Below are 65,296 nucleotides of genomic sequence, written 5' to 3' on the forward strand. Positions count from 1 at the left end.
CACGCGACATAACTCTCTCCGATTTAAAATTCTACCCCGACCACTATAGCATCTCCCTGAAACATACCAAAGTAGGCGGAGCCTGCTCTATAATCATTGCTCGCATCCAATCTCCCTTCTGCCTCTTCTCGGCCATGATCCAATACATTTGAATCAGGCCCCCGACTAGTCCCTTGGCCCCCCTTTTCCTCATTTCTCCCCATCATCACATGACGAGATCCTGGTTCATCCATCACTTCAAGACCACACTCCAGAAATGCAACATCCCTGCAGAGAACTATTCCAGCCACTCGTTCAGGATCGGGGCAGCCACATCAGCAGCCATGCAGGGGGTGTCCTCCGCCTCCCTTTAACAACTGGGCCGCTGGTCCTCATCAGCCTATGCATCCTACATCCGACCAGAGCAAGACGCCCTATTATCAGCCCAAAGATCGCTCCTTCCATGACTAAAGAGGAAACAAGCACTTCGTTGGTGGTGATCAAACTCTCCCTTTTCTCATTAATGCGCCCATGCCCGGGCTATCCACGTCCACTCCCACGCATCCCTGCCATTGCCTAAAAACCCCAGTCAGCCCCTCATCTCCCGGCATGCATAAATCTCCCCCTGTCAGCCCATGACCTGACTAAAGCATACCCCAGGCGAGCTCCATGACCCCCCCTGTTTTCACTCTCCCAGTTCCTAAAACTTTAAATTCCTTTGGGGGATTTTCTATCTCATACAGCACTGACGCCCCCCTCTCTCATAGCAAGAGGAGCGTCACATCATGGAGTCATACGCCATACTCAAACTGTCTATTCTGATTTAATAAAGATTGTTAAATTGTCTTACAAGTCTTTCATGATTGAAGTGTAGTCTTAGACTGAATTTCAATCATGGAAGACCAAAAAGGCATAGGTAGACACCCCATGCTATCATACCCCTCAGCCCAAATGACGTCACTAAATGACGTCACCATCTCCGACGTCACCTTCTCTATGACATCACCTTTGCAGTGTGACGTCAGTTGCCCAAATGACGTCAGTTATGACATCATAAATGCCCTTCTCCTGGTACTATATAAAGCCCCCATCACCACAGCTTAAATCACACTTGTGCAGTCATCACTCACCTTGTGCCAGCATCCCGCATTCATCCAGCATCTCCAGAGCAAAGCTTCATCCCACCACCTCCCCAGATCACCACCAATGTCATGACTCCTGTTGGAAAACAAATCCCCTTAGGGGGGATTTTCTATCTAAAGCTCATTAAGAGAAGAAATGCTCGACATCCTCCATCAGGGCCACCAAGGAATAGTCAAGTGCCGAGCCAGGGCCCGTCAGTCGCTCTGGTGGCCAGGGCTCTCAGGTGACATTAACCAGAAAGTGGGAAGCTGTCCCATATGCATAAAACACAGAACCACACAGAGGGAGCCTCTACTGACGACGCCCATACCCGAGAGACCGTGGCAACGCGTCGGAACGGATTTATTCACCTGGGACAAGAACACTTACCTTGTAGTGGTGGACTATTTCTCCCGCTACATTGAAGTCGCCCATCTCCATGTCGCATCGGCCGACACAGTCATATCGGCTCTGAAGAACATCTTTGCTCGGCATGGGGTTCCGGAAGTGCTGATGTCAGACAACGGGCCGCAATATGCTGGTTACTCTCTTCAAAGATTTTGCCAGTGAGTATGGATTCACGCACATAACCAGCAGCCCACGATACCCACAAGCCAATGGAGAAGCTGAGCGAGCTGTGGGCACTGTGAAAGGCTTATGGAAAGAGGGAGGAGACTACGCGAAAGCTCTACTCAGCTATCGAGCCACCCCTTTGGAGAACGGCTTCTCTCCAGCACAGCTACTCATGGGGAGACAGCTAAGGACCACACTCCCTCAAGTGCCCAAAACACTGTCTCCTCCACGCTGGCCAAACATCAAACAGTTCCGGAGCACAGAGACACAAGGAAAACGGAAACAAGAGCGACGCTACAGAGAAGGTCTTTGGCCAAGCTGCTCGCCATTATGGACAACCCTTCTCACCCTCTCTACAGCACTCTGGACAGCCAGAGAAGCACCTTCAGTCACAGACTGATCTCTCTTGGCTGCAAGAAAGATCGCACCAAGAACACTTTTGTTCCACGGGCCATCAGGCTGTACAATGCCTCCCCATTGTGCAGGGGGCGTGGAGGCGTGGCCCCAGCAACCTGCAGGGGGCGTGGCCCCAGCAACCTGGGCCACTGAGACTTGAGACTTGAGACTTGAGATTTTTGTATTTGTTTGTGTATGTACTGCAGGCACTTTCTCTATGCATATGTTTGCACACTGCACAGGCACAGGCACTTGTTTTCTCTCTTATTTCCATGTCCCTACCAGGACTGGCTCTCCTAACTTTTTTATCTTGTTTATCTTTTTATCTCTTCGTTTTTAGTATTTTAACATGCTTTTTATCCTTCATATGTACTTTGTTATTTGTATGTGCAACTGGAAGCTGCTGTACAACAGAATTTCCCTCTGGATTAATAAAGTATTTATCTATCTATCTATCTATCTACAAATGCCACAGGACACACAATCTACCAGAGTTACACCCAGGCCAGGGTGTATGGATCTCCACAGAGAATACTCATGGGACAGTCGTACAGCAGACAGGTGCCCCGAGGTCGTACCTCGTCAGAACAGAGGATGGACTGTTGAGGAGAAACTAGGGATGTTCATTTTGAAAATTTTCCAAAATCGATAATCAGTGAAAATTAACGATCAATTATCGATTATCGATCATATTAATACTTAGAAAATTTTCAAATTTTTTTTTTTTTACAAAATGAATGCCTATGGCAGAAAATACGAAAGACAACGTGTTCTCCTCAATGAACTCTTTATTTCAATGTGTCTCCTCTCCAACACTCTGCTGTCCCCGGCGCATGCCGGTGTGAATTCCTCATGTTTAAAACAGTTTTGTTGGCACAAAGGCCCGTGCCCAGCCAGAAAACTAGAGACTATGAAGCTCCACCTCACGTTAGTCGGCTGTGCAATGGAGTGGGGCGAGGAGGAACGAATTCCACCCAAACCTAGTCCAATTTTTTTTTTTTTTTTTTTTTATAATAACAAAATCGATCCAAATGCCACAGGATCGATTCCAATCATTAACGATCAATTATCGATCAGTTAAAGGAACACTCCGCCCATTTTCAACCAGCTTTGTATCATTAGAACATCAGTAGTATATCAGAAAACTGTAAACGGTTTTGAAGTCTGTCATTTAATTTGACAGTTATTGAGTGTTAAAGTGTGGACCAGTGACATCACTGGTCCACACTAACTCAAATTAATAACTCATTCACTCAAATCAACTCTCAATAACTGTCAAACTAGATGAATGATGAATAGTTTGACAGTTATTGAGAGTTGATTTGAGTTAATGAGTTATTAATTTGAGTTAGTGTGGACCAGCGATGTCACTGGTCCACACTTTAACACTCAATAACTGTCAAATTAAATGACAGACTTCAAAACCGTTTACAGTTTTCTGATATACTACTGATGTTCTAATGATACAAAGCTGGTTGAAAATGGGCGGAGTGTTCCTTTAATGTGATGTTCGAAAATAATTAATGGGAATATTTTCGAAATCGCTGTCTATTCTCAAGAGCTATTCAGTTGGTTCATGAAATCGATGTGCTGCGTGCCCTCCAGTGTTTGTGGTGTGGGAGATTCCAGCTGTCAAAAGAAGAAGACAACGCTCCTGGCCAATCCCAGGGCGTGGTTATTGCTTATCCTATGTGGGGTTAGAAATCACGCGTACTACCTACCTACAAGCTGCAAGTAAGTAACAACAACCTCACTCTCTATCTCGTTATTATGATATATTAACGTAACACAACATAACTCAGAACTTAGCATTCAGTGCAACTAACTAGCATAGAAACCAAGCGATGATACAGCTCGCAAAGATGAATTAACACCGCAAACAACCAAGAAAATGTCACGTTAACCGGAATCTACAAACGTCTGGACAAGTTGATGCTATTTTACCTGTTTTCTGGCCCCGTGAGGTGTAACACGCAGCAGCGACAACCTCCTCAACAACCAGACAGACCTCACCAGCTGGAACACCTCCAAGTGGGACGGACCTGTGCGGAAGTGGATGTTGGGAAGTGTAGTTAGGAGTGTGTGTGTGTGTGTGTGTGTGTGTGTGTGTGTGTGTGTGTGTGCGTGCGCGTGTGTGTGTGGGGGGGGGGGGCGTGCGCGTGCGTGCGTATGTATATATGTGCGTGTGTGTGTGCGTGCGTGCGTGTGTGTGTGTGTGTGCGCGAGGGTGGAAGTAAAAGCGTCGACATTTAATGCATTTTCTGAAAAAGACTTGCGTCAATTGACAACAGCAGCTGCAGTAGGCTACAATGCATTTCGACTGGGAAGCAGAATTTCAAGTTGGAAAAATAAGCTATGTTCGGTGTTGGGAAGGGTCACTGAACTCAACTCCAAAGGATTAGCCTACTTTTTTTTCAACACTTTATTTATCATTTTTCAGTTTACAGATATAGAATCCCCCCCCTCCCACCCCAAGGCCTTGGTGGGGTGAATACAAAAAGAGAAAGGAAAAAAATCAGTGGTCTGGTTACAGCAGGTATACATTCATACATGTACAGTAGCCTACATTACTTTAGGTGTTTGAACGTTAGATTTACAACATTATTGAATCCAACTGGCTGGCTCCTGTATACAATTGTGTCATGGTATGAGAAAAGATTTTATCAAGAGAGAGATATACTTTCAACAAATTCTATGAAAGGGGCCCAGGTTTTGACATATTTATCTTGTGAGTTGCTTCGATTGTACCTCAACTTCTCTAATGAGATCATAGAAAGCACTTCCTTAACCCATTGTTTGAATGACGGAGGTTTAGCTGACTTCCACTGCAGGAGGATTAGCCTTCGGGCCAGCAGTGATACAAAAGCTGTAGCATTTGCCTGGAGAGCAGAACATTTTTCAATTGGAAACACCCCAAAGACAGCGACAGTGGGACCGGGATCTACTGTTTCACCACAGATGTAAGATATTGCCTCAAAAATTCTCGTCCAGAAATTCTCTAGTGAAGTTCACGCCCAGAACATATGACCTAATGTAGCTGGGCTATGGTGACATCTCGGGCACTCAGAGCTGGCGCCAGGGTATATTTTGGACAGTCTCTCATTTGAGAAATGTAGTCGATGCACAACTTTGAATTGGATGAGACCATGCCTTATGCAGAGCAAAGTGGTATGTATACGTTCTAGGCTATGTTCCCACGTCTCATCGGAGAGTGTGAGGTCCAAGTCTTCCTCCCAAGCCAGCTTAACATTATCTCTTGAAGGGGGGCTAATATTCAGTATTGTCTTATATATTTGAGATACCCTCCCTCTCCCATATGGATAGGATTCTAATATAATATCTACTACAGTTTTAGGTGGTAAGGTAGGAAATTGAAAGTGTTTCTTAACAAAACTACGCACCTGCAAGTATCTGAAAAAATGATTCTTCGGAATATCGTGATCTTCCTGCAGGTGTTCAAATGAAGCGAATGTGCCTTTAATATAGAGGTCATTGACAAATACCAGCCCATTCCTATACCAAGATGATTCGAAGACGGTGTCGATCTGGGATGGGGGGAACAAATGGTTGTTAACTAGTGGGAGAAAAGTAGCCTACTCGCCTGACTGAAATGAAAATGTTTCCTGAATTGACACCATATTTTGATGGAGTTCCTAACATGGCCGTAACTAGCTATGAGGACGGGGAGGTCCGGACATCCCCTAATATTTCAGAGAAAAAAATAAAACTATCTGCATGGAAAAGCATGAAAAACACAGGATCGCTTTTATTTTGAAACGAAAGGCAGGTCAGGCAGGAAGTCATCTGACGCCGCGTCCGCGGTTACTTGATTCCGAGAGAGCAGCAGCATGGTGGTGAGTGATGACTGTCTGTCTGCCTGGCGAGATAATTGAAGGTGAGCGAGCTGCGAGACAGTGAGCGAAGTGAACGACAGACAGTGAGTGACACTGACAGATTTTTTAGCAACAACCAAGAAAGTAAGTGTCTAGTCTGTCTCTTAAGTAATGTTACCTGTGTGACATGTTGGGATGCTACTGGCTAATCATGCATGATGCCAATTGCCAAGCTCCTGAAGTCAGGTATGCAGGTGGCTATATGCATGGTTTCAGTTTCATGACCCAATAACTAACAAAAAGAGGTGGTGTAAAGTTAAAAACAACATAATATATTTTATTTTATTTTTCAATCTTTCCTATCAGGAATAAATAAATGTCCCTCTGTATGTTTTTTTTTATTATCGATGATGACTTTGTGTGTTGTGTACGGCTTGGGTCGTGTACCTGTGTTTGTAGGTGTCATTTTGATATGAATTTCGCTAAAACAGTTTGTGTTTGTTAGTTACAATTATGTTGACAGGAGAGCTGAGCAGGTGGTGACATGAAAGAGAATATACTGAATAATGACATCACAACAGTATAATCCTAATGTTGATTTAAAATGATATATTACTCTAAATATGGCTAAAAAAAGGGGGGGGGGGGACTCAAAAAAAATTCTGTTTCCCCTTGCTGGACCTCCCCTATTTCGGAACCCTGGTTACGGCCCTGGGCCCGTATTTATCAAGCTTCCTAGAATTACTCCTAAGAACACTGCTAAGAGTACACTTATGAGCAAAAAAATTCCCAGCCAAAAGCTGCACTTAAAAGTCAGTTATTATGCATCTCACTCCCTCTTTCAGCGAGGTGTAGGACTGAATCCTAAGTGTCAATCTCAGAGCTGATTTACGACAGGTGTGTGTGCCGTAAAGGGAAATGTTGATGACGCAATTCCAAGTACACAGGAATGGCCAATCGCTGAATGGAATCCCTTATGCATGAATATCCTAAATAGAGATGATTCAACAGTGAAATGCACAATGGGAGTGTGGCATATATTCACCAATAATTTCAGAAGAAATTATCAACAAAATAATACAAGATAGCCTACATTGAAAATGACTCAAGAATAGGCTAAATGTTTCCTAATCCACCCAATTTACCTAATCCCACAACTGACTCGAAACTGGTGTGCTGTCAATTGACTACCCTATATAGCCAGGTTCTATAGGCTGTATGATGAGCAAACATGGAATCCAAAAGAAAGCCGAATTGGAGGGAGGATGACACGCTGTGCTTAGTGGAGTTAGTAGAGCAGAGGAAACAAATAATCAAAGGAAAGTTCAGCCCAACTCTCACCAGTCGAGACAAGAAGAAGGCATGGGAGCATATTGCATTGGAGCTGAATGCATCACAAGTACATTGTGTTCGCTCACCAACAGACTGTGAGAAGAAATGGTACAGTGTCCTATCAACATTGCCCTGCTGGCAACTCCTAACCACTTAGGACACCTCCTGAGGACTCCTAAATAGCTGGGGGAGTAGGAGTGTTTCCTAGTCTTAAGAAGGTTGATAAAAAGCTTTTATTCTTAAGTGTGAGAGTAGGACTAAATTTCACAAATTCTCAGCACTTACGACTAAAATGGCACTCTGAGACGCTTGATAAATACGGGCCCTGGTTCCTAACAGTTGGGCTGAGGGTTTGAAGACTTAAACCGAGAGGCAAAGGGCAACATATTGTAGTGATGAGTGAAGGTGACGACTTAGATGCAACTTCCATTGAAGCCCATGGTCCTTCTTTGGTTTCGTACATTGAGATCCAATAATTTAATTTGGTAATATTTGCTGCCCAGTAGTAAAATAAGAAGTTTGGTAGACCCAGTCCCCCCATGTATTTAGGCATTTCCAAACAGGCTTTTTTTATTCGTGGGGTGGAATTGCCCCAGATGAAGGTGGTAATATGACTATTCAATTGTCTGAACCAGGACTTGGTTAGTAAAATAGAGATCATCTGGAATAAATATAAGAAACGTGGTAGTATTGTCATCTTAATGGTGTAGGATTACTTTTAAAGGACTAAAGAATCACTAAACTTTCCTATACAGGTTCAGTCTCTCCAGGCCTATTCATCTATTTAATCAAAAAATGTGTTTTCCTTAAAAAATAAATAAATAGGCCTAAATAAGGGAAACTAATGGAAAATAACTAGACAATACAAACTAGATGAACAGAACAAAAGGTGCATCGGTGAGAGGAGGGAGACTGAATGGTCTGAAGGTGTTCTTAAGCCCAATGAGTACACCAGGCCCAGGTGCACCCAATCAGCCTAATGACCCCAACACCAGGCTCTTGCAAGACAAGGCCAGGACAGTGGGAGGGTTGTCACATGATGTTTTATTGAAGAAAATGAAACCCATGACAAAAATCGCAATTGTGTCATTGATTTATTTATGGTTGGAATTCTAGTGAAAATGAATTACCCATGCAGCCACCAGATGGAACTACCAGTTAAAACTATGTTTCATAAACTTCATGTTTTTTTTGTGTTGGGGGGGGGGTGGGGTGGCTGGGAGTCCAAAACCTGCACTTTGTTTGCTGTTTTGGATGTAAAAAAGCCTTTTACCGTATATGCTTTTCAATGGGGAAATTCTAACAGTGCAAAAAAGCTGTTTCAGCCAATCTTTGACATATCCCAGGCTATGATGGTCACCCCAAGAAAAATCCACTCTGCATTTATGGGATGAAAAATAATTCACTTGTGTTTTTTAATGTATTTTTACTGTACTGTACTGTACTGTACTGTACTGTACTGTATGGTACACTGGTATTTCAGGGGTTAAAATTCTGAGTAAGAATGAAATGTTGGTACCAATAATGAGTGATGAAGTTACCAATGAGTAAAAAACTATTAAAAAAAAATCAAATAAAAAAAAAAACTATAAAATTCACCCTTATGAATGAAAGACCTTTATTGTCATTGCAACTTGTACAACGAAATTCATTGTGTGCAGTACCAAGCTATGTAGGAGGAATAACAAAAAGTAACTAAGTCTAAAAGAAATTTATCCTACATATACACATGCAATGGATAAAAAGACAAGATAATAGAATAAAATAAGCATTAAGAAGGGGCAGCATTCGTATCATTTGCGTCATACTATAGGACATTAAAGTGCAGCATACGTATCATGTGCGTCTTACTAAATGACATTAAAGTGCGATGTGTGTAAACAATAAACAGATGTAGCAGCATACAATAAACTAATGTGCAAGTGTCAGTGCAGTGTCAGTGCAGGTCAGATGCGGGTCTGACGTTTGTTGGCAGGCTGGTTCAGGAGGCATATCGCACTAGGATAGAAACTGTTCCTTAATCTGGCAGTGCGGGCACGGATGCACCTGTACCTCCGTCCAGAGGGCAGGAGGGAGAACAAGTGGTGGCAGGGGTGAGTCGGGTCTCTGCTGATGTTGGTCGCTCTCCGGAGGCAGCAGGAGCTGTAGATCGAGTCCAGAGGAGGCAGCTGGGCTCCGATGATTCTCTGGGTGCAGTTGACCCACTGCAGAGCTTTCCTCTCTGCGGCAGTGCAGCTGTGGTACCATATAGAGATGCCATACGTTATGATACTTTCGATGCTGCAGCGGTAGAAGGTAACGAGCAGGTCTTTGTCCATCTTTACCTTTCTTAATGATCTCAGAAAGTAAAGCCGTTGTTGTGCTTTCTTCACCAGCGCAGTGGTGTTGGCAGTCCATGAAACGTCCTCTGACATGTGAACACCCAGGAACTTAAAGGTTGACACTCTCCACCATTACTCCATTGATGAAGAGAGGAGCGTGTTCACCACCCCTCCTCCTGAAGTCAATGATGAGCTCTTTGGTCTTGCTGGTATTATGAGATAAGTTGTTATCAATTCCTCTGGGATGCTTTTTGTCCAACCAAACGTGATAGTTTAGTTGGGAGGGCACAAGGGTTAAGCCTGCTAAATAATTGTTAACCTCTTAAAACATTTATCTGTGCAATTTGACATTGTGCTAAAATATGTCTGCATTTAGCCCATCAAACAAATCTGCTAATATTTTAGCATGAATATATTTGTGTATGTGTACAATTTGGCACCATGTAAAGTGATTGGTTCTGTTTCTATATGGTAAGTGAGCTATAATATAGCACATTGGTGGTGGTTGACCTCATCTCTAAGGATGAGATGTAATCTTGAGTGCTGGGTGATGCTTGAGTACATCTGAATGACTTGATGACAAATTGAACAGTGACAGGAGTGTTTCTGACGGTGGTTATCTTGAAGCTCATATTGTTTTAAGTCTCCTGTTAATTGCATAGTCTGCATTCGTGACTGATTTTATTTTCCTTGTACGACCTGGTCGGATGGTCCTCCCTTGCCCTGCGCAGAATGCGACACTGGTACATGTTCATATATAAGGCCATCCTGGGCAGACTACCCTCGTACATCTGCTCTACGTTTGTAGCAATAAGCAACTCCTATAATCTAAGATCAAATAGCTGGTTGCAATTCAAAGTGCCACATATGTGTACTGAATCTGGAAAAAAGAGTCTCTCCTACTTTGGTCCCTGGTCATGGAACAACCTGCAGTCTTGTCTCCTCCATTCCTCTGTCCAGTTTTAAACATGCTCTATCTGAAGTCCTTACTTCAAGCTGCTCCTGCAGTAGTGAGGTCTCCAGACCATAGTTCAAGCAGAAGGCCACTCACGCGTAATCCGATCTCAACGTGGTCAGTCAAAAATCCTAGTATGACGTCTGCTATGACGTCAAACATGACGTCAGTTAATCCTCATATATATAGCAAGGTTTCTACGTCACCTCTCTCTCTCTGGCCGATCATTGCAGCAGCAGCCCACGGCAGTCCATCTCCCTTGAAGCCGGCCTCCGAAGCGTTGTTTTGCACCAGATCCGCAGACCGAATCAGCACCCACAAGCCTTCTCTACCCGTGGATATTCCCATTCCTGGCATGTTGAGTTCCGAGCCAGGGCAGCCCATGGACTGTGACGGCAGCCTAGACATCGGTCCCCTGTCCGACGAAAACGTTGGCAAAGCGACCGGACCACAGGCTGCCAGCATAGCCCCGACGAGAAGGCCCAGCGCGCGTTCCCGTGGCACGGGGCGCGCCACTGCGACGGCCCGTGTAACAGAAGACGAAGCGCCGCGCCGTGGACGCCCAAGAACGCGTGCGAGCGTGCCGGAGGGAGAGGCCGCTCGGCGCGGACGTGCGAGAGGCCGCGGGCGAAGACCAGTAGAGGCAGCTGCCCCGGGAGCCGGGAGCCGCCGAGGAAACGCAGGCCGCGGGGCCGCCGCGAGACGCCACGTACCTCCTGGTCGCACTGACCTCCAGGCCGCCGCCCCGGAAGCGGAAGCGGCCCCATTCGTAGCTCCGCCGAGCCGACAGGGGTCGTCAAGAGCCATTCTGCTGTCCCTGCTAGATAATAGCAGATCTGTAGAAGCTCGTCTGAGAGCCCTGGAAACCCCCCCCCCCATTCCCCCCACTCCCCCCACGTTAGCCTCAGCCCAGCAGCAGCCGATCCTGCCCGGGCCATTAAGAGCCATCCTGCTGTCCCTGCTAGATGCTAACAGATCAGTGGAGGCTCGCCTGAGGGTGCTCGAAACCCCCCCCCCCATTTCCCCCACGCTCGCCTCAGCCCAGCCGGCTCAACAGCCGATCCCGCCCCCGCCCGCGCAGCAAGCCGACGTGCTCCCCACCACCACCCAACCCGCCCGGACGAATACCCTGGCATCCGCCACGCCCCCGGAGCACACCAAGCCCTCCCGGCTGGACCGGCTGCTGGACATGCCGCCCGCCGGCCCGGACGTCCAGGAGCAGCATTCCTGGAACAACGACGACCGCTCGCTCAACATCTTCGTCAAGGACGTCAACAAGCTGGTGCTCCACCGCCAACCCCATGGCGCAGAGCACGGACGCCATCCGCGGCCGGGTGGGCTACACGCAGGGACTGCACGTGTGGGAGATCAGCTGGGCCACGCGCCAGAGGGGGTCCCACGCCGTGGTCGGGGTGGCCACGGGCGACGCGCCGATACATTCGGCGGGCTACACGGTCCTGGTGGGAAACAACACCGAGTCCTGGGGCTGGGACCTGGGCCGGTGTAAACTCTACCACGACGGCAAGAACCACGCGGGCAGAACCTACCCCGCCTTCCTGGAGCCCGACGACACCTTCATAATACCAGACTCGCTGTTAGTCGTCCTGGACATGGACGAGGGGACGTTAGGTTTCATAGTGGACGGACATGACCTAGGGGTGGCGTTCGGAGGACTTAAGGGCAGGAAGGTGTACCCCGCAGTGAGCGCCGTGTGGGGACACTGCGAAATACGAATCCGGTACATAAACGGACTCGAGCCGGATCCCCTCCCTCTGATGGACCTGTGCAGGCGCTCCGTGCGGGCGGCTCTAGGAAGGGACCGCTTGAGCGGAATCCACGGACTGCCCCTGCCCGCCTCTCTCAAGAGCTACCTGCTCTACCAAGGACGGGGTTGACGACCACAGCACCGAGCATACCCCGGAGGACCAGTCACCCGTGGACGCGAAAGGACCCATGAGGAAAGTATCAGTACTTCAGCATTTAAACGGGCAATCTACCAGTCCAGTCCCACAAAGGGCAATTTAAGGCATGAATACTGCAAACAAGCTGTACGCTGTGTACACATAAAAAAATAAAAATAAAAAAATAAAAAAGACAATAAATACAATAAATGACACTGATAAAGCAAGATCCCTGATTACAGACTCGTTCAAGGGTTCAAATCAAAAGGTCAAGGTACAGACCTAGTCTAGATAAACCGACCACTTCTCGTACTGTGGCTGTTCACCAGTCGAATGGCCTCTGGAACTGGCCAGCGGGAGTCACAATAATAATAATAATAATAATAATTATAATAATAATAATTACAACAATAATAATAATAACCACGCAAGGGGCCATTCTAACACCCCTGGCCCACGGAGCTTGTCTGAGCATCAGCTAGAATGAGTGTTACTGCATAACTTCGGACCGAAGCCAGACGGCCCAGGGAATGCTGACGTCTTTCCATGTTAAGCTACCCGGTCTTAATACACCACCTCCTGTTCTTAACGAATTTCAAAGTAAAATGCCTCTGGCATTTCTTCAGAAGCAGAATCAGAATGACTTAATGATCCCCGAGGGGAAATCGGGACAGGTTACAGTAGCTCGCTCACAGTACACACATAGCTTAAAATAAAATGAACAGTAGTAAATGCAACGCAAATGCAATATTAAGCAATATTTTTTCAAAAAAAAAAAAAAAAAAAAAAAAAAAAAAACATAGCATAGAATAACTAGTAAATGCGCTAGAAGCAAAAATAAGTGGAATGTCCAAGTAGCAAAATACAAAACACGTCAGGTAAGTATACATTCCGTGTCAATTATCATTATTGCACCCTGGACTATATTAAGTCGGCTTGCCCTATACGCCACACGTGGCTCAGCCAGGCACAGTTAACCTATCGGCTGGCTCAGTCTCAGGGAGACTGAGCGTCTCCGAGGTGCTCCGTAAGAGAGGCATTAAATAGACTAATGGCCACAGGCAGGAATGATTTCCTGTGCCTCTCCGTACTGCATCTAGGTGGAATCAGTCTCTCACTGAACGTACTCCTGCCTTCGACTAGCACGCCGTGGAGTGGGCGCGAGTCATCGTTCACGATGGAGCGTAGCCTGGACAACGTTCTCTTCCCTGACACCGCAGCCAGAGAGCCCCGCCGCCCCAGCACACAATAGCATACAGGAAGGCACTAGCCCCCTTCTGCCCTTTCTCGTTCATGGCTCACTACGTCAAGCTCAGGCCTCGGACCGGCCCCTCGGCTCCCCTGCTCCTCATCGCACCCTGTCACCACACGACAAAATCCCGGTTCACCCTGCACCTCAAGCAGACGCTCCAGCAATGCAACCCCCGACGAAGGACTACTCTAGCCACTCCTTCAGGATCGGAGCGACCACCTCGGCCGCCGAGCAAGGAGCGCCCTCCGCCTCCCTCCAGCAAACGGGCCGCCGGCCCTCATCGGCACATCGTCATCGCCCGGAACAATTCCCCCTTCTGCCCCTTCTCGTCCATGGCTCACTACGTCAGGCTCAGGCCTCGGACCGGCCCCTCGGCCCCCCTGTTCCTCATCGCACCTTGTCACCACATGACAAGATCCTGGCTCACCCTGCACCTCAAGCAAACGCTCCAGCAATGCAACCTCCCGACAAAGAACTACTCCAGCCACTCCTTCAGGATCGGAGCGGCCACCTCGGCCGCCGAGCAAGGAGTGTCCTCCGCCTCCCTCCAGCAAATGGGCCGCTGGTCGTCATCGGCATTCTCCAGCTACATCCGCCCGGAGCAGGCGGCCATACTGGCGGCCCAAAGAACCCTCCTCCCTTAAATCGGTGAGCATGGCAACAAACAATGTCCCGGACTTCCGTGCCGATGAAGAAAATGTCTCGTTGGTGGTGGCTCCCCGAAAGCACGGCGCCAGCAAGGCGCAGTAAACTCCCCGGCTCATTTTTGGGGGGAAAAGAGAAAGAGAGAGCAAAAAGTCAGGGTAGTCGCGCCAAGGCAGCCAAGTAGGCCAAGCCGGGAAGCGCCAAGCTAAACGCTAATGTACCAAGATCGAAGGCCCGACCGAGTGAGGAGCGCCGGCCGCAAATAGCCGTTAGCCGCTAAAAGGTCGAAGGCCGGAAAAGTACAATCGCGAAGCGCCAAGGCGGCCAGGTAGGCTAAGCTGGGAAGCGCTATCGCGAGGTGCCCGACCGAGTTGGGAGCGCCAGCCGCAAATAGCTGTAAGTCGCTAAAAAAGGTCAAAGGCAGGAAAAGTACAATCGTGAAGCGCCAAGGCGGCCAGGTAGGCTAAGCTGGGAAGCGCTATCACGTGCCCGACCGAGTTGGGAGCGCCAGCCGCAAATAGCTGTAAGTCGCTAAAAAGGTCGAAGGCAGGAAAAGTACAATCGTGAAGCGCCAAGGCGGCCAGGTAGGCTAAGCTGGGAAGCGCTATCACGAGGTGCCCGACCGAGTTGGGAGCGCCAGCCGCAAATAGCTGTAAGTCGCTAAAAAGGTCGAAGGCAGGAAAAGCAAGATCGAAGGCCCGACCAAGTTGGGAGCGCCAGCCGCAAATAGCTGTAAGTCGCTAAAAAGGTCGAAGGCCGGAAAGTTCGATCGCGAAGCGCCAAGGCGGCCAGGTAGGCCAAGCTGGGAAGCGCTATCGCAAGGTGCCCGACCGAGTTGGGAGCGCCAGCCGCAAATAGCTGTAAGCCGCTAAAAAGGTCGAAGGCCGGAATAGTGCAATCAACTACTGGCGCCTGCAGATCTCAATTAACCTCCGGTAATCAGATCTTCCTTTTGGGGGATCTCCTAGCCCATGCAGGCGCCCTCCTCTGCCTCAAGAGCAGCGCCACTGGCCAATGGAGTCAAGCGCCAAAGCATTTGCCATGCACGCCGATTGCTAAATAAAGTTTGTCTAATCCTACCAACTGGCCTCTCCTGATTGAAGTGAGGTCTCCAGACCATAGTTCAAGCAGAAGGCCACTCACGCGTAATCCGATCTCAACGTGGTCAGTCAAAAATCCTAGTATGACGTCTGCTATGACGTCAAACATGACGTCAGTTAATCCTCATATATATAGCAAGGTTTCTACGTCACCTCTCTCTCTCTGGCCGATCATTGCAGCAGCAGCCCACGGCAGTCCATCTCCCTTGAAGCCGGCCTCCGAAGCGTTGTTTTGCCCCACCCACCTCCCCAGTCCACCACCAACGAGTCTTGACTCCTGATCCCCCACGGGGGGGGGATCTCCTAGCCCATGCAGGCGCCCTCCTCTGCCTCAAGAGCAGCGCCACTGGCCAATGGAGTCATGCAGGCGCCCTCCTCTGCCTCAAGAGCAGCGCCACTGGCCAATGGAGTCAAGCGCCAAAGCATTTGCCATGCACGCCGATTGCTAAATAAAGTTTGTCTAATCCTACCAACTGGCCTCTCCTGATTGAAATGTCTACGGTAGTTTTTACTTTGCCTTTTTCGGCCTGTTCATTTGTTTTTAGGTCATATGTTTTTACGTTCTTGATCCTGTGTTATTTATTACCCTTGGATGTGATATTTATGATGTATTTGGTTGTCCTTGCTTTTTGAACTGCTTCTGCTCTTAAGTCCTGTTTTTATGTTTTCTTTATGTGTACTGTAATTATGTTTACTGTAACTAGACTTGCAACTGCTGCCTTCTTGGCCAGATCACATTCGCAAAAGAGATCTTGTATCTCAAATGTCTTTATCTGGTTAAATAAAGGTTAAATAAAATAAAAAATAAATAAAAAATTTGTGGAAATATAGACACTAGAGTACTACATTATCTCAAATGCCATTCCTGGATCCTACTAAAAACATTTGACTCTGAAATGGCTAAGGAATTTGTCTAGGCCCCGGCTGTCACAGTATGACAAGGAAGTATCTTAAGTTGTCAAACAGGTGTCTGACGCAGAAAGTGCACTCAAGGAAGTCAAATAAATAATGTCGTAATTTGCCATGGCTGATTATTAGTTTCTATCTCTGCCATGATTCTGCCACCCTGACAACAGATACTTTCTGGAAGCCAGAAGCCAAAGACGGGTAAAATACTATCTACATTTGTATATGAATTTGATCTAATATAATTATATTGATCGTATAGTCAGTGTTGTGTAAAAACTGTGTATCTGCAAAATGTCAACTTTTCAGGAACTAACAAAAACAGGCTTGTTTTTAATTTACTGAGTTTGATGAAAGTAAATAAGTAAGTAAGCTTTATTTATATAGCACTTTTCAAAGACAGGTTATAAAGTGCTTTACAAAGACATAAAAAGAAAATAAATTACCAGATAAAAGTAAACATACAATTGATACAGTAATAATGACAAGCAAGGTATGGGTTGTTAAAATAAATATAATAGAGAAAATAACAGATTCAAGAGATAGCAATTCGGTGCATTGAGCCAATTCATCATACACTTCTTGCTATTTGGACATTTTTGCCCAAGGATATGTGTGAGAATTTTTTTCCTCTAATATTTTTTTTTTTTTCTGCTAGAAACAACTTCAGTCCTCATAAGTTTTTAATAATTTTCCGAATTTTAACCCTTTAATGCCAGTTTGGTTATATAATGCCACTGGGTTTTATAGTGTAAAAAACACAAAAAATCAATTATTTTCCAATATAATAATGCAAATTGTGTGTGTGTGTGTGTGTTCGTGGGAGGGTTATCAGAACCTGGGATATGTCAAAGATTGGGAGCAACATTGATTTTGATGCATAATTTTTTGTGCAGTGTCAGATTTAACAAAATCCCGATTAAAAGTCCATTAAAAAGGATTCGTCATCGAATAAAAATCAGCCCGAAAGCAAAAAAAAATAAAAAAAATTAGACTTTTGAACCTCCAGCCATTTCTGCATAGAATCATTAATTACCTGATGAGAAGCATTCATCCTGGAGTTACTGTACAGCTTCAAATTTGTCGTTTTTACCGTGTTTTACTATTCCGCACAATTTCCCCGTGTTTGGATCAATTTCATGTAAATTGCATGAAATTACTTCTATGATCACAGACATTTCAGTCAGTATCTGTTGGCAACTCTCTTCCATTAGAACAACTGACTTACTTATGCTTATCACTCCTTTTTCATGGAGCATAGGCCATTGACAACAGTTTGCCAGAGTTTTCTGTCCTGTACTTTCCTTTCCAGCTGTTTCCATGTCAGCCCGCTGTGCTTGATGCGAGTCTCGAGGTCCCTGCACCAGGGGTTCTTGGGCTGGCCTCTCTTTCTTGTGCCTTGGGGGTTCCATCTATGCAACGGCAGTTTTATGCAGGGAGCGTTGCTGCCGTGTAAACAGGGCCTAAGGGCCTGTCATTAGAACAAAGGGAACATGAATCCAGAGATTCTAGACCAATCACAAAGGAGATGCAGATAAAGGGAAGCAGACAAGTTAGAACATGATTTTTTAAGCTTTGAAACAAGTGGATTGTGAAACCCAATATCTGGAAGATGTTCTTATACATTCAGTATATGCAAATGCATAAAGACAGTCAATTAAAATGAGTGGCCTGTAATTTTACATTTTACAGTGTATAGCTATACTCTAGACTAGAGGCTATGTTTTCTAATCTAGTGATAGGCGTTGGTATGGCCTTGAAGCATGTAAAAATGCCAACCGTTACGTATACAAAATTATGATTGTTTGAATATGTATGACACTTTTCTAAGTAGCCTAATGTGCTTCAGATATGGGGGGACTCAACTCATCCACTACCGACCACCTGGGTGATGCACGGCAGCCAATTTGCACCAGAACCTCACCACATGGTGAAGAGTTGAGGATTGAATGTGCCAATTAGATAACGAGGGATAATTAGGTGGTCATGATGGAAGGAAGGCCTTCCTTATACATGATGGAGACCTTTCGTCTCTCAAGCCAGACTGTCTCTTCCACATTCTTCAAATGTACCAGAGACAGTCTGTACTTCACGCCCACAGGGGGAAAAACAAAATCACGCGTACAGAGCCTGGGCAAAGGAAGTTGGGGGAGGGGGAGGGGGGAACGCTTAAGACCGGAGGAAGTTCGAACCGATGCAGGTGATTGGAGAAATACGACTGGATGTCCCGGCTAAAGGCAGGACATCCGGGACACCCCCCCATCATCGCTCATTATTTTTCCTGAGTTTCCATTTCGGCCAACTTCCTCCTCTACGAAGTACAGACGGGTAGGCGGAAGCATTTGAAAATTGCAGGAGCCAATGCATCAGTTTTAAGAGACTATAAGGCCTTTCTTATGGAAGGAAGGCCTGTTTCGAAATGTATCCAGGGCACCAGGGTTACACCCCTACTCTTGCAAAGAGTGCCGATGGGATCTTCAATGATCACAGAGAGTCAGGACCTCAGTTTAAAGTCTCATCCGAAGGACAGTGCTCACTCACAGGACAGAGTCCCGGGTCTCTGCCCTTGGGCATTGGGAATGGGGAGATTATTCATAAGACCAGAGTGAAGAGAACCTCCTACAGGTCCTTCAACACCACTTCCAGCACCATGGTCTCCCATCCAAGGACTAACCAGAGTCAGCCCTGCTCAGCTTCCCCAGCAAGCCAGCGATGTAATGCAAGGAGTATGTGCTCTCCCAGGGTTCAATGTCCCCAGGGTGATTGGAAGGTGATAGGGAGTTGGGATTCAGGGGGTGGGTAGAGCGAGTGACTATGGGGATATTGGGGGGTGGGTAGGGTTAGTGGCTAGGGGTTTGTGGGGAGGGGCAAGTAAGCAGGGCTGTTCGGATTATTCTGTGGAGAAAAGTTCCTCCCCAGGCACTGCAGTGTGGAGAGAGAGAGAGAGAGAGAGAGGGAGGAGGAGAAGGAACAAGGCTAGTCACATAACAGGGGCAAGGGGGGGAGGGAATGGTGGCTCAAAGGTTCGCGCTTGTTTATGTCCTACTAGTAATGCACCTGACATTGCCTGGGTCACCTTAAGTAGGCATAAAGCAATATTTTCAACTTGATTCTATCAGGGGAGGTGCTTTTCAGGATTTTACAGGACATTCCTGGTGTTTCCAGGATGACTTCAACTTTATTTTAAATAGAGCTGGGGAACATTGAACCCCGGGAGAGCACATTTTAGGCCTGGGAAACATTGAACCCTTTGTCATGTTCCCATTAGGTGCCATATAAATCTGGGGAACATTGAACCCTGGGAACATTGAGCGGACCCCATAATGCAGGAGCCATGGTGCAGGCTAAATAAGGCATATGTTTAATACCCCCAGGTACTGTAGTCCGTATACTGAACAAGAGATGCATAGATTCACATAATACTGTACATACCATTCCGGCCAGTGTTGGGCAGTAGCTAGCTACAAGTAGCGAAGCTACTAGCTTAACTACATTCCTCAGTAGCGCGGTGGTAACTTAATTACATTTCTCTGGGGATAGCTTCAATGTAGTGAAGCTATATTTTAATGTAGAGTAGCTGGTAGGAGCTCACTACATTTTTCAAGTAACCAACACTGGTTCCGGCTGCTGTAAACCTGACTGATAACCATGAATTTAAATACCAACCTGTGGGAACGTTGTCTCCTTCCTGGTAGCATTCCAATAGCCTGGAAATGCCTGACTATAAATCACATTGCACTGCTGCCACAGCAGATGAAACACCAGCTAGCTGGGACTTCCGTCAGGTTCCCAGGCTGGCATTGCAAAGGAATCTGCTGCAACTGTTAATTGGAACTGTCACCACACTTCGTAGTTTCAAGCACCTAGCTCTGTCATCTTCAAGCATGTCTCTGTTACGACCCGGCCTAGGGGAATCGGACCACAACACAAAAGGTGCCCCCACTCTTCCCACTCCCAAGGATGATCAGCCAAACCACGGTCAAAAGTTCACAACAGGTTTATTTTCAGAGCAGATCATGGCCCCAACACAACAAACAAAACAAACTAATCCCCAACCTTAAAAACTTACCTAACAAATGAAAAGGGCTGATTACACAAAAGACACAGCTCTTACCTAAGCTCCTACCTAAAGAAACATGAGAAAATATGTTACAAAAAAACCAAAGGGCTTCTCCCTCCTACTTTCTGCTACTTGGGTAAAAGTTATTTACAGTGTACAAAAGTGTAGATCTGGAACGTAGCTATTTACAGTTTAAACTGCACAGGTCTACCAAGATAACTACCGTACACATCTTAATAAAGTTCCACAGAAGTACTAAAGTAGGCCTACACAGTTACTACCAGACAGCACACAGCAAAGCGTCAGCAGAGCAGCCATCATCGTTGGGAATGAGGAGAGCAAGGGGCAGAAGGATGGGATCAGCCGTCTTAAATCATGTCCACCAGCCAATCAGCCAGCAGCAGCCGCATCACCTGACCAGGCCAATCAGACTGAACACCACCTGCACCTCATCTCTCATTAACACACTGAACACACTCACACTGAGGAGGAAAAGATTGATGTTAACAGATGACAAACAATACAGTCCATATCGCAGGGTTATAACAGTCTCCAAACCATATAGGATCCAAGCAAAAGGGATACTTTTCCATAGTTTTTGAGTGATTTAGTTGTAGAGTACTGTGTGCTAATTGTGTTTTGTCTCCAGTCTTCAGTGATGATATTACCAAAAGTAGCAAGATGCCTGTTTGTTCTTCTGATATACTGCAGTCTGGAGAAACTGGGATACAGACAGTCTCTAAATGCATTATTTGAGGTAAGAGGGTGACAGCCAGGTACACTACAATAATTTTAGTATGCACTGTTTAGTGTGCAGAAGATCTCTTTCAGGCTGGAGTCCACAACACAGTATAGTGTTAAATAAATTTTGTATAACAGTGTGTAACAAGCAGTAATTATCAGTTCATATGCCATATATTAGGCTATTGGCCATGTTTGATGTTGGTGAAGAACCAACAAAGAGATATTGGATAAATTAATTATTTACCTGTAATTGACTAAAAACTGATGTAATTAAGTAATTTTAATTAGTAATTAATTAGATCAACCCTTTCCAGAAATCGACAGATGCGCAAGTATCACACATGCATGTCAGAGAAAAACGAGAGGGTAAGTCAAATTTTGCTTTTTTAGCTGAATTCAGTGCTAGTATCAACTATAGAGACACTGCATGAAATAGGCCACGCCCATCACGTGGGAAAAGCTCTGTTAATTTCCACACACCAGCGTCATTTTCCTTGAATTAAACATAGCTAAAAGCTGTTGTGTGGTGGGCTGCACAGACAACAAATGTAAAAAATCGCCAGTTAAAGTTTTTTTGTACTCCTGAGCAAAACAAGGAAGCCATTGAGAATTGGCGAGAAGAAAAATGTGGATCTAGCTGTCAAGGAAGTAAGTTGGAGTGTTCATCTTCCGTATATACGATCTTTTTGTGCAACACGTTTTCCCCCATCTTGGGCGTGGCTTCTGAATGATGACGCATTACGCAGTGTCTCTATTGTAGTGAAACGGTAGCTAACCACACTGAGGACAGTTCCTGTCTATTTTTCTTGTAGCCTTGATGCGAGACTCAGCCCCCAATAGACCCTTCTCACGGGGGCCATTTTGTGTCGAAAAGGCAGGATAAACATGAGTGCAAGCAAAACACTAATGAGGGTTTCAAACTTCCATGATTGGAATTTGGAAACCCTCATTAGTGTTTTGCTTGCACCTGTGATTTGCTGTTTATATGTCAGGGACAACACAAGTAGACATTGTTACTTAAAAATGTGAAACGGATGTATTGTATAATTATAGAATTTCTAGCCTATAAGCTAATTGATTTGTTCAAGATTCAAGATTCAAGATTCAAGATTTTTATTGTCACTCCATGGTACAAGTATCACGTGTGAAATTCTTGTGCTGTGGACTCCGTTTACAACATAGTACAAATATAGCAGGGCATATGAGTGCAAAAAAACAACAAGAGACACAACAAGCAATAAGGCAGTATAGTGATAAGACAAGTCAGAGACAGTGGCATATTCACTGCACATAGGTGCACATGTCATGTGCATACTTTAGACGTGCTTAAACATTTTAAATTCGGCGTATTTGACATACAGGTGCAAATAGCATATTCCTTATTAAACATACAATTAAACTCAGCGTTTTAAATTCGGCGTATTTGACATACAGGTGCAAATAGCATATTCCTTATTAAACATACAATTAAAGTTTGATTGTAGTTAACTTGTACTACGAACCTCGTTTGCCACTGGTTTAGTGGAACCAGGTTTTTCTAATCAAGTTGAGAGCGCGTGCACATGAAAATGCCCGTGCACATGAGCTTGTGCTCGCAAAAGAGGCGTGGTTTTTAACAACTAGCCAATCACAATGCAATATGGACCGCTCCAGCTCAGAACCGTAGCTTTTACAGCGCCAGACACGCCTATTTCCTCATTCATCAAAGCCATCTACTACTATGTCAGAATCAAAATCCGCATTGGATATTATTAGTCTGTTCCCGAATGACTGTCTAAAGTTACCACTTTTATTCACATCAGTCATTTATTTGAAGAGCGGTTTCTGCCTCCACGTATCCTACAGCAGCTGAATTCACCCTCTCAATAAACTGCGAGTGGAAGCAATGTGTAATGTCTCAGTCCAAAATCCATATGTATAGACCATTTAGGCTCAACGAATAATAATGATGTCATGATGTGTTTAGTCGCACTGATTGAATAATTCCTATAGGCTATCAATAAAAAAAAGAATGATAATAAAATTAAAAAAGCCTTCTGAACTGAATCGACACGGTACGTGCGGGCATAGATTTCATTTATAAAAAATAGCCTATTTTGTGGTCACATATTGTCAGCAGAGTCGCATATCTCCATATTTCATATAATGATGCTGGAAATATGAAGTTCAATCACATCATACAGGCCAAAAGCAACACAGTTGCAGCTGCAAAATGCAGGAGTAGCCTAGATATGAATCATCTTAATATGGGATCGCCTGTGTGCAGGTGATCCCATATTAAATTGCTTAGATGTAGTAGGCTATTCCAGCATGTAGGCTATGACCATTTCAATTCCAACTCAACGTCAGTCTCAGCTCCCTTGCGCACACGGCACCGTGCGCTTTGGAGACGTTTATGTAACCTTTTTATGTCGGTTTAGTGATATTTCCACACTCACTATTCAGCTGCAATCGATCAGCGGGGTCAAACAACGTATCTAGGCTACTTGAGAGCACAAAAATTAATATATTGTAGCGACTCAGGGTTTGACATGTCTGTGGGGATTACGACGTTACGTGAAGGCAGCATACCAGACGCTGTTAGTGCACTTCCTGTCTCGTGGTGAAGTCAGTCAAGCTATGTGAGAGAGCTGGCTGGTTGAGTGTATAGCTAGCAGCGAAGCTACCGCTAGGAGCTGTGTGTGAAGCCAAGAATAAAAGCCTGAGGAGGTACGGTGGTGCAGTGGTAAGCACTATCGCCTCACAGCTCGAAGGTCGTGGGTTCGATTCCCACCTGGGCCGATGTGAACACTGAAGGAATGCGTGCCCGTCCGCATGTCCTCGAGTGCCCACCACCCGGGTGGGGGTCGGCAAAATGGCCTTTCTGTGTGGAGTTTGCATGTTCTCCCCGTGCCTCCCGGGGGTCTCCTTCATATAGGAACCCCCTTCACAAAAACATGCAACATCCTGGTTGCTTATATGGTTCCTCCTCTGATCGTTAAGGGCGCCTGTTCAGAGGGAGGGGAACTGGTTGGAATAGCGTGAACCTCCCACGTGCTATGTCCTACCGGTGAAGCTTCCTCGGGCAGGTGAAAAGAAGCGGCTGACTTGACTGCCCATGTCTCGGAGGATGCATGGAATCAGTCTCGGCTCTCCCCAGATCGGCAGAGGATGGAGTAGCAACCAGGATTGAGTAATTCAAATGAGCACTAAACGGGGGATAAAAATGGGATAAAAAAAAAAAAAAAAAAAAAAAAAAAAAAAAGAATAAAAGCCTGTACCAACTACAAGTCTCCTGGTTCCTGGACAAATACCTGATTCGTTACACTGGTGTCAAGAAGTAAAGTGGTATCGCCTCTGCGTCGGCCGAGAGGGGAGAGGGTGAGAAGGAACGGCAAAAGAGACTGTGCGTGAGACGGCTTTTGGGCTTGAGCGACCTAGCGGTAGTAGGTTAGCTACCAGGGGTGCTAACTGCTAAGAGCACCACGTGCGATGGTGCGCGACGGAGAATGGCCGTCGCTGAACGGGAGGAAAGAGGAGCTGACGACGGGGATCAGCTCGGTGCTGGCGGGCATGGAAGCCCGTTTGTTGAAAGAAGTCAGACGGCTGTTGGAAGCGACTCCTGCCTGGGCAGTGGAGCTGTGGCGAATGCTGCGGGAGGTGATGCAACGTGTGGACGAGTTGAGCACAGAAGTAACGCAGCGGGAAGAACGGCCGGAGGAGCCACAAAAGAGACTGTGTTGGACATGCAGGGAACCTGGGCATCTAGCGAGGTGGTGTCGCAGCGGTCCCGGGGGACAGACCAGGTACGCGGAGCAACGGCACTGGGGACGGCCGGGTGTCTGTTGGTCATGCGGTGCGTTGGGACACCTAGCCAGGGAGTGTCAAGAGGCTGTCGGAGACCGGAGGACAGCGGGAGAAGAGAGACGTGCCGGCGGCTGGCAGGTGAGACTCTGTTGGACGTGCCGTTCGCCTGAACACTTAGCCAGAGAGTGCACTGAGACTTTGGGGAATGGAGGAGACACACAGCCGGGGGAGCAGCCAGAGCAACAGGCAGAGGAACAGCGGAGCAGCGGAGCAGTGGAGCAGCCTGAGCGACAGGCAGCGGAGCAGCGGAGCAGTGCAGAGCCGGTTATTCAGGTCAGGAGAGTGACGCTTGAGCCGGCCCAGGCTAGCTGCTCTGCATACCAGCCAGGTGAGGGAGAGGGGTTAATGCCGGAGGAGCTGGCCCAGCATAGCCGCTCCACACCCCCCACGGTTGCTGTGCAGGAAGCCGAGGTGGAGATGGATGCCGGTGGTGTTCGCCCTGCTGCCCTCAACACGCCGCCCCCTGGGGGAGGAGGACGGGAGGACGAGCGAGTGAAGGAGAAAGAGGAGGACTGTGCAGATGTGGGCCTGACGGACAACGACATGGACATCTGGGATGTCAAAGTGGGTGAGTGGAAACGCAGGCAGGCGGAGGACGCGGATATCGGTCCGTGCTCGCGTGGGTGGCGGCCGGACGCCGGCCCCCTGTGGAGGAGATTCACCTATGTTCCGGTGCCACGAGGGGACTGTGGAACATGTTTTCGGACCTGGGTGTGTGTAACAATTTTGGAGAGAAAGGGGTTCCAGTGGGTTGTGCCCAGTTGCCTGCGAGAATTGGCACTGAGGGGGGCGCACAAGGGCCCTGGTTCCAGTCATTTTGGGCCTGAAGAGACACTCAGCCGCATCCGTAAACTGTTCTACTGGGGAAAACACAAGGAGGATGTGCGGAGATACTGCAGTGCGTGTGTTGACTGTGCTTCAGGTGGGATAGAAGCTTTGAAAGGGGGGATGGAAATGGTGGTGGTTTAAATGAATGGGAAAAGAGAAAAGAAATGTAAATGTTGGGGGTTACTGTTAAATTGAAATGTGTGTAAAAAAAGAAGGAAAATAATGTGAAGGGGACGGGCTTGTGTTGAATTGAAATGTGGGTGAAAATGAGTGTAAAAGGAAAGGGGGAAAATGTCAATGATGTAGATGGTGGTGGTGGAACGGAAATTAAGTGGGGTGTTGAAAAAAGAAAAGACTGTTGTTGGGAATTAGAATTTGATGTGGTGACGGGAAAAAAGATGTTGGGGAAAAAAAGTGTTGGTGTGTTTTGGTACAGGGGGATATGTGTGGGTTGTGGGTGCCAGCGTGGGAGCTGGGCTTGTTGTTAGGTGAGGAGTATGTAGCGACTCAGGGTTTGACATGTCTGTGGGGATTACGACGTTACGTGAAGGCAGCATACCAGACGCTGTTAGTGCACTTCCTGTCTCGTGGTGAAGTCAGTCAAGCTATGTGAGAGAGCTGGCTGGTTGAGTGTATAGCTAGCAGCGAAGCTACCGCTAGGAGCTGTGTGTGAAGCCAAGAATAAAAGCCTGTACCAACTACAAGTCTCCTGGTTCCTGGACGAATACCTGATTCGTTACAATATAAAAACATATTCCAAAGTGGTAAGTAGGGCTTAATTAAAATAGCCAACAAGTGCAAGGCTTTAGTCCTTGATTAATTCAACATTACAATTCGTGCTCCTTCCTAGATGGGAAACCCGTCCAGAAAGGGGTTGGCCATTTTTCCAAACTGCTGATTCGATTGGTTCGTGGGCGGTGTATTTAAGGTCTAATCTTATCCTTGCAACTTAACCTGCTGCAGACCAGGTTAAGTGTGAAGCATAAGTTGCTATGGAAATATATGTCGGTAAGAAGTTAACTTGCTTTGTAGTACGGCTAAACCAGGTTTAAACCCAAACTTATCAGGATCAACCTAATCTTGCTTTGTAGTACAGGCCTCTGGATAGGATATATACACTCTTTATTATTACATTAAAACTGAAAAAAGCACCCAGGAGAGAGGCACTGCTGTGCACAGGGCTTCCTCAGCTGCAGATATGAGTTTTTCTTCTTTTGTGATCATCCATTTATGAAGATAACACTTGCCGTTAGTTAGCTCCTTGTAACGTTACTGCTGTCAGGCTGAAACCGAGACTTGACTTCCCTGTAGATTTTCATGACTGACTGTTGATCTTGATTACGTCTTTTTCTCTGTAACTGTAAGGGATCACAGTAATTTTTTTGTAATCTCATTACATACTCCCGTTACAGGTAATCTATTACTCCCCAAGCCTGCTAGTAAATGTAACTGACTAATTTTCAGTAACTTGCACAAAAAGGCACAAAAAGGCCTTTTCTCCGGTTTAGAAAAGGCCATTTGTAATCAACTAAACTCCCACTTAGAAAGCAATAACCTACTTAATGATTTTCAATTTGGTTTCCGTTCCACCCGTTCAACTATGTCAGCTTTATTATTATTTACCAAACAAATTCGTACAGCACTCAATAAAGGTCATATCACAGGAGCCATTTTTATTGATTTTCGTAAAGCCTTTGATACAGTGAACCACCAGATCCTCCTGAATAAACTTAGCTCATTTCAACTTTCCTCCTCTGTGATAATGATGATCTCATCATATCTATCAAATAGGTCCCAAGTGGTTAAAATTGGCCATGTGAAATCCCCCCCTATATCATGTGATATGGGAGTCCCTCAAGGTAGCATTTTTGGTCCTTTACTTTTTCTTTTATATATTAATGATCTTCCTACGGTTTGTAAATTTTCAAATTGTTTATTATATGCCGATGACACTGTTATCTTTTTTTCTGATCCAAACCCTAATGTCATAAATACAAAACTATCTTCTGATCTTCACCTTCTCCATGACTGGATGAAATCTAATCATCTAACTGTTAACGTCAAGAAAACTGAATGTATGTACTTTCGTTCTCCTAGAAAATCTATATCTATGTCTGACCCCATACACTTTGCAAATCACCCATTAACCATAACAGACACCTATAAATACCTTGGAGTAACACTTGATACTCACCTCACCTACAAACATCACATCAATAACCTAGTCAAAAAGGCAAATCAGAAACTATTTGTTTACAGTAAGATTAGACCATTTCTCACCGTCACTGTTTCAAACACATACCTACATGCAATTTTTCTTTCAACAATATCCTACTGTCTTCCAATCTGGTCACTCACGACAAAGGAAACCATAGAACCCGTAGCAAGACTCTACAACAGAGCATATAAAATTCATGGTAACTTTCCACCTTGGACTCACCACTGTACTGCACTCTCACACTCCTCTGCTCTAACTTTTCAGAACTACACAAAAAGTCTAGCCATTAAGTTTTATTTTATGCTCAGAAACAACTCTTCTCCAACACTTACAGCTTTACTCCCAAGACACAACACAAGACAAGAACGCATCACTAGATCAATCTCACATGCACTTATACCAGTACCGGCATACAAAAATAATTATGGACTAAGATCATTCTTCCACACATACACCAAAATTTGGAACGAGATCCCATTTCACACCAGAGAAATAACCTCTATCTCACATTTCAAAAAAGCTTACAAACAACATTTGATGCTAGAAAACACCTGGGCCCCGTTCCAATACCCATACTTCCATACTATTTAGTAGGCAAAAAAAGATTTAGTATGTCCCAATACATAGTATGTCAGATGCAGTATGCCAAGAGTACCAGGATGTTGTACTACATCAGCTCCTATTTCGGAGTATGCATCGATGCATGCTGCTTCAGCCAAACTTCCCCACAATCCTTTGCACAGCAGGAAGTTATGTCTTCTTCTTCTTCTTCTTCTAATGTTTTATGGCGGTTGGCAAACAACTTTTTGTGCATTACCGCCACCTACTGGAGTTACGTCGCACTGACTGAGCTGCGTGTTCATGAATGAGATAATTAACTTTAAGAAAGCCTTGAAATATGTTAAAACCAAACAAGCATGGTGTGTACCAAAACATGCATATCTTGATTCCTGTTTAGATCTCTGACTTAATGTTTTTGCTTTATTTATTTTATTTTGTTTATTTGATTGTCTGTTCCAATTTTGTAAATGTTTAGTCTGAATTTTTTGTATAATGTACTGTTTGTTACTGCCAGACTTTGTTTATTGAAAAAAAAAGAAAAACTCAAATGTGGCGCTGCGGACGTCGGCGGAAGTGAGCAAGAGGTCGGAGTTCAGGAAGCTCACGTGACGACAGATGTAGTGTGTCCCAATAGTATGCATTTTGCATGCATGCTGCACACTACAATCCATACTTTGTGAGGGCAGCGGCAGTACATACTACAAGAAAGAAGTACAAGTATGGGTATTGGAACGGGGCCCGGTATTCACTGATCCGACTCACCCCTAGGTTTCTTTGTTGTTGCTGTCTTCGTATTGATGAATGAATGAATGTCTGTAAATGTAATTTGTTTTTGTTAGGTCTGTAATATTGTATGTAGTGAAATTGAACATGTTCTTGTATAATTATTTTTTGTTTAATGTACTGCAGAACAGGAACCTGCTGAAAACCAGTTTGTAACAATTACGTCAGGTCAGTTAAATGTACATGTGAAATGTCAATTTTATCCCTTCCTGTATAAATAAAGTGAACTGAACAATACTGGAATGAGATTAGGTTACATAGTCTGAATAACATAAGCAATCACATGACTCATCACATTTGTAGCTAATCTTTAACAAGATTTTTTTATTTACAGCTACAACTCTACCACCAACACCAACAACCCCACCACCAACTCCACCAACAACTCCACCACCAACAACTCCACCAACACCAGGTATTACACAGAAAATCTAGAGCTGAATGAATGTGTATAAATATTTTCCTTGTGGTAATAACTGCCTTTGTTGTAGTGACAAAGGAGTTCACCAATGGACTATGACCCTTCCTTCAATAACCCAACGAGTAAAACATTCAAAGATATCGATGAAGCTGTGAGTCTTTACGTGTGCACCTGATGATAGGCGGATGTCCCGGATTTCTCCAATCACGTGCATCGGTTCGAACTTCCTCCGGTCTGAAGCGTTTTTTTCCCCAACTCCCTTTGACCAAGCTCTGTGGGCGTGAAGTACAGACTGTATGCATTCGCAGAATGTGGAAGAGACAGTCTGACTTCAGAGACTAGCAGGAGCCTGGTGTTGGGGTCGTTGATTTGGTGCACCTGGGCCCGGTGTGCTCCCTGAGAGACCTTCAGACCATTTTGGCCTCTCTCCCTTCTCACTTGATGCACCTTTTGTTCTTTTTGTTATGTAGTTTGTGTTGTCAAGTTATTTTCCTTTAGTTTTAGTGAATAAATAATTGTAATAACTTTTACGTTTTGTTACTTCCTTGACCTTTTTTATGTTACAACCTGGCTCAAGGAAGTAACAATTGGAGGACTCATACGCCAAAGTCAAATTAAAACAATAATTGATTAACTAAAATTAAGGGAAAAGACAGGGCCAGGAGAGTGGGAGAGCGGTCACACAATGCTCCAGAATGACATCTACACCATTTGGAAAAGTGTTTTTTCTAACAAAACAATTGTTGGCATGATGGTCAAAGTCTCAATAGTTAGCTGCTCCTGTTGGTCATCATGGGGATACAGTAATTCATTTGTTCTTGTCTGTTTGGTTTGGTTTGAGTTGATAAGGCAACAACGGCTACGAGCAGGGCCACAAGTCTGTGTCACAACTGTCTATTCTATCCTTAGAATCAAAGTGCTCTTTTGTGGCCATTTCTTCCAGTGCATTTGTGTTTGTAAACAGTTTTATATTTGTTCTCATTTCTATGTGCTGATTGCTTCCCACGAAAAGGTATTCAAGGGCATTCCAGGAGAGCCATGCATGCTTGTTTGTGTGCGTGTGGAGAGAGAGAGAGAGAGAGAGAGAGAGACACACACACACACACACACACACACACACACACACACACACACACACACACACACAGAGAAATACAGAGAGAGAGAGAGAGAGAGAGAGAGACTGGGAGAGAGAGATGTTTGTTTGATGTTGTCATCATCAACTTAGCCTGTCTATACTGTAGATGTTTGGAATTAGTCCAAATGATCAATGTACAGTTGATATCATAGGCGGAGTTTGACTTTTAGCTCTGGGGGGGGGGGGGGGGGGGGGCACTTCTGCGAGAGACACATTTGAAAAAAAATTAGAGGAATATCTCATTTTAAGGCTGGCATCATCATGGTCTCTCTCTAATTATTGTTTAATAAGTATAAGAATGGAAATATAATAAATATTAGAATATGAGTAGAATTACAGAACATTAATAGCCTACTCATTATTGTATGTTTAGTAATGTAATGTATATTATAGTGCTTCACTGTTCACTGTTGCTTTTGACCGTGCTCAAAGACACTTTACAAATACAGGATAAAACAACTTTAATAAAGAGAGAAAATATTAAAATAGATGAGAGAGAGGGGGAGAGAGAGATAAATATTATAGGTCAAAAGCACCAGTGAAAAGGGCTTTTTTGGAAAGATGACATGAGTATGAAAGACAATGAGTTTTGGCCTGTCAGATGTGACTGGGGAGGGCATTCCAGACGGAGGGGGCGGCTGCAGCAAGGCCCTGTCAGAGGCCCCCCTCAGCTCAGTCACAGCTTTAGCAAAGAGATACCTGTGATTCTTGTCAAAGTGGATATAAATTGTATGATCATATTCAGCCAGACAGACAGATGGATATTTACAATGGTGAGCATTTTTTTTTATTTTTTTTTACGACTGGGCCTGGCCCCCCAATTAACTCCGCCCATGGTTGATATACTATTATGCTAAACTGTATATAACTGTATAACTGTATAAAACTGTATAAGCTACCAATAAATACGTTTATAATGTGATTATTAACACTTATATAGTATTATTAAGATAATAATAGTGTTAATAAGCACCTTATAAGAGCCTTATTATCTATTAATTAACGGTTATTAATAGAACCTTAATATAAAGCGTTACCGTTTTCTGTTCTGTTCTTTTCCCAGTGATCACAACCCTGACGGAAATTGATGTTGTGCTTGCAGTCGCCAGTGTGTCAGCAAATTTCATAGATCTATTCAGGAACTATCTGAGGAATTTAGCCATTCCCATATCCATCTCAGAGTCTTTCAATCTAACAGGTGTTAATCTTACCACAGGTAAGAGCCTCTGGTAACTAATGTGTAGTTGTACTTTAAGATACAAACCTGCCATTCTTTTATGGTGTATGATGGTTTAGTTTGGCTTGCTAATATATTTTTCCTCTTAATTTCCTCTGTAGTGTGTGTCCCAAACAACACTGGTGCCCTGCAGTGTACCTGTGAGAACCAGTTTGGTTGGTCGTGTGACAAGTGTGTGATCTATGGTGCGTGCAGTAACACTACATTAGAAACCTGCGGATGCATAAATGGACTTCCTTCTGATGGACCGTTCTGTGAGCCAATCACAAGTGTGTATAGTCATATTTATTTCGACAAGGAAATAGAAGTGTAGTCACTAAGGCTATTGAATGGATTAAATACATATACTTTTGTGGCTATGTGCTCATCTGTCTTCTGTAATATTTCTCTGGGTGTTTTCGACCTACCCTGCCCTACAAAGCAACAGTTGCAATAATGAAATTATTTTGTATTGCTTTGAAAGCTAAACACCGGCCATAACATTTGGTTTTTAAGTAAGAAGTATTCACTGCTCTTTGACTCTCTTTGGGGCATCATTGCTCTATGACGGTAAGCTTATCAGAAAGCTGTTGTATTTATATTTATTGATCCCACTCTCTCAAGCCATGATAACATAGAAATATTGCTGCATTCATGTGCTGTCGGCGTAATCGGAAAAATGAGATCCCGACTGGCAAAATTCACGTGGACACTCAAGAAACTTGGCGAAAATGTTGGTATACGACTTGTCATTATATACGCGGAAACATGGCAGACAAAAGTGCTTTGTAGATGGTATTGGAAACTTTTTATTTTGCTCCCATGAATATGGTATTATTGTTAGTTGCTGTCCACGTAGAGTGACCTAGAGTAGTTAGACAAGTTATCTATAATCATTAACCCTGATTTGGTTTCCACATTCCGATCATTCCGACACCACATGAACATGAACACACCTACATCAGAAGAATGACTTGCCTATTCGGAAAATCGAACCATCCAAGGAGCACATGAATGCAGCATATTTCCATGTAAATCCGCCAAATAGCATCCTAAAGGATTAAATGTTTGTACACTTTCCTTTTTTAAACAATCTTTTTAATCTTCTGTTTTCTCTTATGTACTCTATCAGCTCTCACTCCATGCGAGACCACAACTCCTGCTCCAACAACTTCTCCAACAACTCCTGCTCCAACAACTTCTCCAACAACTCCTGCTCCAACAACTTCTCCAACAACTCCTGCTCCAACAACTTCTCCAACAACTCCTGCTCCAACAACTCCTGCTCCAACAACTCCTGTTCCAACCTCAACGACTTCTCTAACTCCAACAACAACAGGTATTACACATCATTTGTACTGAAGGTATATTTCGGGGTCATAAATGTGACCAATATTAGATGCATACTGTAACTCAAAAAAGTATTGCATTATTAATTATTTGTACACTCATTTCAAAAGCAGAAACATTACTTTATTCCATTCTTCCTGAAAACAGCAATCCTGCACTACACTTGTTGTTATTACTTTTCTTTTACAGCTCAAAAATGGACAATTGCATCCTCTCTTATAAAAATCAGGATAACACAATAGAGAGGCCATTTACACCTGGCGCTAACATGCATTTTCTGTGATCAGATTGCAATCAGATTGTGTTTTATCACTTGAAATGCCAGGTGTAAACACCCCCAAAACGCATTGAAGGAGGATTGCAATCTGATCAGCCAAACCACCTCCGGAGGTGGTCAGGGATGCATTGTGTACACATTGAACACAAGTGTAAATGCAATGTGTCCTCTCAATCTGGATACAGCAACTTTATGCGGATTGAGAGGACAACCATTTCTGCAATCTGATTGCAATCAGATTGCAGAAAATGCATGTTAACGCCAGGTGTAAATGGAATCAGGCTGAAGTGATAAAATACAATCTGATTGCAATCTGATGGCAGAAAACGCATGTTAACGCCAGGTGTAAATGGCCTCAGATGACTTTGCCATGTGTGCTTGGCTACTGTATTGTTGCTTGCAGAAAGGCAAACAACAATACAGTAAAGGCAGGAATTGAAGTACATCAATGTCTGATGAGTTTTACACATCACCCACATGGGGTCCACTCGCTGTGCCGACGGCCCACGGTCCCGACAGCCCGCAATGCCGATGGGGTCCGCTCAAGACCGCCGCCTCAGTTCCACTATGAAGGCAAAGGGAGGGGGGGGTTTCTCTCATTTCCACCTGCACTGTGAGCTCCAGGGTTAGGGTTAGGGGTTAGGGTTAGGCGTTAGGGTTATGGGTTACGGTTAGGGGTTAGGGGTTAGGGTTAGGGTTATGGGTTAGGGTTACAGGTTAGGGGATAGGGTTAGGGTTAGGGTTATGGGTTAGGGTTACGGGTTAGGGGTTAGTCCGCCCAAGGTAGTGGGCTGTCGGCATTGCGGGTTGTCGGCATATAGACGCAGCACCTCCCACATATTTGGAAAAGTGAATAATTATCTCTGTAGCCTTTAACTGTTGTTGGCTGCTTCCTGCTTGTGTGGTAGTCCTTTATTTTATTTTATTATTAAGCAGTTATCAGCTTAGCCTAGATGTTAGGAATTATTGAACATTATGTACTGTTATACTGTTATATTGGTTAGCTTCACAGACAAAATAGGTGGCAGGCTTTATACTAGCACTAACCTAGTTTTCATTGTGTTTTTCATCGTCTAGTAGTTTTCACAAATGTCTTGTTCTTTTCCCAGTGATCACAAAGCTGACGGAAATTGTGCTTAAACTACGCATCCCAGTCACCAATGTGTCAGCAGATTTCACAGATCTACTCAGGAACTATCTGAACAGTTTGACCTTTCCCATACCCATCTCAGAGTTTTTCACTGTAACAGATGTTAATCTTACCACAGGTAAGAGCTTCTGGTAACTAATGTGTTCCTTTAAGGAACAAGCCTGGTATTTTCTAATGGCGGGGATGGTGCAGAACTGCAGATATATTTTCCTTCTTGATTTCCTTCATAGTCTGCACTCCAAACACCACTGGAGTGCTACAGTGTACCTGTGAGGACCGGTTTGGTTGGTCATGTGACAAGTGCGTGACTTATGGTGCGTGCAGTAACACTACAACAGAAACCTGCAGATGCATAAATGATCCTCCAGATGAACAGTTCTGTGAGCCAATCACAGGTGAGCATGCAAGCCAATCAAAAAGTTGTATCTATGAGTTTCTTAGTATTGATACAATATTGCAGCGTTTAGAATCTTTAAAACAGAATATTTTAACAATTACATTGTTTTGTGATAATTCACTTTACTGAAAATTGGGCTCTTAAGGATGCTTAAACTCATAATTTGTTTTATGTTTTACCAGGGCTCACTTCATGCTTACGATCAACCACAACTCCAACACCGACAACAACAATCGTCACTACAACAGCGACAACAACAATCGTCACTCCAACACCGACAACAACAATCGTCACTACAACACCGACAACAACAATCGTCACTACAACAGCGACAACAACCGCCACTCCAACACCGACAACAACAATCGTCACTACAACACCGACAACAACAATCGTCACTCCAACACCGACAACAACAATCGTCACTCCAACACCGACAACAACAATCGTCACTACAACACCGACAACAACAATCGTCACTACAACACCGACAACAACCTTCACTCCAACACCGACAACAGCCACCACTCCAACACCGTCTACAGGTATTGCATATCAAATGCACTGTAAATCGGTTCCAAAAGTGACCTGGTGTGGGAACAGGTTTTTGCCAGGCTTGATATGCTACCTTCAAAGTGAATCTAGAGACTCTGAGACTACTGATGCATCTAGAGTCCATCAAATGAGGATCCACTAGTCACTTAAAATGGAAATGATGTACAGGAATGTCTCTTTCTCTTTTAGATAAGCTAAAGCAGCATTTCCCAAGCCTTTTTTCTCTGGACCCACTTAAGAAAAATCAGCCTTCTTTTCAGATTACATGTTTGAATTCATACAAATGGTTTTTTTGTATGAGTTTCCAAGGTTTCCCAAGTCTCAGGAAACTGTATAGCAGGGATACTCAACTTGCTTTGCCCGGGGGCCACTTTCGTGAAATGATAGAAGGCCAGGGGCCAGTTAATAAACAATCAATATACATTTTTCTGTAGTGGATTGTAGGTTTTTGGGGTGTCAGCCAGAGTTAAGTCTGACAATGTTGTGCACACCAGATAGTTAAGTACATACATAAGTGCCTGGGTAGCGAGCAGACGGCGGTATTTGACAATTTAGCAGCTAAATCATAGATTATTGAAAGATATTCCATATTCCAGACTGAAATGCTATAACAGAAGTGGAGTATTGGCCAGAATGACATTTGGACACTTATTCAGCGGGTATCTTGCATGTTGCGTTCAGGTGCACTGTAATTTTTTTTCTTTTGCAATTCCATCGCGGGCCACACAGGGGGCGCCCACAGGCCGCCAGTTGAGTATCACTGCTGTATAGTATATAAAAGTATATAATTACAGTACCTTCTTTTTCACATGATAATTAAAAGCCTAATCATGACCACAAATCAATTAGCTTATAGGCTAGAAATTCTATAATTATACAATACATCCGTTTCACATTTTTAAGTAACAATGTCTACTTGTGTTGTCCCTGACATATAAACAGCAAAATAAATAAAATATTCTGAATCTTAAGAGCATGTTGATCTTTAACGTCCAATTTTGTTTGTTCTTTTCCTTCATAGTAATAGTTGATGTTGGGACTGAAGTACGCATCCCAGTTGCCAATGCGTCAGTTTGGCTAGATCGAATCAGGAATTTTCTGAAGAATTCTTCGTTTCCCATCATCATCAGTGACACAACTATAACAGAGGCGAATCTCACTACAGGTAAGAACCTCTGCTTTATTAATTTATTTACAGTTACATCCTGAATAATGGAACTTTAAAGGGGACCTATTATACTTTTCCATATTTTGTGTCATATACTGTAATGGTGGATGTTCATATTAAATGTGGCCAAAGTTTCAAAATAAGGTCGACATATGTGAAAGTTATCCCCATTTGGAAAAAAAAAATCATGGGATTTTGACTGCTCTGAACAAGAGAGGTTGCAAGAGTTGAAAGTGAACACAGGGTGATGCTAACCTGACTCTGCCAGACGGGGGCGGTATTGTGTTCACACGTGTGCGTGTCTTGTGAACACAATGCCGCCCCCGTCTGGCAGAATCAGGTTAGGGTGATGCTAGATAGACCCTGATTACCCAATTGGTCTTGCTCCAGCTCTGCACTGTTCAAACCATACCCAACTAAATGGGATCCTATGGAGCCAGCCTTGAGTGCATGATGTCGTGTCGCAATTCACAAAACCAGACTTTACAGGCTGTACTTTTTACTAAATTCACACATTTTAAAACTGTGACAGTTCACACAACTTTAACACATACATATTATACATCAAACCCTTCAGCTACTTCTCATTCAGTGTCAAAATGTAAGGGATGCGATGTATAGATTTTAATATTAGTTGATTGACACTACTGTCCCACTCTTTTTCACAGTAGTAACTGCTGTCAGCTAAAGAGTCAAACGGGGCCTTTCAGACAGAGGCTGATCTGAGATAACCTGACTCCGCCAGATGGGGCGGTATTGAGTTCACAACAGTGAAACAGAAAGTGAAGGAAAGCCATCCATCTGGCAGCGTCAGGTTAGATCTGAGGGGCTGCCTAAAGGGACAGTACCAGAAAAGGGTTAGGGTTAGGGTTAGGGTTAGAACTGTGAATCATGCACAGCTACTCTAGTGGCAACACAGTCTCTTAGAAAATTGTGAAATACTAACATTGGTCCACAGCCAAAAACGTTCTATTTCACAATTTTAGCTCTAAAATTGTTAAATAGAAACATTTAGTTTTTTTTAATGGTAGTTTTTACACGGGTGGGAGTTTTGAGACCGGTGAGAGAGGTTAGGTTTAGGTGTGTGTAACGGCGTTGTGTTAATGGTAATTGCACTGCGCCAAGAGAGCTAGCTCCCTTGGCGGAGCTGATTAACGGGCCTTTATACTGGGGGAGTGAGTTTAACCAACTTACTCGCTACCACTCGGGAATCATGAGCACTCCCATTCATTCGGTTACACGTGGGAGGTGGGAGAGGTTTAGGGTTAGGGTAAGGGGTTAGGGTTAGGCGTGGGGGGTGGGAGAGGTTAGGTTTAGGTTTGGGGGGTGGGAGAGGTTAGGGTTTGGGGGTGGGAGAGGTTAGGGTTAGGGTAAGGGGTTAGGGTTAGGCATGGGAGAGGGGTCCCCGGGGGTCGGAGACCACCAAGGGGGTCGGTGGTCGGAAGGGGTTCTCCCGACTACCTCAGACCTTCTAACCCTAACCCTTACCCAGACCATAACCCTAACCCTAACCCTTACCCAGACCGTAACCCTAACCCTAACCAAAAACCCACCTAAGAAAACATGTTTCCATTTAACTTTTGTGACGAAATTGTGAAATAGAAACGTTTTTAGGCCGTGGACAAATGTTTCTATTTAATTTGTTTTTGGAGAGTCTCAGAATAAAATAATAGAACTGTAAATTAGCATAATAAGATATGTTTTCTGAAATGATATATGATTTGTTTGGTTTGGCTTGGGATTGTTTTCTCCTTGATTTTCTTCATATAGTGTGCACTCCGTACACCACTGGAGCAGTAAACTGTACGTGTGAGGACCAGTTTGGTTGGTCATCATGTCACAAGTGCGTGATCTATGGTGCGTGCAGTAACTCTACATCAGAAACCTGCGGATGCATAAATGGACTTCCTTCTGATGGACCGTTCTGTGAGCCAATCACAAGTGTGTATAGTCATATTTATTTCTACAAGGAAATAGAAGTGTAGTCACTAGGGCTATAGAGAGGCAAAGTGGAACGTCACTTCCTGCTTCAGCACTGTACCAGAGATTTTCATGCGCCATTCATTTTCCCATAGACATTTCGTAAAATGCTTATAATATAGTTTTACTTTGTCGAACCAAACAATTCAGCTAACGCTATAATCAGGAGAGACCATAGAACATTTCACTCGGACCAAAATAAAAATAAAACATTGCAAAAATATTTTCTTTAAACCCGCATTTTTTTTAACGTTTTGGTCCCAGTGAAATGTTATGCGATATCTCCTGTTTGTAAATATATCTGTACCGTTTGGTTTGAAACAGTAAAACTATTTCTATAAGCATTTTACGAAATGTGTATGGGAAAATAAATGGCGGATGAAAATCTCTGGTACAGTGCTGAAGCAGGAAGTAGGCGGTCACTTTGCCTCTCTATTGAATGGATACATGATATGGATATGGATATGAATACATATACTTTTGTGGCTATGTGCTCATCATCTTCTGTAATATTTCTCTGGATGTTTTCGACCTACTCTGCCTTACAAAGCAACAGTTGCAATGATGAAATTATTTTGTGTTGCTTTGAAAGCTAAACACCGGCCATAACATTTGGCTTTTAATTAAGAAGTTTTTACTGCTCTTTGGCTCTCTGGGGCATCATTGCTCTATGATGGTAAGCTCATCAGAAAGCAGTTGTATTTATATTTATTGATCTCTCAAGCCATGATAACATAGAAATATTGCTGCATTCATGTGCTGTCGCAGTAATTGGAAAAATGAGATCCCGACTCGCAAAATTTACTTGAATTGACACTCAAGTCGGAACTCAGAAACTTGGTGAAAATGTGGGTACATGACTTGTCATTATATACGCAGAAACCAGGCAGAAACATGGCGGACAAAAGTGCTTTGTTGATGGTATTGGAAACTTTTTATTTTGCTCCCATGAATATGGTATTATTGTTAGTTGCTGTCCACGTAGAGTGACCTAGAGTAGTTAGACAAGTTATCTATTATCATTAACCCTGATTTGGTATCCACATTCCGATCATTACGACACCACATGAACATGAACACACCGACGTCGGAGGAATGACTTGCCAATTCAGAAAATTTAACCATCCGAGGAGCCCATGAATGCAGCATATTTCTGTGTAAATCCGCCAAATAGCATCCTAAAGGATTAAATGTTTGTACACTTTCCTTTTTTAAACAATCTTTTTAATCTTCTGTTTTCTGTTATCAGGTCTCACTTCATGCGAGACCACAACTCGTGCTCCAACAACTCCTGTTCCAACCTCAACGACTTCTCCAACACCAACAACAACAGGTATTACACATCATTTGTACTGAAGGTATATTTCGGGGTCATAAATGTGACCAATATTAGATGCATACTGTAACTCAAAAAGGTATTGCATTACACTGATTTCAAAGGCAGAAACATTACTTTATTCCATTCTTCCTGAGAACAGCAATCCTGCACTACACTTGTTATTACTTTTCTTTTACAACAACAAAAAATGGACAATTGCATCCTCTCTTATAAAAATCAGCATAACACAATTACCTCGCCATGTGTGCTTGGCTACTGTATTGTTTTGTCTGCAGAAAGGCAAACAACAATACAGTAAAGGCAGGAATTTTTAGTACATCAATGTCTGATGAGTTTTACACATCACCCACATATTTGAAAACGTGAATAATTGTCTCTGTAGCCTTTAATTGGCTGCTTCCTGCTTGTGTGGTAGTCCTTTATCTAATTTAATTATTAAGCAGTTATAATTTCAACTTGCGGATGCATAAATGGACTTCCTTCAGATGGACAGTTCTGTGAGCCAATCACAGGTGAGCACATCTATCTCTTCACACGAGTGAGAAGGCGGTGTTTAAGAGTTTTTACATCGGTTTAAATAAAACTTAAGACTTCGATGATTGCAGGAAGAGGAAGGAAGGAAGAAAGGTGGAACATCTTTGCACTTGCAAAAAATAAAATAAGAAATTACACTGATTTGCCAAATCGGTGCGCTGTCGGCTAATTCAAGGTCAACATTTTTTAATCCAACGGTACACTTTTCTCAGAACTTGGAGGGGTGATGATTTTGGCACTGTTTACATTGATTGGCCAAATGGGGGAGCTATAATTCAAGAGCAAAATTTCAGTCTGAATTTTGATGAAACTTGGAGGGGTGATGGTTTTGGCAATTTCAAACTTTGAATGTTCATGGAGATCGAGCACCTGATGACTTGGTGCAGTCAAAACAACCTGGAGCTCAATGCTCAAAAGAGGTTGTGGTTGTGGACTACCGGAGGAATGCAGCCCTAGCCTGGGTAAACCCAGCCGCCACGTGACCTGCTCTCAGACCTGCTCTCAGTCACACCTTGTGACTAGTGAGCAGGGTCTGTCTGAGAGCAGGTCACGTGGGGGCTGGGTTTACCCAGGCTAATGCAGCCCCACCTTCCCCCATCACCCTGGATGACTCCCCAGTCAACACTGTGTTTATTAACCTCATTGTTGCCTTAACCGCAAGATTAAACCTTCAGAAGACCTATTTGTAACTTCAAACAGATATGAGTTTTTGAATATTTTTTCCCAGCACACACCAGGATAGGATATAGACACTCTTTATTATAATTACATTAAAACTGAAAAAAGCACCCAGGAGAGAGGCACTGCTGTGCACAGGGCTTCCTCAGCTGCAGATATGAGTTTTTCTTCTTTTGTGATCATCCATTTATGAAGATAACACTTGCCGTTAGTTAGTTGTTTGCTCCTTGTAATGTTACTGCTGTCAGGCTGAAACCGAGACATGACTTCCCTGTAGATTTTCATGACTGACTGTTGATCTTGATTACGTCTTTTTCTCTGTAACTGATGTAGCCTAAGGGATTACAGTTATTTTTTTTGTAATCTCATTACGTACTCCCGTTACAGGTAATCCATTACTCCCCAAGCCTGCTAGTAAATGTAACTGGCTAATTTTCAGTAACTTGCACAATACTGGAATGAGATTAGGTTACATAGTCTGAACAATATAAGCAATCACATGACTCATCACATTTGTAGCTAATCTGTAAGAAGATTTTTTTTATTTACAGTTACAACAATGTCATCAACTACAACTCAACCTAGCACTACAACATCCTCTCCAACCACTACCCCAGCATCAACAACACATAGCACAACGACCGTGTCAACGACAACACCCACTACGACTGTGGCAGCCAGCACAACAACTGTGGCAGCCACCACAACGACTGTACCAGCCACCACAACGACCGTGGCACCGACAACACCCGTCACGACTGTGGCAGCCACGACAACGACTGTACCAGCCACCACAACGACCGTGTCAACGACAACACCCACCACGACTGTGGCAGCCATGACAACAACTGTGGCAGCCAGCACAACAACTGTGGCAGCCACCACAACGACTGTACCAGCCACCACAACGACCGTGGCACCGACAACACCCGTCACGACTGTGGCAGCCACGACAACGACTGTACCAGCCACCACAACAACCGTGTCAACGACAACACCCACCACGACTGTGGCAGCCACGACAACAACTGTGGCAGCCACCACGACGACTGTACCAGCCACAACAACCATCACAACTTCAACAACAACAATACCACTACCAGGTACATGTATTACACAGAACATCTAGAGCTGAATGAATGTGTATAAATATTTTCCTTGTGGTAATAACTGCCTTTGTTGTAGTGATACGGAAGTTCACCATGGACGTTGTATTTGAAGATTCCTTCAATGACAAAAACCATCCAATGTTCAAAGCAATCGAGAAAACTGTGAGTCTTTACGTGTGCGCTTGTGTGTGTGTGCTATCTGTACCATTCAGTTTTCATCATGGTACATGTTTGAGAATCACATAACAAGGATGCCACTTTCTCAAACAGATTAAAGAAAGGATTTCTGAAGCGTCCTTCAATGATATAAAATCAGCAAAGTTAATTAGTTTAAGGTAAGGAAATTTTTTACCCTTTCTGTTTTACTTTCCATCATTTGTTGTTGTTGTGCTTTTCCATTTCCATTGATCAGTTAAGTCGTAGTCCCCCACACTGAAATTGGGGTGGGACTAATGGATCGGCCCCCTGATGGTCTGTCTCCGATAGCTCGGACGTCACTGATTAGATTCTGATGTAACTTTGTGGAATGATGTGTTCTGCCATTTTTGAAATTACACTGATTGGCCTAAGGGGGGCACTACAATAATATTTGTTCAATTGTCTTACATCTGCACAATATCTCAGACATCGCTGGCTGTATGATTTTCATCAACTTCATCAACATTGCTCCATTCTGTTTCTTTTGCACTGACTGCACTAAGGGGACTGTTACAATGTTTGTTTACTTGTTCAGTTTTGTAAAAATGATGCATCTCACAACAGTTTTCTCACATGGATCAGACCAAGGAGGGAGCATGTGCAATATTGCAATATTTTTACAAAATTTGGGGAAATGTTATTCATGGTTATTTTTTGTAGAGTGGGTGGTACAGTAACACTGGCACAGCAAATAGGCTATACTGTGGCAGTAAGTGGATGGAAATGGCAAATAGGCTATACTGTGGCAGTAAGTGGATGGAAATGGTCAGTAAGTGGATGGAAATGGTGTTGATTATGCGTGTATTTGGATTCAATTCTTTGTTTTAGGAAGGGGAGTGTCATCGCTGAATATGCTATCACAACAACCTCTAGAGAATCCACAGAAATTAAACAACTAGAAAATGATATATTGTCAGAGGTGGGAAAAAGCTTCACAATAATAACGGAAAGTAAGACTCAGATTCTGTTTTTTACAAGTTCATAAAAATATCCTTAGGTCTAGTCATAAAATTGTAATAGAATATCTTGCCTGTAATTTGCCAAACTCTTGCTATGAGATTGTTATTGTTTGTGATTTAAGAGGAGTATGATCACTGTGTTCAGATGATAGCTTGCATAATAACAGACTAACCTTTATTTCGATTTCTTATTTAAGGGGTGGAACCATTATCTTTTGACCCAGATGAAGCATTTACTGGGGACACTGTGACAGTGAAATGTGGGCTGCCGGGCGACAATCTAAATCCTATCACCTGGACGGCAGAGTGGAAAATTAATGGAAACCCAATCAATGGGAGACACACACAAGACATAAAGAATGGAGAAGCAATACTAACAGTGAATCAAGTTCAGAAAAGTGACAATGGTAAGTAACAGATGTGGTCAGTTTCAGTCAATAGATGTTTTGTCTCCACCATTAAGGATATTTCATGCAGGATTTTGGCTGGAGGATGCAAATTAATTTGTTTCTAGCCACACAAAAATGTCCATGATTGCATCCATTGTTTTGGCCTGGTGCCCAACACTGCTATGAACTACTGAAGAACATTTTGAGAGGGGAATGCCATATTATGTTTAATTTGTGAATTAGGGCTATACAAATAAACTTGACTTGACTTGACTATTATCCAATTATGTAATCAAACTGATTTCCATGAGATGACTAAATAAATAAATATGTTAACCCCCCCCCCCCACACACACACACACACACACACACACACACACATATATTTGTTGAACTATAAAGCAAACATATGTACTGTATGTGTGTGTGTGTGTGTGTGTGTGTGTGTGTGTGTGTGTGTGTGTGTGTGTGTGTGTGTGTGTGTGTGTGTGTGTATATACAGTGTATCTATATATATATATACGGTATATATATATATATATATATATATCAACATTGTCTCACAATTGCTGGACCTCAACATTGATGGATGATCACCTTTATTTCCAGGAATATATGAATGTATTCTGAGACTGAGAGGTGGAGGAGTTTTCCAGCACACTGGATCTCTTGTTGTCAAAACTTTGTCAAAACCTAGCATCCAGGTGGACCCCATCAAAAGAAATATCTTTTGCCAAGATGATGAAGATACCCCCCCAGTGACATTGAAATGCACTGTCAACGCCCCCTTCCAGATGCAGCTAAAAGAAACTCAAAATGTACTTGCCACAGGTAAACTTGGAACAAACAAACATAAAAAGGCAATCCAGCTCCATTGGAATCGCTTAAATATTCTGCATGCTACGGTTAATGCAGTTCAGATTTATCTATAATAGTTTGAAATAATATACTCTATTGTGCTTATTAAATATTAATTCTAAGCTACTATAAATAAACTTAGCAGTCATATAATGCGAGTGATTGATTATTCACAATTTGAAACATAACACATTTTTCCAATGTTGAGTTGAGTGTTTAATGTGACTGTTTAGGCTCTACTATCATCCATGATTATACTACTAAATGTAGCAACCAGCAAAAGCAATTCACTTGTGAAGAGACAACAACCAACAGGCAAAAGACCATCACAGTCATCATATCCAAAGCTTGTAAGTGTTGATGCAAACATTCCAGAGCATTTTCTATGCAAAAGGGGGGAAGGGATTGTGTGTTGTTGCCAATAATACTGGGTCAAAGACTTCTTCCTCTCCAGTACCTAGTTGTAAAAATGAAACATTTGGTGACGGAAAGGTCGGTGACACGGCTACAGCTGTCTGCAAACCAGATGAGGATGGTGAGAAGTCAGCAACATGTCAAGAAGATGCTGCTGGGAGAGGTCGCTGGGAAGTTACACGAGACAACTGTACCCTGAGGGTGATTGCAGAACTGCTTTCTGAGTCACAGGTGACATTGTTCTCCAATTTATATTTCATGATGGTGACAACATTCAGAACCCATGTCAACTTTGGCCAGAGAGATGTTTTGAGAAAGTGATTATTTAGAACCATACAGACATCAGACAGACACTTTTGAACATTAACTATCTAATGGGGGCATTAGGGGCGTAAGATGTTGGAGCTTAACCCTGGGAATGTCTGGGATGTACAGCAAAATTGGCATAAAGACCTCAGGTGGTCCCAAGCAAAATGAGGAATAGTTCAATTCCACTTATAGTTCGCTCACTAGGGCCAGAAGTATAGAGCTCAACATTCACGTGACGTTCCGTGACGTCTCCCAGTCTGGAAGTGAATGGTGAGTGGAGAAACATCATATTCATTTTCTCAATAGACATTTTGAAAAATCCTTATACAGTATAACGAGCTTTAAGGCTGGAACCAAGCCAACCAGCTACCTACTGAATTGTGACCATAAAACATTTCACTTGGAGCAAGAATAAAAAATGGTCACTCACGATTCAGTATAATGATTAGGGCTTTTTTCCTTTTCTTTTTCTATATGTCAAGATGATGATAAAAGATGATAAAACATGCATCTGTACCGCAAAACAGACAAATCTGTGTGTGGGTGTGTGTGTGTGTGTGTGTATGTATGTATTTTTAACACACTGCCTGTTAACTTAGAGGCCATGCTTATGTAGGCCTACAGTACAGTATATCACTGCTTCAATGTGAGAGCCAACCACTTCAAACCAATCATATACTGTACTTTGGAAACAGACTCGGTTGTTCCAAAAATGTGCCAAGCTCTCAGAGACAATAACACTTGCATCATATCAAGTGGCGTGGTACATTGCCTGTGCTAAAAAGCCAGGTTATAGGTTATGGTTTGGGTTAAGGTTAAATAGCAAAAAAGTTAAATGTGACTTCCGGTTGACACGTCGGGATGTGAACTTCGGTCTCCGATGTGAAAGCAGAGTGTTTTACGCCTCCTAGTCCGAACAGTGAATGAGAACAACCTGATGCATAATGTGGCTCCGCCTCTTTGCAGCACCACAGCAATTTTGTTGGCTCTTGTACCGCATTCAAGACAACTCGGACCGCTGTAAGTTTCAACATGGAACCTCCGCCCCCGGCCTATTTGTGTTTACGCTGCGCTTCCCGCTCGGGGCGAAAGGCCAAACAGGCTATAGGTTGTTATAGCAACCCGCGTTGTTAGCATTGTAGCTACCTACTAGCTAACAATGCTAACCGAACATGCTGAATGCTGAATTTCACATAATCATAATCACTCTAATCAGAACGAAACATAGATGACACAAACACATATTAACGTTAACATTAATTAATGACATCACATTTTGTGTTAAAATGTCAACAAACGTCTTTATAATAATTCTGTGATTACCTGACACAAGTCACCATTTTGATCTGGCTATGACGTTAACTCAGACAAAGCGGAGCTCTGGATGATACCCGAATTTCCGATCTGTAATTCCGGCATGGACGACGGTTCAATTCACTTTTTACAGGTCGGAACCCATTTTTTATGGCGGTCCGAGTTCTCATGAACGTGGTATTAGTCACTGACTGGTTGGCCACCCCTGCTCTAATCCATTTTTATGTAACCATATTACTCTACAATAAATGCTTTCTTCCTTTCAAATTTCAGTTTTTGGATGAGACCCAAGTTCCAGCTTTCTTGGAGCGACTCAGTGTTGCCACAACCAACTTCACTGACGAAGTGGTTTCATCAGTCAACAACGTTGTCAACATTGTTGAAATACTGAGCCGGGTGGCAAATTTATCTATCCCAATAAATGAAACCCTAATGACGGTATGTGAATCAGGCTAGTGTTGTACACCTCTGTAAAACAATGTCCATCACGTCTATGTTTAACCTTTTTCTGCCTTGCTCATCATCAAATATATTTTTCCTTTGTATTTAGGATGTCCTGAAAACTGTAGATGTCCTCACCTCAGATGCCGCAAAGACGACATGGGACACTATAAATGCCAAAAACAGCTCACAGAGAAGAACTGACACTCCCGAAGCTCAAAGTCCCAGCTCAAACTTATTGTTTTCTATTGAGAGTATATCACGTGTTCTTACCAATGACTCCTTTGAAATTGCCACACAACGTATCGTATTGAACAAAACCACATTCACAGACTCCTTCAGTGCTGATCTCAACTCTTCCGTGGTGATAAGCATACCAGCTTCTAACAACCCTTTAAGCTCAATCACGACCATCACATTTGCCTCAATGGATAATGTTCTCCCAGCAAGAAATTCAAGAAATGAGACTGTCAACACCATTAATGGAAATGTGGTTCTGGTCAACTCCACCGGTACCATCAACAATGTGTCCTTCACCTTTGACATAAAGAACGACACCCTCGACAACCCTCGATGTGTCTTCTGGAACTTCCGCCTCTTCAACGGTCTCGGCGGATGGGATGACGAGGGATGTGAGTTGGTGTTCAACATTAACGAAACTGTCACCTGCAACTGCAACCATCTCACCTCGTTCTCCGTGCTTATGTCACCCTTCATTCCCAAAGAGATTAAGTTAGCTTTGGATGTCATAACCTATGTTGGCGTGGGCATATCCATAGGTTCCTTGGTCATATGCCTCATCATCGAAGCCATCATATGGAGAAAAATAAGCAAGAACAGCACTTCCTACTTTCGTCATGTTTGCATCGTTAACATCGCCGTGTCTCTCCTAATTGCAGACATTTGGTTTATTATCGGGGCTTCCATCAGTGCTGATAATGCTGATAATCCCCCAGCATGCAATGCGGCAACATTCTTCATCCATTTCTTCTACCTGGCCCTGTTCTTCTGGATGTTGGCGTCTGCTCTGCTATTGCTCTACCGTGCAGTCGCCGTCTTTGATGGGGATTTGTCTGACAGAGGCATGCTGGCTATCGGTTTCTCTCTAGGCTATGGGGCACCTCTCATCATCGTGATCATAACTATAGCTGTAACTGCACCCCGCGGCCACTACATAGGAGACGAGGGCTGCTGGCTGAACTGGAACGAGTCCAAGGCTCTCCTGGCGTTTGTGATCCCTGCGCTCTTGGTAGTGGCCATAAACCTGCTGATCCTGTGTGTGGTGATGTACAAAATGTTGAGGAGCAGGAGCGCGGGGGGCTCCGCGCGAGCAGCGGAGAGACATGTGCTGGTGGTTATTGCTAGAAGCTTGGCCGTCCTCACACCTTTTTTCGGAATGACTTGGGGTCTGGGAGTAGGAACCATGGTCGACCCCTACAACAGAGGAATCCATATTGTGTTTGCACTCTTCAATTCACTACAGGTAATTGATAAGTAGTTACTAATGCTGTGTTATGCATTATAGGTACTTTTTGAATAATAAGACTTTGTATTTTGGCATAGGACACATCCTAGCTGAGGTTCTAATCTTTGTATCGTTATACAGGGTTTCTTCATATTGGTGTTTGGAACATTATTGGATAAAGCGGTATGTATGTGTATTTGTATGTATGTACAGTATGTATGTCTGTCTGTTAGAAGTCTTAAAGGAACAACCAGCTTTATCATTACATTGAGGGTAGTATGCAGATGAATAATGTTTAACTTCCCTTCATGTTTACTGCATGGAGAACTCCCTGTTCATCTGCTGGCAGAGACTCCGCCCCCGCCAGCTGGTATGGCTCGTTAAGGCTCATTACAGCTCACCATCTGATTCACCTGTGGATGCGCATACAAAAATGACTAAGTACAATCTGTAGTTTGAATAACAGCCATGCGAGCCTAACCTGACACAGCCAGATGGGGGCGGTATTGTTTTCACAAAGCTTGTGAACACGATACCGCCCCCGTCTGGCAGAGTCAGGCGAGCCAGTGCAGCTTCAAGATGTGCCCTACATCCTAGAAGTGACATCACTGGCTCTAGGAAGTAGAGCAGATCCTGAAGCTGTTCCCCAGAGACACAGAGAGCATAAAAAAACTGCTGCTGTGTTTCACTTTAACATTATATCCTGATTTTAGCGAGATAGAGATAAGGTTGAAACGCAGTGTATAGTTGCTTTACCCACCAAACATTTTGACGTCGATCATCGTTGAATCCACGTTGGTCCTGGAGGTCGATTCCCATTGATTTGAGGGACTGCACCAGCGTCATTTTCTTGAATTAAACATAGCTAAAAGCTGTTGTGTGGTGGGCTGCGCAGACAACAAATGTAAAAAATTGCCAGTTAAAGTTTTTTTGTACTCCTGAGCAAAACAATGAAGCCATTGAGAATTGGCGAGAAGAAAAATGTGGATCTAGCTGTCAAGAAGTAAGTTGGAGTGTTCATCTTCCGTATATACGATCTTTTTGTGCAACATGCAACCATGCACGTGACATAGGAGAACGCCAGGATTGGAGGGGGGGTTTCCGTTTTCCCCCGTCTTGGGCGTGGTTTCTGAATGATGACGCGTTAAGCAGTGTCTCTATGGCAACGTGCAACTAAAGCTACAGCCAGAACCACAGAACTTCTGATTGTGAAGCACACATTTCAGAATGTATATCATCCTCAAGTCATACAGTGTTAGTTCCAGTGGAAGCTGACTTGCCACTTTCGCATTACAGCAGTAAGCCGTAACGTGGATGTTTGATATTATTTTAAACATTAATGTATACAGTCGGTCTGTGTGGGAACGCCCACAAAATGTTACTTCGGCTGGCGCGCGAGACTAGACAGTGGGGGGAGAACCCCATATATTTCAATGGGCTGACTCACCAAAGGATGGTCCTGCGGCTCTACACTACAGGATTGGGGATTCAAGAGCAGGTACATAGACGTCTGTTCAGATGTGCGTTTACTGCGGTGCTTGAATCCCCAATCCTGTCTGCCTGGGCTGGACTAGCAGCTAAATGCTAACTATGCTGGCTGGGAAGAACGGGAGGATTTCCCCCATGCTGACGTATTGGCCACGCGTCTATGAGGAGACACCGCCTGAATGTATAGAAGTGCTCCCAATTTGGTGTCCTGGAAGCTTCTTGGCACCACACAGTCGTTAGTTCCATCATTTTATCAAATTTGTAAATTAAACATTAAATGCGTACAACATTTCGCCACCCAACGCAATATGACTTTGTAGAAATACTTTCACACTAATCAATATCATCTCCCTATCAAGCTACAACTGCACAACTCATCAAAATGATTAACTAAACAGTTTGGAGCATTTTAGTTGGTTGAAAGAGGACAGTCAGACTGAATATTTTAGAAATCAACACTGAATCTCGGTTGGTGCTCAGTGGGTATTATTGACATGACATTGCAAACATGATGGGATATTATGCATCTCACAGGCTAGTAGGCAAAAACGACAATGAAACTGTTTTGTCTAGAAGTGGGCTGAAAATAGCTGGTCCAATTAGGAGCTAAATTATGGCTACGCATGGGTTACGAATACCTTGTAAAACCACTTGAAAATATGTTTTCCTCGAAATCACCATTCCTTAAAGTTCTGTTTTAATGTCGGCCAATGGTCATAATAATTTCACGTCTTGAACCAACGTCTATTGGATTCGTTCACCTTGACGCAGGCAGAGAAAAATGTTTGCTGGGTTCATGCTTTAAAAGGGCACAGCCCCCACCGCTCCTGTCCCCTTAAGTGTTACAATAACGATGAGTAAGCAATTAACACAGAGATCTATATCAGAAATGTTTGATGCAGAGGTAAGTAACTGCTGAGTCATTGGTAGCAGTACACTAATTTTGGGGAAATTATTTTGCCTACATTTTCAGGTCCGGTCAGAACTTGCAGAAAGGTCACGGGATATTAGTAGTGGTAATGGCACAAGGGTAAGATTTATTTATTTATTTATTTATTTATTTATTTATTTATTTATTTATTTGCACATCATTCTTTGTCAATACTTTTTTAATCCACTTTCAAATATCTTGGTGCTTTATGTTTTGGGTATGTTCTTCTTGTAGACCACCTCTGCTGGAAACTCATCATCAAGTGGCATCATTGGCTTTTTGCGGAATAACCGGAGAAGAGGAAGAGGTAATAGCTTTATTTTAAAGGAACATGAACAGGGGCATTTTGGTGTTGTTTTTTTCACCAGACATTTGTTACATTTTGTACTGACATTTCAATTAACTGGAAGATTGCATCTCAACATGGTTGACATTTCTTATCCACTCCAAAGAGCACTGTTTTTTGGGATGACATAAGTTACAGCCACCAGAACAAAATTAGTTTAAAATGAGTTTGTTTCAAATGATATGTGTGGGGACAAATGTCAAGCCTTTTCCCCCACCTTGACAAGAGGCTGGTGAAGAAAAAATATAAAGTTCAAAATGCCCGGTAGCACTCTAAAGTTGTATCTGTTTTTGCTGTCACAGTTGTCACGTGTGTTTTTTTTCTCTCCCCCCCAGATGGTTACAATGTGACCTCACATGAACGTTCAAGCAGCTCTGGTGCATCTGATTCCCAGGCCAACACTTGATAGCGCTGTGCAGTGGGCAGAAAAAGTAATGACCAACCAAGCCACTAAAATAATTATTCGTCATTCTTCAAGATAACCTTCACAAGTATTAAAGACCCTGGAAACCGAAATTCACAAAAACCTTCTAACTATGTAATTTAGGGTCTTACAGTATGTGATTAATTCTAATGCCTACCCCACACTACAGGATTTTCAAATCCTTGAAGATTATAAAAATCTTGAGAGCCCACACACTACAGGACAGAGAGAGCCGATTTTTTAACATTTCAATCTTGGGACACACACACAATCGCGTCTGTTCAAACGCAACCCCACACACTAGAAGATTATGCCGACGATTCACCTTGGAAGCAGGGCTCGACGTTAACTTTTAAAATGAATCTTGACGAGGAAACGTGTGGAGCTTTTATACACTGTGTGGTTTTCTGCTCGCGGAAGTCTTGAAAACTCCACTTTGTCCGCCCAGCCGCGTCCATTCGGGGTGTAGGCCTACTGTGCACGGCCAGGCGAAAACCGTCTGCACAGGTGCCTTGTGGAGGGGCGTGTCTGCTGATTTGACTCACTTTTCCGTGCGGACACTCGCCGATCTAAGCGCTTGTTGTAGGCTACATGCTTTGCAGTAGGCCTATAGCATTAGTTTTCCGTCCCGTTCAAAGACGCACGGGTATTTCACCTCGATGACAATTTCCTCGTTCTTTGTTTCTGTGCGGGGCTGCGGGCGGACGCGGACCAGATTATTTTGCGAAAAACTGTATGGAAACGCAGCTACTACTGGCTCTCTGCTCAAGATGCAATCGCCTGTCGGGTTGTAAATATCTAACATGTTAGATATGCCCGATTCACAATCGGGAAGAGGCAGTCTTCCCGATTGTGAATCTTTGAACCCCACACACTACAGGATAATTTGGGAAGATTATCTGCCCGACGCGCATCAAATCGGGAGCACCCCCGAGAAAATCGGGAGGGGGGAATCTTGGCCATAATCTTGCAAATTATCCTGTAGTGTGGGGTAGGCATAATGCCGCGTCTCCAGATGTGTGTAGTTCACACAGAAGAGAGAAGCCGTGCTGCGTCTCCAGATGTGTGTAGTAAGCCTCAAAACGTTTGAGACATTAGTTTCAACCCAAATTCTAAATATCTCCATTTCCCTGTTGTCATTGTTTGCTGAGGCAGGATTTGAATTTGGCGGTGCTTATGGCTCCAAAAATGACTGCGTATTGACGTCAATGTGGTGTGATGAACTGAAAATGCATATTTATGTTGGGTTTCCAGGGTCTTTAAGTTAAGCATGTGCTAGTCTATAACTCTCCCCAGATCAGCAGAGGGGGTGGAGCAAGGACTAGGACAGCAGGGGGAATTGGCCAAGTACAATTGGGGAGAAAATTGGAGAAAAAGAAGATCAAAAAGAGGGAGACTTGATGTTTACACAGACAGACAAAACAATAATTTAGCCATAAAAAATGCATTGCCACATGCCAAGTGTTTACAAACATGCTTTCATGTATTGCACATCTGAAGAAATTCATATTCAGTATTATATTCAGGTCCTGACTCTCTGTGGTCATTAAAGATTTCTAAATTCCCACACAGGCCTTCCTTCAATCATGGCCACCTAATCATCTCTCATTGCTTAATTGGCATATTCAGTCTTCAACTCTCCACTGTGATAGCTGATGTGTGGTGAGCGTTCTGGCGCAAACTGGCTGCCGTGCATCACCCAGGTGGGTGCTACACATCACCCAGGTGGGTGCTGCTACACATCGGTGGTGGATGAGTTGAGTTCCCTCCCCCTCCCTCCCCTGATGTGAAGCACTTTGCGTGTCTAGAAAGGCGCTATATAAATCCAATCAATATTATTATTAATTATTTTATATCATATTCAACATTTTTAGTGTATTAATTGGTGTACATCTAAACTCTTTTAGCATATGCACAAATCTTTTGAGCAAAAATATTACTGCTTGGTCATTCTGCTGTATAGTCAAAAGGTGCAGTACTGTACATTGGGTGAGACTGTGGCACAAATTAGCATGCTGTAGAAATGGTTTCTACTGGCTTCTACAGTATACACGCATAATGGCTTATTTTAATGAAAACTGCAATTAGTAATGTGTAATGTTAGTAATGTAGCGTAGCCCCTGATACTATACACTTGTATATACTGCCTAGGAATACCATATTGTCTTTTAAGAAGAATGGCTAGTTTGCACAGTGTATAGATTTTATAAATGTGATTCTTGTCAATTTGAACAGAAAATTGCACTTACAAATTATAATGTAGAATATATGGGGTGTGTGTGTGTGTGTGTGTGTGTGTGTGTGTGTGTGTGTGTGTGTGTGTGTGTGTGTGTGTGTGTGTGTGTGTGCATGCGCGTGCGTATGCGCGTGCGTGCATGGGTGAATGACACAGGCCTTCTCTATGTGAAATACGATATAATCTGCTCAGACTCTCATTTATTGTGAAATAAAGTTCCCTTGCTATTTCCCCCCCATTTCGAGTATTCATTACATCATTTCACAAAATGTCCACAAATTAGATGCAAAATGGGGTTTAGTTTACTTTGCCAATCAAATCAGTTAGGGCAAGACTGGTCTCGCAGTAGCCAGTCGTAAAAGTAAGACGGTGGGTTTGACCACGTGAGACTATGGGCAAGGCTGCTTTGCACATATTAACGACCTAGTAGACTCACAGGGTGCATCACAATGGTAAATTGACCTAGACAGATAGTCTAGGATCTGGCTCAGATATATGCACTCCATTTAGGAGAGCCAACTGTTATAGACTAATATGACCCCTGCGAACAACGTGGGATGTGTCTATCCGGTACGAAAAACCAGAAAATGGCCAGTTTTCTAAAAAAGTTAATGGGATTTTTGGCCAGCGCAAGCGGGCCCTATATCTGGCTTTGTCCAGTCCAATGTGCGTGCCGATTTGAATGCCGATGCTCGTGAAGGCTTTATCGCGCTGGCCATATGCTAGTTGCCGACCTAGCCTTGTTTTCCTTCAAAGATATCCTCATGATTGATTTTCTACCAGTTTATTCTTGCTGTGTGGCCTCACCTGTCCTGCAGCCCGCCGAGCTGGCCCTGCAACTTGCATTCGCAGCTCGGCTATATATATATATCGGCTATATATATATATATATATACCGGTATATATATACTGTATATATATATATATATATATATACTGTATATATATATATACATATAATATATCAACTATAATTCACTGAGAAACTTTTATCACATTGCAAGGAGGGGTTATGGTAAATTCATTGAGAAAACTTGTAGCTACATTGTAGCCTACTTGCAATAGGCTATTCACCTTCACCTGCTATCCCATAACCCGGAGGGTCATTGGCACCACAGCCGATCTGTCATAAGCTCTCTCCATCTCTCTCTGTCCTCGGCACGAGTCAGCAGCTCAATGTTTCACAGAGTTTTAATTGAGTCCACTGTAAATCCTCCAATCTTTTCTTTTGTCTCTGCCGTTTACCCGCTGCAAACACGTTTCTATTGTCCCACCCCAGTCAACAAAATAACCCGAATTGCATCAAAACACAGATGTTTTTAACAGGTATATGATGTGATGGTGTCATTATGAGATAGGGATAATAATATATACAGTCAATCAATAGGCCTACACCTATCCAAATTACGCATGGGGAGAATTACAGCATGTCTCATGCAAACTGTATTACGGGGACTGCAAGACGAGAATCTGGTTTGATTGAAGTAACGCCCAGGCATTGCCAGGCCACACCTGTAAATAATTCTGGTGGTTAACACTGCCCAAATCCCATTTGCACGGTGCATAAATGATTTGGCATTTGCAACATGTGTGCGCACACACACACACACACACACACACACACACACACACACACACACACACACACACACACACACACACACACACACACAGATGATGAGAAAGGATACCCAGTGTGGTTGCAATAGAACAATGATTTCTCTGCTGTCTTATCTTTTATTCAATAAGCTGTCAGCTTCCCTGCAGTCTCTAAGCCTGAGAGTGAAAAACAAAACTGCACAGTGTCAAATACGATCATTGACATTCGGCACACTACTGTTGTGTATGTAAAACCCGTCTTGGTAACACTTTATAATAATGTTCAGTCGTAAGTCATTTATAAACCTTTAGTTAATGATGAACTAACCATTTACAAAACATGAATATACATTTGTAGATGATCTATAAGTCTTATGTTAACATATACAAATGTGCTGTAAGTCATCTATAAACCTTTAGCCTTTAGGGAATGAAGTGTTCCTCACCTGTTGGTGTAATGGTGGTGTAACACATCCATGATGTGTAAATAATTTACAATTAATTTACAAGGCTTTCTGCATCCCCTAATCTAAAGTGTAAACCATTCATCACACATAAATGTGTTACAAGGGGGTAGCTCTGTTTGTCAAAATTGAAGCCAATGCGGAAGTGTCCTCTTTGCCTGCAGGGGGCGACCCATTGGTTTGTGGACTTCTGTTTTGAAGCCTCAAGTATGGCCTCAGTAAACACTTTCCTAATGTGTTTATGGTCTCAATCACTCGTTTCAGACTATGTTGTAGTTGCAGACTATGTTTTGGGGCGTGATTGACAGGTCGCTTGTCCACTGATCACACAGCTCGCCGATCATGGACCAATAGCAGGCCGTGCTCTGTAGGAAACCCCTGGACTTGTCCAGATCCAAGATGGCAATGGCCAAAATACCATATGTGTCAAAAACAGAAGTCCACAGACCAATGGGTTGCCCCCTGCAGGCCATTCGAAAGAATGCAGGTTTAAGTGCACTTCCACATTGGCTTCAATTTTGACAGAGCTACCCCCTTGTATGTAACACATTTATGTGTGATGAATGGTTTACACTTTAGATTAGGGGATGCAGAAAGCCTTGTAAATTAATTGTAAATTATTTACACATCATTTATAACAGGTGAGGAACACTTCATTTACTAATGGTTTATAGATGACTTACAACACATTTGTGCTATGTTAACATAGCATTTATTAATCATCTACAAATGTATATTCATGTTTTGTAAGTGATTAGTTAATCATTAACTAAAAGCCTATAAATGACTTATGACTGAACGTTATTATAAAGTGTTACCGACATATTTAGTCAGGATCTCAATACAGTGCAAAAATGACAATTTGAAAAACTGTTTAATCCTGTCACAACTTTCTTTTCTACAAAACAAATATTTAGGAAGCAGACTGCCCCAATAACAACATAGCAGTCCTATTCTGCCAGTGGTTATTTGTGTATTATTTGTCTTTGTAGGGCTGTTGATCATGATTTGCATAGCCAGACTGTGGCTCAGGCCTCATATTGTCCTGCAGGGTGCTGCAGTGCAGGGTAAACACAGCAGCGATACCAATATGGCCACCAAATGTTGACTGAGGCAAATCTGTACAATCGGGTACTGTTCAGGAACCCAGTGTTCACTTCTATGTGGCATTCATTCGCACTTGCTTCTCCGTGTGAATATATTGTTGGGGGGAAAAGTAAAATGCAGAGTTTAGGTAGTTGTAAATTTGTTTAAAATGGGGGTAGGATTACAATTGATTTACAGACTGCAATTCATGGGCTGGGGACACTTGACACGTGTTAGTGATTTTGATGACACTTTACAATAAGGGTCACTAAATTAATGGTTAGTTAATGCTTAATAAGCATTAATACGTATTAGCTAATGCTTAATAAGAATTAACTAACCCTTAGCATTTGTTCACACCAGGCGCTTAACAGAAGCAGAGCTGAAGCTAAAGCCACGCTGAAGCTGAGCTCACGCTAAACTGGTCACAATGGCGCGCCTTGACCCCGCCCACAACTTCCATTGACTTCATGCCTGGCAGCTGCATGCTTCACGCTTGGAAAATAGAACTGAATCCTGAACGATTGCTTCAGTGTGGCTTGAGCGTGGCACGCGTGTGGCTGGTGTGAACGGCCTCGCCTGCTAACAAGGACGCCGAAATGAAACTTGTGGCTTCAGCATAGCTTCAGCGTTGCTTCGGTGTATGGTGTGAACCCTGTTAGTTAATGTTTATTACCTCTAATCCTAACCCTTAACTAGAACCCTTAACCCTAACCATAACTAACCCTAAACTATTAAATAATGCATAAATTAATACCTGGTTAACATGAACACCATGACACATTAGTTAACTGTTAATTAAGGGTTGGCCCTTATTGTAAAGTGTTACTGTGATTTTTAAAGTTGATCTTATGACAACACCAAACCCACTTGGGGTGGAGTTTAACTCCACTTGGACCACTTGGACAGTGGAGTTACATTTGTTTATGGTGAAGTCCACTCACTGTACTTGCCTTCTCAAATGTGCACTTCCCGTTCAGCGACCTAATGCACTTTCACGTGCCATTCTTAAGGGCCCACAGACCCCAAAAAGAGAACCGACTCTTATTACAACACGGTAGGGCCGGCTTTAGCTCAGGAGGTAGAGCGGGTCGGCCAATGACGCAAGGGTTGGCGGTTCGATCCCCGCTCCCTCCCAGCTGCTGTCGTTGTGTCCTTGGGCAAGACACTTAACCCTCCTTGCTCCCGATGGTCCCTGCGTGGCAGCCTGCCACCATCGGTGTATGAATGGGTGAATGTAGACTACCTACTGATTGTAAAGCGCTATATAAATGCAGGCCATTTACCATTTACCATTACAACTTGTGAATGAAAGTAAACTTTTCAATTACTGAATACCAACATACAGATAGCTAGTGTTTTAATAAAGAGATCATCAAGAAATACTAATCCGACACGGTCTGTCAGAGTATGTTACTGATTTATTCTGAACCAGAGCTTGGCACTGCACAAGTAGGCTACTGTACAAGTTTACTTGAAAAATATAACCCTACTTTTACTGATGAAGCACAGTCGTGACTGGTGGTACTAGTAACAAAGAGATTAAAATCGAACTAATAGTTAACCTGAAGTAGAGGGGATAACGTTGATGATGAGAAAGGTTTAGTTTAGAACTGTCTAGACTCAGTCTAGAGTCTAGATGTTCTCTCTAGACCAGATCTCTAGACGGTCTAGACTCTCTAGTCTAGACCGTCTAGAGCAGTGATTCTCAAACTTGTTCACGTCAAGGACCATGACCAAAAGTGCCATACATTGTCATTGTGTGACTTATTGATGGAATTATATTGAAAACAATGATTCCCCTTTTTGCTGGGGACCTCCTGGAACCCCCTAAAGGAACCCTGGGGGTCCCCGGACCCCATTTTGAGAACCACTGGACTGGTATAGAGCGAACGTTGAGTGATTGCTCTGCTTTCTCTTGAAGAAGAGGATGCTTAATCTATTGCACATAGTCAATGAGTGTTTAGCCTACTTGTTCTTCAGAATGGAAATGCCTGATGCAGTGCTTAGAAAGCTGAAGGAGAAGGAGAACTTGAAGGAGAAGGCTTGATTTGGTAGACAAATATCCATGGAAAGTAGAAAAGCTCTGTCCCTGTGTTGACCAATCCAGAAGGCATGGAGAGATCCCATCAATGCAAATGGGGGTTCAGCACAATGTACGCCATAACCTCCCCCCCCCCCCCCCCCACACACACACACACACACTCTCTCTTTCTCTCTCTCTCTCTCTCGTCCCCACGCCCTCCTCTAGTTCTCCAAGAGACTTTCTAGCCCAACTCTCCTCCGTTCCGACAGACGCGCTCACTCACTTTGAATGTTGGCTCTAATTCTGATGGGCACTCGCTGGCTATGGAGTACAGACTGCTTTCAATCTGCTAATTACACCCTGGTACACTGGTAAAACGTCTGCTTTCTGGACAACTAGAGCATCTATGACCAAGGTGAGAGTATTTTTTGAATGTCATGTGTTTTGACTGCCTGTATTTCATTGAACTACTGTACTTTAAAGAATTTTTCTTCACAACAATGTTTTTATTAGGCTATTATTAATTGTGACATACAACAAAGCAAATGCACTATACTGTAGTCCACTTGGGCAGATGCACTTTAAATTGATACTGTTTAGTCTACAAGTTAAATGAATATGTCACATGAACTACACCCTGATTTGTTTGACTGATTTCTCTGTTGGTCCATAAAGCCCTGCATCCACTGAGTCAGCTGACTGGATCTTGTGTAAATTTGAAAACAGCTCTCCTGAGAATTTGGTTTCTACTTATGCCTTTAGAAAACTAAGATCACAGTAAAGATGAACGACCGCTCAGTTTAATAATGAAAATGTTATTCGTGCGATTGAGAATTGTCCGGTAGGTTGGGAGTGTTTTTACTTAATGGTTCTGAAACAAAAAAATGCAGCAGGTTTACCAGGGGTCAGAAAAATGTGTGTAGTGAATCTTCACGAAAAAGGCTGAGATTACCCCTAAACACAGGGATATCATATTGAATAATATTCCCCTTGAAACTCTAAAGACTTCAACAGGCAGCAGCAATAGCAAAATTATAAACCTGGATTAAGCAACAATATCCTGAGACCTACACGTCAAACTGTTTCACCTTTATCTTCAATTAGTAATTTTCTAATGTGACATACCAGAACTAAAGCTATTGTTTGTGAGCAATGTTTAATATATTTGATAGCTTGATTATGATGTCTGAAAGTATAGAAAGGTTAATTAAGTTCATGCGTACGTATGTAAATTTGTATGTGTGCTCGCGCACAAATTTGTGTATGTGTGTGTGTGTGTGTGTGTGTGTGTTTATTTTTATATATCACCTTTCACAGAGCAATGGCATAGTGCTTCGCAAGAGTAAAATAGTGAGTAATGTTCTATGGTCTCTCCTGATTTCAAATATAGCTGAATCGCTTGGTTTGACCAAGAAAAACTATTTTCATACACATTTTACGAAATGTCTATGGGAAAAAAGGATGGCGGAAGAATGGTGCCCCGCCTATGTGTCGACAGGCCGCAGTGCCGACAGCCCCAATGCCGACAGCCCGCAAGCAGAACCAGCTGAGTGAGGCGGCGTGCAGCGTGTCGGTGGACTGGCTGGAGCTAACTTCTCCCAGCCCCCACGCCTAAACCTAACCTCTCCCACCCCCCATGCCTAAACCTAACCTCCCCCAAACCCTAACCTCCCCCAGACCCTAACCCTAAACCTAACCTCTCCCACCCCCCACACCTAAACCTAACCTCCCCCAGACCCTAACCCTAACCTCTCCCACCCCCCACGCCTAAACCTAACCTCCCCCAGATCCTAACCCTAAACCTAACCACTCCCACCCGCACCCCCCACGCCTAAACCTTACGTCGGCATTGCGGACTGTCGGCACTGCGAGTGGTCGGCATAGCGGGTGGACCCCGGATGAATGGCTCTGGTACAAACCGGAAGTGGGCATGTCTTTGGCTCTCTATACGACCAGAAAACTGTAAAAAACAATAAGACCTTGAATGAAAAGATATAAAAAACAATAATAACACTTGAAAACACAGAATTAGGGACACAGGCGAAACAAATGGCAGTTTCAACAGAACTGTCAACAGATCTCAAGTCTAATTTGGATGAGCATTCCACAGTTTCACAGTTTCAAAGGCTTGATTATAGTTTTAAGTCTAGAGTGAAGAGTCAGAAGACCTAAGTGACCTACGTGTCTGTTTTGCAGTACTTTATCTTTTACAAGAAAATAAGGTGGTTAACTACAAAGTTCAAATGGGTAAGTCATGGTAGGTAGGCTATGCCCTACTCTCACAAGAAAATGAAATGGTGCACTGTACCAAGTCCATATGCCCTTGACCATATTAGTGTGGGTGGGAGTGACCACCAGTGACCAGTGCACTGTTCCTGGAAGCAGTCAAAACCACCAACTGCTTGCCTGCTGTTTGTATAAATGACAGAAATGCAAAGTGATGCAAACACAAGTTTGTCTAGCTAAATGATTAGCTTCCAGTTCTTCTCAGCTAGGTGATAAGAGTCTAAAGTAGGGGGTACTGTGGTGCAGTGGTAAGCGCTGTCGCCTCACAGCTCGAAGGTCCTGGGTTCAATTCCCACCTGGGACGCTGTGAACGCTGAAGGAATGCGTGCCCGTCCGCATGTCCTCGAGTGCCCACCGCCCGGGTGGGGTCGTCAAAAGGGCCCTTCTGTGTGGAGTTTGCATGTTCTCCCCGTGCCCCCCGGGGGGTTCCTTCATATAGGAACCCCCTTCACCAAAATGCAATATCCTGATTGCTAATGTGGTTCCTCCTCTGGTCGTTAAGGGCGCCTGTTCAGAGGGAGGGGAACTCGTTGGAATAGCGTGATCCTCCCACGTGCTATGTCCTACGGGTGAAGCTTCCTCTGTCAGGTGAAAAGAAGCGGCTGGCTAACTGCCCATGTCTCGGAGGAAGCATGGAGCCAGTTTCGGCTCTCCCCAGATCAGCAGAGGGTGGAGTAGCAACCAGGGGCCGGTTGCACCAACTGGTCTTAACTATGCCTGGTCGTAACTCCTACGTCGGTCTTAGTTAAGACCAGTCTTTAGAGTGGATTTACGCCTGTTGCACCAACACGGCTTACTCTGGTCTTAACTACGCTGGTCGTAGCAATGCGCGTTCATGTGAATTGTCGGGGAATGCCCTCTGATTGGCCCACAAATGTGCCTCGCGCCGTCACCCACTACTGTATGTGCGTCACTACACCCTCCCTCCTCCCACCCCCCTCCTCCTGTGGAAGCCCTGGGGGAAAATGGCGGCAGCGATTAGTGTCAGGCAGTCTGAATGAAATTGAATGTAACGTTCCCAATTATATGTATTACATTCTAAAAAATTAACGGCAACATTTGGGAAGGCTAAGCCACACAACTAGTTAGTTATAATCTAACGTCGTGCTTTCAAAGACGGCGAACTGGCTGTGTTACGACGATGACGGTAAACTCAAAACTGACGTCATCGCACGGGGCGTGTCGGGGGGCGAGGCCTGAGCGCAGCGCGGCGCGTCCATGGAGATTTTTCTATCAGCGCGTCGGGTTTCGCTGCCTGTGCCTGTAGATCTCCGTGGTAGGCTATCAGCGGACATCTGCTGTGATTGAGTCCTCACCATCGTACAGTCGCCTTCAAAGCATGATGTTCGATTATAACGAACTAGTTGTGTGCCTGAGCCTTCCCAAATGTTGAGGGTCGTTTTTTTTAATTTAATACATAGAATTGGGAACGTTACATTCAATTTCATTCAGACTGCCTGGCGCCTGGAGCTGCGCACTGAGTATGTTTTGTTTTGGCCTGCGCCGAGTGCGCGCGCCCTCCTCGGAGCCCCGCCTCCAGCGCGTGCGCGAAGAGTATGCCAGAAGCTTAAGCCACACAACTAGTTCGTTATAATCGAACGTCATGCTTCAAAGGTGACTTTACGACGGTGAGGACTCAATCACAGCAGATATCCACTGATAGCCTACCACGGAGATCTCACAGGCACAGGCAGCAAAACCCGACGCGCTGATAGAAAAATCTCCATGGACGCGCCGCGCTGCGCTCAGGCCTCACCCCCTGACACGCCCCGTGCGATGACGTCATAATCGCCGCGCGCCCTATGCGCTTGGCTGGGCGCGAAGAGTATGCCAGAAGCTTTAAGCCGTCTTGGTGCAACCGGCATAGCTGTTAGGTCATAAAGTTACGACCAACTTAGCTTAAGACCAGTGTAAGACCAGTTGGTGCAACCGGCCCCTGGATACATAAATTAATTAGCACTAATGGGGGATAAAAATGGGATACAAAAAAATATAAATAAGGATAAGGACAGCACTCCAAGTTAAAAGAATATTTATTGCCACACGGACGTTTCGGGGCAGCCGCCCTTCTTCAGCGTGTGAAGGCAAAAAAAATAAATAAATAAATAAATATATATATATATATATATAAAAAGAAAAAAGAGTCTAAAGTAGCCTATAAGCTTTAGAATTAACTTATATTGGGATTTAGCACAGATGCACCGCGATTGTAGGATTCATAGTCGAAATAGATACAGACTCTTTTGGGTTGTGTTGAGAGCGGCGAATGACAGTAAAAGCAATGTTAAAGGAGAATGTCAATGTAATTTAACCCATTTACTTGTCTACATCTCACTACTATACTAAGGCAGAGGGGTGCGCCGCACAGTGCACATTATTGCTCAACTGCACATGCTCAGAACGCTAGAAATGAACGTAAAAAGAAAGAAGGTCCGCACACTGAGCTCCCATTTACCTTTTAATTAGCCATCCAACACAGTGACGTTTCGAGCACACGCTCTTCCTCAGACATGAAAATACATAGATAGACGCCATGTTTAAATAACCCTGTGGCCCGGTCATGTGACATGTCACATGATCCCGGAAGAAGTTAAAGTAGAACATACATTTGACAATACAAAAACATGTATGCTCAGATACATTGGCATTGAAGCTGTCCACTGCCCCCGGAGGGGAGGCGACCTTGATTCATTACTCCTGACAAGAGAACTTTTCTGGATCTACACACTGGATAGACCTCACCCCTAGAGGTCTCAATGAGGATTTCAGCATTAAGCCTTTTCTTTAACTCTCCTGGTCCTGTTGAGATATTTGCATCTGTCATGATCTGTTTCTATATTTCTATTCTGTGCTGCTGCCATGTTGAACTTTAATCTTATGTCTCCTGTGCTGCTCATTGTAATTCTAATGTTACTTATCGCTTATAGTGAGAACTTACTGGATATGAATCCTTGGTATATTCTTTAGGGTCATCCTTTCAAGTATAGAGACGCCTATTTCGACCTAGCCAGTTTTAGCGTATGACGGCCTTTTGGCCTGATGTCTTGTCTTTTCTGTGCTCTAGGGGTCTGATCTATATTTACTGTAGTTTAGTTGTAAATATTTGATGTTTGTATAAACATGTTTTTGTATTGTCAAATGTATGTTCTACTTTAACTTCTTCCGGGATCATGTGACATGTCACATGACCGGGCCACAGGGTTATTTAAACATGGCGTCTATCTATGTATTTTCATGTCTGAGGAAGAGCGTGTGCTCGAAACGTCACTGTGTTGGATGGCTAATTAAAAAGGTAAACGGGAGCTCAGTGTGCCGACCTCCTTTCTTTTTACATTTGACTGTTTTTGGTTCCTGCACCTGCTTTATTGTGTTGGATGTGCGCGACTGCCTTTGTTG

The 65,296-nt window shown here is 43.7% G+C and overlaps 1 protein-coding gene across 2 annotated transcripts; it reads left to right on the plus strand.

Annotated features, from left to right (window-relative positions):
• Positions 1-16,419: 16,419 nt before the first annotated feature.
• On the plus strand, positions 16,420-54,668 carry LOC310782660 (uncharacterized protein). 2 transcript variants are annotated; one of them, XM_083643371.1, is made up of 28 exons: positions 16,420-16,516; positions 21,025-21,132; positions 21,434-21,485; positions 29,482-29,523; positions 29,690-29,770; positions 31,978-32,130; positions 32,253-32,420; positions 33,263-33,469; positions 34,867-35,025; positions 35,138-35,302; positions 35,487-35,849; positions 36,881-37,024; positions 38,798-38,968; positions 40,257-40,340; positions 42,110-42,661; positions 42,744-42,829; positions 42,938-43,002; positions 43,694-43,815; positions 44,022-44,231; positions 44,823-45,044; positions 45,305-45,421; positions 45,526-45,716; positions 47,382-47,546; positions 47,659-49,032; positions 49,156-49,197; positions 51,476-51,532; positions 51,668-51,740; positions 52,115-54,668. In XM_083643371.1, the coding sequence occupies exons 2-28, from the start codon at positions 21,034-21,036 to the stop codon at positions 52,183-52,185; spliced, it is 5,235 nt and encodes a 1,744-aa protein (XP_083499497.1). In that variant the 5' UTR covers positions 16,420-16,516; positions 21,025-21,033; the 3' UTR covers positions 52,186-54,668. The 2 variants fall into 2 exon arrangements, with proteins under 2 accessions (XP_083499497.1, XP_083499498.1); XM_083643372.1 differs by lacking the exon at positions 29,482-29,523.
• Positions 54,669-65,296: the final 10,628 nt, after the last annotated feature.

The sequence above is a fragment of the Poromitra crassiceps genome, assembly GCF_964638095.1.
Source record: "Poromitra crassiceps genome assembly, chromosome: 9".
Taxonomy (NCBI): domain Eukaryota; kingdom Metazoa; phylum Chordata; class Actinopteri; order Beryciformes; family Melamphaidae; genus Poromitra; species Poromitra crassiceps.

Excerpts from the sequence above, each read along its gene's own strand:
- LOC310782660 (XM_083643371.1), top strand. The coding sequence starts at position 21,034 with ATGATATTACCAAAAGTAGCAAGATGCCTGTTTGTTCTTCTGATATAC. Across the intron at positions 29,771-31,977 it reads AACAACTCCACCAACACCAG|TGATCACAACCCTGACGGAA; the intron begins GTATTACACAGA and ends TTCTTTTCCCAG. Across the intron at positions 40,341-42,109 it reads TCCAACACCAACAACAACAG|TTACAACAATGTCATCAACT; the intron begins GTATTACACATC and ends TTTTATTTACAG.